Raw genomic sequence first — 72,089 nt, 5'->3', positions numbered from 1 at the left:
CTGAAGGTTGGAAATTCTATTTTCCTAATTCCTATTTCTTTGATAGTGCAATTCCTTATAAAACTAATCGGTATTCATTTATGTTAAACAGCCTTATTAAATAACAAACTGAATTCCATGTTTCAAATTTACTATTACTGTGTTTAGTATTAAAAATTAGTGAAAAATAAAGTGAAAAATTCCAATTTTTACCGGATAATTGTCAGATTTCCAGAATATTTAAATCTGCTTGATCGCTACATTTTTGATGACTACTAAATGTTCGAATAATAGATATTAAAAAAATTATAATTTAGTCCGCATAACGGAGGATAAGCATAATTGAAAATAATAGCTTTAAAGTACTTTTTATTGCTTTTTTAATAACTTCTTATGTAATTATAGGATATTCAATCCAAATTCAGATCGTGTAGAGGGCAATAACGAGAGCAATTCAGGCAATGACATCATTGCAAATGAGGATATAACTAAAAAGACAGATTTTATTCCAGCTCGTCTTTACATACGTAAACATTACACAAAATTACCAGAGAATAATGCTGCAAGATGCAACTATTGTAATACAAAATTCACTACGCAAACTAGTTCTTTAGTTAATTTACATGAACACTTGGTGAAGAGACATCCAGACATATTATCAAAAGAAGAGAAGAAAGAAGATAAATTCCATTGGACTTGGGACTATTTTATCGCAGAAAGTGATACAAAGGCAACATGTACAAAATGTGACATAACAATTACGAACTATTCAGTAATTGATCTCAAGATGCATTTGAAACGTATTCACAAGTAGGTATATTCCAAATGAATTAAAAATTAATTACCGTAATAAAGAATATAAAATTAATACAAGTAAAATGATCAAAATCAGCTAAAGATAATGTAACGCAAATAAATATACCCAAATAAAGCTAGAAAAATTTATTAAACATATTTTTGATGAATGTCGTCAAATACGTTTTGCACTTTTAACCATTATAAACGTAAAATAAAAAAAAATTCAAAATTTATTGAAGCAACATACACACAAATTAGAAATTTTAATCAAATATTCAATATATGTGTAGTGATACTGCGCGCAATCTAAAGAATAGGGAACGGAGAATAAGAATTTAATCTATCAGACACTATGTAATCCAACACGACATGATTTCCGAAAGATTAAAATTTCTACTTTCTATTTCTTAGTTCCTATTTCTTTGATTGCGCAATTCCTTATAAAACCTTGATATAACTCTATAATTCCTAATCGGTATTCATTTATGTTACACGATCTCATTGAATGCAAACTGAATTCCATGATTGAAATTTATGCATATATATATTATTTCTGTTTAGTATAAAAAAAAAGTAATATTATATAAAATATTCTTATTTTTATCAGACAATTATCAAATTTACAATATTTGAATCTGCTTCGTCGCTAAATTTTTGATCCCTCCTAAATGTTCAAATAATATGTTCTAAAAAATTTATAATTCATTCCGTACAGCGAAAAATGTACATAATTGAATATAATCTACTGTACTTTTAATTGCTTTTTTAATAACTTGTTATGTAAATGTAGGATATTAGGTCCAAATTCAAATCGTGTAGATAACGAGAGCAATCCAGATAATGATATGAGTGCAAATGAGGATATATAACTCCAAAGACAGACAACATTATCCCAGCTCTCGTCTTTGAATACGTAGACGTTACACAAAATGGACAAGTAGAAATGAGAGAGATGCAAGATTGTAAAATTTAACATACATAATAGTTCCTTAGCTATTTTACATAAACACATCCTGTGAAGGCACATCCAGACATATTGTCAGAAGAAGAGAAAAAAGAAGATAAATTTTATTGGACTTGGGCTTATTTTATCGCAAAAAGCGATACCATGAATACTATGTAATACAACAATTTGGTCTAAACTTACAAGTCGTTTAATACTACACTTAAAATAATGTCTTATGTAAGTATATTCCAAGTAAATTAAAGGCATTAATTAACGTTCTGCAAGAATGATAATAGTTAAATAATCAGATAAAAAATGTGTTACGCAAATACCCATGATATTTACTCAACAAAAAAATTGTTAGATAAATTTGTGTAATACGTGTCGATAAATATGATTTATAAATGCATCTATTCATATACATATGTATATGCACATATTTATATTATATACAAGGTTTAACTGAAATAACGCTCACTAAGCGTACAGTACTATTTCTTTTATATACGAGATACTTTTATATACGAGGGGTATCCAGAAAATAAGTTCCGTTTTTTTTTTACAAATAAAGTTTTTATTGAAAAAATCTAAAATTTACATGGATAATACTTGACAACTTCTAGTCTTTTTCTACATAATTCCCGTCAATCTCAATACATTTTGTATATCTGGAAACAAGCTTCGAAATCCCCCGCTAGAAACTTCTCCAAATAGATAATTTTTTCCAGGACATTTTGCCAATTCTGCAACTCCGGAAACTCTTCATATCCATAGAATTTGAAGCTCTGTGCGAATCTGTGTTTGAGATAAAATGTGACAAAAATTGATAAAGTGGATAAAATATTGGCATTTATTATGTTACTTATTTTATTACATCTACTCCGACAATATATACGGCACATGAAAATATTATTTATGAACTTTTTAAATAAAAAACAATTTTAAACCCTACTATTATATACTCTTCAATTATATTCTTTTAGTAATTGTCTATAGAATTTGATGTTAAAAACGTTGTAATGAATGAAAAGGAAATGATTTTAAGCGGAAGTTGTATAAATTATGTATGAATGTATCATTTATGCCTACTGTACAGGGGCATGCATGCACCACTTATGACGTATGAACGACGCCCATACGCACACTCAAGATACACAAATATGTGCGTACTCTAATACACTAAAATTTTAATAAAGATATACATACAGAGTGTTTTGAAAAAAAAAAACGCCCATTAATCACTATAGTATTATTTACTAATACAAAACTGCATGAAAAGAACTTTCTACCATTTTACAATTTTTGTAATACTTTTTTTAGTTACCTTAATTAATGAGCAAAATGTTTAAAATTAACGTATGCAACACAACTTTAAAATATTTTTTGAAGAATTCTTCAAGAAACGTCTCCAAAATATTTCACAAAGAATACTAAAAGGTATCTTAAAATTGTTTTATTCATCGATTTTATCCGTTTTAGTAATCTTTATAAATTAATATCTCGTCAACTATTGCGAAAATTGCAAAATATTAGAGGACACATTGATTCAGTGTTTATATATATAAAAGAAATAGTACTGTACGCTTAGTGAGCGTTATTTCAGTTAAACCTTGTATATAATATAAATATGTGCATGTACATATGTATATGAATAGATGCATTTATAAATCATATTTATCGACACGTATTACACAAATTTATCTAACAATTTTATTGTTGAGTAAATACCATGGGAATTTGCGTAACACATTTTTTATCTGATTATTTAATTATTATCATTCTTGCAGAACGTTAATTAATGCCTTTAATTTACTTACATAAGAATATACTTACATAAGACATTGTTTTAAGAGTAGTATTAAACGACTTGTAAGTTTAGACCAAATTGTTGCATTACATAGTATACATGGTGTCTCTGTATCGCTTTTTGAGATAAAATAATCCCAAGTCCAATAAAAGTTATCTACTTTTTTCTCTTCTTCTGACAATATGTCTGGATGTGCCTTCACAGGAAGTGTTTATGTAAAATAGCTAAGGAACTATTATGTATGTTAAATTTTACAATCTTGCATCTTGCCTCATTTCTACTTGTCAATTTTGTGTAACGTCATATTCAAAGACGAGATCTGGGATAAAATTGTCTGTCTTTGGAGTTATATATCCTCATTTGTACTCATATCATTATCTGGATTGCTCTCGTTATCTACACGATTTGAATTTGGACCTAATATCCTACATTTGCATAACAAATTGTTAAAAAAGCAATTAAAAGTACAGTAGATATATTATATTCAATTATGTACATTTTTGCTGTACGGAATGAATTATAAATTTTTTAGAACATATTATTTGAACATTTAGGAGGGATCAAAAATTTAGCGATGAAGCAGATTCAAATATTTTGTAAATTAGATAATTATCTGATAAAAATAAGAATATTTTATATAATATTACTTTTTTTTTATACTAAACAGAGATAATATATATATGCATAAATTTCAAACATGGAATTCAGTTTGCATTCAATGAAGTCGTGTAACATAAATGAATACTGATTAGGAATTATAGAGTTATATCAACGTTGTATAAGGAATTACGCAATCAAAGAAATAGGAGCTAAGAAACAGAAAATAGAAATTTTAACATTTCGGAAATCATGTCTTGTTGGATTACATAGTGTCTGATAGATTAAAATTCTTAATCCCCGTTCCCTATTACTTAGATTGCGCGCAGTATCACTACACATATATTGAATATTTGATTAAAAATCATATTTGACATGTATCAAAAATCTGTTAAATAAATTCTTCTAGCTTTATTTGAGTATATTAGTTTGCCTTACAATTTCTCTAGTTGTCAATAATCATTTTACTTGTATTAATTTTATATTCTTTATTACGGTAATTAATTTTTAATTCATTTGGAATATACCTACTTGTGAATACGTTTCAAATGCATCTTGAGATCAGTTACTGAATAGTTCGTAATTGTTATGTCACATTTTGTACATGTTGCCTTTGTATCACTTTCTGCGATAAAATAATTCCAAGTCCAATGAAGTTTGTCTTCTTTCTTCTCTTCCTCTGATAATTTCTCTAGATGTGCCTTCATCAAGTGTTCATGTAAATTAGCTAAAGCCTTATTTTGCATAGTGAATATTGCATTACAATAGTTGCATCTTGTCGAATTATTCCTTGGTAATTTTGTGTAATGTTTACGTATCCAAAGATGAACAGGGATAAAATTGTCTGTCTTTTTAGTTATATCCTCATTTGCAATCATTTCATTGTCTGAATTGCTCTCGTTGTCCTCTACACGATCTGAATTTGGATTGACTATCCTATATTTACATAAGAAGTTATTAAAGAAGCAATAAAAAGTACGTTAAAGCTATTATTTTCAATTATGCTCATCCTCCGTTATGCGGACTAAATTATAATTTTTAAAAATCTATTATTTGAACATTTAATAGTGATCAAAAATGTAACGATCAAGCAGATTTATATATTCTGTAAATTTGATAATTATCGGGCAAAAATTTTTCACATTATTACTAATTTTTTATACTAAACACAGTAATAGTTAATTTGAAACATGGAATTCAGTTTGTTATTTAATAAGGCTGTGTAACATAAATGAATACTGATGAGTTTTATAAGGAATTGCGCTATCAAAGAAATAGGAATTAAGAAAATAGAAATTCCAACCTTCAGCAATCATGTGTTGTGAAATACACAGTTCCTAATAGATTAAAATTCTTGTTCTGTGTTCCATATTCTTTTGATTGCTCGCAGTATCACTACACATATATTAAATATTTGATTAAAATTACTAATTTGTGGGTATGTTACTTCAATAAATTTTGAACTTTTTTTTATTGTATGTTTATAATGCTTAAAAGTGCAAATCATATTTGACATGTATCAAAAATTTGTTTAATAAATTTTTCTAGCTTTTTTTGAATATATTTGTTTGCGTTACATTTTTTCAGCTGACATTGATAATTTTACTATTAATTTTACATTCTTCAGTACGTAAATATATTTTTTAATTTATAATACTTCGAGTACACTTACTCGTGAATACGTTTTAAATGCCTCTTGAGATCACATGCTGTATGGTACTTAATTGTTGAGTCACATATTTTGCATGTTGCCTCTCTATTGCTTTTTGCGATAAAATAATCCCAACACCAATCGAATTTATCTTCTCTCTTCTCTTCTTCTGATAATATGTCTGGATGTTTCTTCACCAAATGATCATGTAAAATAGCTAATCTATTCATATGTATAGTGAATTTTACATTACAATAGTTGCATCTTGCATTATTCTTTGGTAATTTTGTGTAATGTTTACGTATGTAAAGACGAACTGGAATAAAATCTGTCTTTTTAGTTATATCCTCATTTGCAATCATGTCATTGTCTGAATTGCTCTCGTTGTCCTCTACACGATCTGAATTTGGATTGAATATCCTAAATTTACATAAGAAGTTATTAAAAAAGCAATAAAAAGTACGTTGAAGCTACCATATTATTTTCAATTATGCTCATCCTCCGTTATGCGGACTAAATTATAATTTTTTTAAAATATATTATTCGAACATTTAGTAGTGATCAAAAATGTTGCGGTCAAGCAGATTTAAATATTCTGGAAATCTGACAATTATCCGGTAAAAATTGGAATTTTTCACATTATTTTTCACTAATTTTTAATACTAAACAGAGTAATAGTAAATTTGAAACATGGAATTCAGTTTGTTATTTAATAAGGTTGTGTAACATAAATGAATACTGATGAGTTTTATAAGGAATTGCGCTATCAAAGAAATAGGAACTAAGAAAATAGAAATTCCAACCTTCAGCAATCATGTGTTGTGAAATACACAGTTCCTAATAGATTAAAATTCTTGTTCTGTGTTCCATATTCTTTTGATTGCTCGCAGTATCACTACACATATATTAAATATTTGATTAAAATTACTAATTTGTGGGTATGTTACTTCAATAAATTTTGAACTTTTTTTTATTGTATGTTTATAATGCTTAAAAGTGCAAATCATATTTGACATGTATCAAAAATTTGTTTAATAAATTTTTCTAGCTTTTTTTGAATATATTTGTTTGCGTTACATTTTTTCAGCTGACATTGATAATTTTACTATTAATTTTACATTCTTCAGTACGTAAATATATTTTTTAATTTATAATACTTCGAGTACACTTACTCGTGAATACGTTTTAAATGCCTCTTGAGATCACATGCTGTATGGTACTTAATTGTTGAGTCACATATTTTGCATGTTGCCTCTCTATTGCTTTTTGCGATAAAATAATCCCAACACCAATCGAATTTTTTTTCTCTCTTCTCTTCTTCCGATAATATGTCTGGATGTTTCTTCACCAAATGATCATGTAAAATAGCTAATCTATTCTTAAGTATAGCAAATTTTTCATTACAATAATTGCATCTTGCAGCATTACTCTTTGGTAATTTTGTGTAATGTTTACGTATGCAAAGAAGAACTGGAATAAAATCTGTCTTTTTAGTTATATCCTCATTTGCAATCATGTCATTGTCTGAATTGCTCTCGTTGTCCTCTACACGATCTGAATTTGGATTGAATATCCTAAATTTACATAAGAAGTTATTAAAAAAGCAATAAAAAGTACGTTGAAGCTACCATATTATTTTCAATTATGCTCATCCTCCGTTATGCGGACTAAATTATAATTTTTTAAAAATATATTATTCGAACATTTAGTAGTGATCAAAAATGTTGCGGTCAAGCAGATTTAAATATTCTGGAAATCTGACAATTATCCGGTAAAAATTGAAATTTTTCACATTATTTTTCACTAATTTTTAATACTAAACAGAGTAATAGTAAATTTGAAACATGGAATTCAGTTTGTTATTTAATAAGGTTGTGTAACATAAATGAATACTGATGAGTTTTATAAGGAATTGCGCTATCAAAGAAATAGGAATTAAGAAAACAGAAATTCCAACCTTCAGAAATCATGTGTTGTGAAATACACAGTTCCTAATAGATTAAAATTTTTGTTCTGTGTTCCATATTCCTTTGATTGCTCGCAGTATCATTACACATATATTAATTATTTGATTAAAATTTCTAATTTGTGTGTATGTTACTTCAATAAATTTTGAATTTTTTTTATTGTACGTTTATAATACTTAAAAGTGCAAGTCATATTTGACATGTATCAAAAATTTGTTTAATAAATTTTTCTAGCTTTATTTGAGTATATTTGTTTGCGTTACATTTTTTCAGCTGACATTGATAATTTTACTATTAATTTTACATTCTTCAGTACGTAAATATATTTTTTAATTTATAATACTTCGAGTACACTTACTTGTGAATACGTTTTAAATGCCTCTTGAGATCATATACTGTATGGTACTTAATTGTTGAGTCACATTTTTTGCATGTTGCCTCTGTATCGCTTTTTGCGATAAAATAATCCCAACACCAATCGAATTTATTTTCTCTCTTCTCTTCTTCTGATAATATGTCTGGATGTCTCTTCACCAAATGTTTATGTAAAATATGTATTCTTTTCTTATATGTAATTAATTTTACATTACAATAATTACATTTTGCCTCATTACTACTTGTTAATTTTGTATAATGGCCACGTATCCAACGACGAACTGGGATTGGAATATCGTCTACTTCTTGTTCTGCCATTATAACGTATTGTAAGGATTATTGGTAATTAATCACAAAAGGTACAGCAACGATGTAAAGAATCGTTTGCAAAAACTGTTTCTCAACTGTTTACAGACAGAGATATGATTCTTTGATGGAATACATATAAATATTGATGTTTGTATTTTTGAATCTGTTTGATAACGAGTTTTAATAGATCTATTTATATATCTCTTATATATTACAATATGTAGCTCTTATATTACATTTTAAATATTATATTAAGTGACAACATCCTTTCTGAAATTCTCTGTCAATCGAATTTTTATATTTTGTTATTATTCTAGACAACGCTAATTAATTCACAAACCACAACGAAATGTAAAATTTAAAATAACTGTTCATTTATTAAAGCAGAAAAAGCATAATATACTCCCTAAATCTTTTGTGATGAAAACTCAATCTTGAAAAAAAATGAATTAAAACTTTTCATTCTTGATTAAACAAAAAGTAGCAGATTTTCATTCTTTTGAAGTAAGATTTCTTTTGGAGTGATATTTATTCCAAAGGAACATAATTTTACTTCTTTTTTTGAAATTGGAGACTTTGTTCTTTAGATTTTATTCCAAAAGAGTAAAATCTTGCTTAAAAAGAATGAAATCTCACTCCTCTTAAAGAGTGAAAATGTTCCCATTTTTTTTAAGACTGGCTCACTTTTTAATCTTTTTGTAAAATTTTACTCCAAAAAATTTGAAGAGTATATTTAGCGCAATTTAATTTTTATTAAATATTGAATACTTATTTTGAGATAATTTACCGACATTTTATAGACGCTTTAGCGTTTATTATTATTATGTCTCCCTTGTGCTTAGTGCTGTGCAAGATCGTGCTACTACTATTTTCATTCGGTCAATGAAACTCAAGTTGGCAGGCGTAGCGCAAACTTTTCCGTGTATCGTCTTGCATTACTTCTTGAAACGTGATCGCGACAAGTGCTAGAAGATATACATCGTAATAATACTTCACGCTTGTTAGAGTAAGTGATTGCTAACTCGCGTAATTAAAGTCCCATAAACGAATTAAGATAACGATTGCTTTTTGCAAAAAGATATTTTATTTAGAAATTAGAAAAACAAAAAATTGCAATTATTAATTATTTTTTTACTTTATTTATGGATAATAACAATATGTTTTTAATACAATATATCGAAATTTCCCTGTATAATTACATTAATAAGTTATTTTTAAATAAAAATATAAAACGGATCGCTTGACGGTTTGATGTGTAAACATTGTTGCGTCGATATTCACATCGTTATCAATTTCGCAACGCTATGACTAGCTTTATCTGATATAGTTTTGATATCAACAACTTTAAATTAAAATTACTCAGAAACTAAAATCGCAATCAAAAATCTGAAAACACTTTTATCATATAATGTTATATATCGATATCTTTCGATTGCGACCGTTCCATATAATAAAATTGGTGAAGCGGATACTGAGATCTAGAGATCGTTTTCTAAAAGGGATCATACAGCTTTCCAAATTTTTTTAGACGTACGTGTGACACGAGTGCATATACACTATAAAGCGTTTTGTCCATTAAACTGCTGTTTACAATGCTTTCAGAATTTTAATTTTAATATAAAATTAAAGTAAAATTAGCAATGAAAGTGATTCTTAATGCGAATACGGGTGTAATTTATGTATACTAGACAAACAGGGAGAGGACGAGAGGGAACGATCGAGAGAGAGAGACAGAGAGAGAGAAAGAGAAAGATGATAAATAAGGATGACGATACAACTATGTCGTGTCGTTAGATGTCAACAATGGCAACGACGACGATGATACTGGACGTTGGCGACAACGACGACGATATAGGACGACGACGACGACGACGACGGGCGATGCCGATAAGACATGCAATTTAAATTATATTTAAAAGTAGATTTAAAATTAATTACAATCTTAATTGTAATTGTGATAGTAATTTTAATGATGATTAATGTCAATTAAGCAATAAACATCGTTCAATTCTTTTATGTAACATTTACTTGTTATATTTCGAGGTCAAACAGCGCGCGCGACAAATTTTTTTACATAAAAATTTTGTTATTTCCATAAAATTTTCTCATTTTGTAATGCTTAATATCTTTAATTTTTTTACAATAGATTAAATGTTGTATTTCATTGCAAATTGCATTTTTTTTTAAGCTACTGAGGGAATTTATAATAAAATATTAATAATATTATTACTTGAATTATATGATTTATGTAACGTTTTTTTTTTTAGTTTATATAACACTTTTTTATGGGTTTACAGGAGATACACGTAAATTTGGCGCCTTTTTTAAATCTTTTTTTTAAAAAGATATTTATTACACTGCAAATTAATGTTATTTATATTATTTTCTATAATATACTTATATTAAAAAGCTGATGAATGAAAAGTTTGCAACGAAATTTCGCATTTGTGATAATTTCTATTATGATTAACATAGTGTTTTCACATATAAATTTATACGATACTCACAGACAGGATGCATACATACGCATATGTGAATTATGACGAGGACAGCTCTGAATCAGGTTCATTTCTCTCTATTACACTGAGACAACAGTTTAATTATAGAAGTTTGTATAAGACCCGATTGCACCAATGTTCCTTTAACTTTAAGCGAGGCTTAAAATGCTTCCTGTGTCGCTTTAAAGCAAAAGAGAGACAGAGACATAGAAAATTTTAAGCCTTGTTTAAAGTTAAAGTAACATTGATGCAACTGGGCCTAAGAAACACAAATTATATTTCTATCAAGGTTGAGTGGTAATTCATTATCTGTAATGAAATACAGTTAGAGTCATTTTTCAGTAAGAGTATCTAACTTCTTTTTTTTCACTTATATCTCTCTAACTTACTTAAGTTACATTTATTTGTAATAATTAAGTTAATAAGTACTTCATATAGTGTTCTATACTAATCAATATAAACGTAGTTATTTAATGTATTTATTTCTTTTTGTAATTTCCATCTTTTTTTACAGTATACTTACATTTACGTTAAAGAATCAAACGGCTATTTTTGGCTTTAAATTGCATTTTGTTTTTATTCAGTAAAATTTTGCTTTTTCGAAATGCGTTTAATTTAAAAATAGCTATATTATATTATGTCTATTTCATATTTCATTTAGATTTATTGTGATCCGATTATATGTATATATATATAATAGATATATTACAATAAATCGGTGAATGCAAGTACAAATGAATTTACTTCCATATAATACAGAATGAAGATGAAATAAAATGACTTCTTCATGTATTATATGGGAAAAGATCTATATTTAAAATATTATATCTCAGAAATACAAAATCATACTAAAACAAAAGACAAATTTAAAAAATTACAGTTGATGCACTAGTGTGACGTTAACAAAATTTTGATTAAAAAATCGCCGAATATTAACCGTTACAATATTAGGAAAACGCTTAAAATTATACCTTATATTATGTTATATGCGTCATACAAAATTTGAGATCTGCAAAACTACTAATCTACCGTTACCTAAAAGTTTACATTTGCGTAAGGTTAATTTAGTTTCGAAACCGTCAATTCAGTTGTCAATAAATGTATATGTTTTATATATAATCGATAATTATTTTATACATAATATTAAATTATTCTTATTCCAGGAGATCGAAGATTTCATCAAATAATAAATCGTCATCCAAATTAGATAATTTTACACATTCTGCCAAGTCTGCATCGGAAACTCTTCATAATCCATAAAATTTGAAGCTCTGTGCGAATGTGTGTTGAGATAAAGTCTGACAAAATTTTGATAAAGTGATAAAATATTTGGCATTTATTATTATAATTATTTATTAAATACTCGACAATATTATACGGCACATGAAAATATTATTCATGACTTTTAAATAAGAAAACAGATTTAAACTCTACTATTTATATACTATTCAATTATATTCCTTTTAGTAATTGTCTATAGAAAAATATTGATGTTAAAAACGTTGTAACGATGAAAGGAAAATGATGTTTATAGAGGAAGTTATATAAATTATGTATGTAATTGTATCATTTATGCCTACATGTGTACAGGCGCATGCATGCACTCACGTACGCACGTACGAGCGAACGCCCATACGCACACATTCAAGAATACACAAATATGTGCGTAATATAATAAAACTAAAATTTTAATAAAGATATACATACAGAGTGTTTTTGAAAAAAAAAACGCCCATTAATCATATAGTATTATTACTAATACAAAACTGAATGGAAAAGACTTCTACCATTTTACAATTTTTGTAATACTTTTTTTAGTTACCTTAATTAATGAACAAAATGTTTAAAATTAACGTATGCAACAAAACTTTAAAATATTTTTTGAAGAATTCTTCAAGAAACGTCTCCAAAATATTTCACAAAGAATACTAAAAGGTATCTTAATATTGTTTTATTCATCGATTTTATCCGTTTTAGTAATCTTTAGAAATTACTATCTCGTCAACTATTGCGAAAATTGCAAAATATTAGAGGCATTGATTCAGCTAGGCACATTGATTCAGCTTTTTATATATATAAAAGGAAAAGTACTGTACGCTTAGTGAGCGTTATTTTAGTTAAACCTTGTATATAATATAAATATGTGCATATATATATGTATATGAATAGATGCATTTATAAATCATATTTATCGACACGTATTACACAAATTTATTTAACAATTTTTTGGTTGAGTAAATACCAAGCGTATTTGCGTAACACATTTTTTATCTGTTACTGACTATTTAACTATTATCATTCTTGCAGAACTTTAATTAATGTCTTTAATTTACTTGGAATATACTTACATAACACATTGTTTTAAGTGTAGTATTAAACGACTTGTAAGTTTAGACCAAATTGTTGCATTACATAGTATACATGTTGTCTCTGTATCGCTTTTTGCGATAAAATAATCCCAAGTCCAATAAAAGTTATCTTCTTTTTTCTCTTCTTCTGACAATATGTCTGGATGTGCCTTCACGAAGTGTTTATGTAAAATAGCTAAGGATTTATTATGTATATTAAATTTTGCATTACAATAATCTTGCATCTTGCCTCATTTCTACTTGTCAATTTTGTGTAACGTCTACGTATTCAAAGAAGAGATCTGGGATAAAATTGTCTGTCTTTGGAGTTATATATCCTCATTTGTACTCATATCATTATCTGGATTGCTCTCGTTATCTACACGATTTGAATTTGGACCTAATATCCTACATTTGCATAACAAATTGTTAAAAAAGCAATTAAAAGTACAGTAGATATATTATATTCAATTATGTACATTTTTGCTGTACGGAATGAATTATAAATTTTTTAGAACATATTATTTGAACATTTAGGAGGGATCAAAAATTTAGCGATGAAGCAGATTCAAATATTTTGTAAATTAGATAATTGTCTGATAAAAATAAGAATATTTTATATAATATTACTTTCTTTTTATACTAAACAGAGATAATATATATATGCATAAATTTCAAACATGGAATTCAGTTTGCATTCAATGAAGTCGTGTAACATAAATGAATACCGATTAGGAATTATAGAGTTATATCAACGTTGTATAAGGAATTATGCAATCAAAGAAATAGGAACTAAGAAACAGAAAATAGAAATTTTAACATTTCGGAAATCATGTCTTGTTGGATTACATAGTGTCTGATAGATTAAAATTCTTAATCCGCGTTCTCTATTACTTAGATTGCGCGCAGTATCACTACACATATATTGAATATTTGATTAAAAATCATATTTGACATGTATCAAAAATCTGTTAAATAAATTCTTCTAGCTTTATTTGAGTATATTAGTTTGCCTTACAATTTCTCTAGTTGTCAATAATCATTTTACTTGTATTAATTTTATATTCTTTATTACGGTAATTAATTTTTAATTCATTTGGAATATACCTACTTGTGAATACGTTTCAAATGCATCTTGAGATCAGTTACTGAATAGTTCGTAATTGTTATGTCACATTTTGTACATGTTGCCTTTGTATCACTTTCTGCGATAAAATAATTCCAAGTCCAATGAAGTTTGTCTTCTTTTTTCTCTTCCTCTGATAATTTGTCTAGATGTGTCTTCATCAAGTGTTCATGTAAATTGGCTAAAGCCTTATTTTGCATAGTGAATATTGCATTACAATAGTTGCATCTTGTCGAATTATTCCTTGGTAATTTTGTGTAATGTTTACGTATCCAAAGATGAACAGGGATAAAATTGTTTGTCTTTTTAGTTATATCCTCATTTGCAATCATTTCATTGTCTGAATTGCTCTCGCTATTGCTCTCTACACGATCGGAATTTGGATTGACTATCCTATATTTACATAAGAAGTTATTAAAGAAGCAATAAAAAGTACGTTAAAGCTATTATTTTCAATTATGCTCATCCTCCGTTATGCGGACTAAATTATAATTTTTTTTAAATCTATTGTTTGAACATTTAGTAGTGATCAAAAATGTAATGATCAAGCAGATTTAAATATTCTGTAAATCTGATAATTATCCGGAAAAATTCGAAATTTTCACATTATTTTTCACTAATTTTTTATACTAAACACAGTAATAGCAAATTTGAAACATGGAATTCAGTTTGTTATTTAATAATCCTGTTTAACATAAATGATTACCGATTAGTTTTATAAGGAATTGCGGTATATCAAAGAAATACGAATTAAAAAAATAGAAATTTCAACCTTCAGAAATCATGTGTTGTGAAATACACAGTTCCTAATAGATTAAATTTCTTTTTCGGTGTTCCATATTCTTTTGATTGCTCGCAGTATCACTACACATATATTAAATATTTGATTAAAATTTCTAATTTGTGTGTATTTTACTTCAATAAATTTTGAACTTATTTTTATTGTACGTTTATAATGCTTAAAACTACAAATCATATTTGACATGTATCAAAAATTTGTTTAATAAATTTTCTAGCTTTATTTGAATATATTTGTTTGCGTTACATTATCTTTAGCTGACATTGATCATTTTACTATTATTAATTTTACATTCTTCAGTACGTAAATAAATTTTTTAATTTATAATACTTCGAGTACACCTACTTGTGAATATGTTTTAAATGCCTCTTGAGTTTAGTTACTGTATGGTACTTAATTGTTAAGTTACATATTTTGCATGTTGCATGTGTATCGCTTTTTGCGATAAAATAGTCCCAACACCAATCGAATTTATCTTCTCTCTTCTCTTCTTCTGATAATATGTCTGGATGTCTCTTCACCAAGTGTTCATGTAAATTAACTAAACACCTACTTTGCGTAGTGAATTTTGCATTACAATAGTTGCACCTAGCAGCATTATTCTCTGGTAATTTTGTGTAATGTTTACGTAAGTAAAGACGAGCTGGAACAAAATCTGTCTTTTTAGTTATATCCTCATTTGCAATGATGTCATTGCCTGAATTGCTCTCGTTATTGCCCTCTACACGATCTGAATTTGGATTGAATATCCTATAATTACATAAGATGTTATTAAAAAAGCAATAAAAAGTACTTTAAAGCTATTATTTTCAATTATGCTTATCCTCCATTATGCGGACTAAATTAAAATTTTTTAAAAATCTATTATTCGAACATTTAGTAGTCATCAATAATGTAACGATCAAGCAGATTTAAATATTCTGGAAATCTGACAATTATCCGGTAAAAATTGGAACTTTCACTTTATTTTTCACTAATTTTTAATACTAAACACAGTAATAGTAAATTTGAAACATGGAATTCAGTTTGTTATTTAATAAGGCTGTTTAACATAAATGAATACTGTTTAGTTTTATAAGGAATTGCGCTATCAAAGTAATAGGATTTAAAAAAATAAAAATTTCAACCTTCAGAAATCATGTATTGTGAAATACACAGTTCCTAATAGATTAAAATTCTTCTTCTGTATTTCATATTCTTTTGATTGCGCGCTATATCACTACACATATATTAAATATTTGATTAAAATTTCTAATTTGTGTGTATGTTACTTAAATAAATTATGAATTTTTTTTTATTCTACGTTTATAATGCTTACAAGTGCAAATCATATTTGACGACATGCATCAAAAATCTGTTTAATAAGTTTTTCTAGCTTTATTTGAGTATATTTGTTTGCGTTACATTTTCTTTAGCTGACATTAATCATTTTGCTATTATTAATTTTACATTCTTTAGTACGTAAATAAATTTTTTAATTTAATTTTTGTACACCTACTTGTGAATACGTTTTAAATGATTTTTGAGATTAGTTACTGAATGGTACTTAATTGTTTTGTCACATTTTTTGCATATTGCCTCTGTATCGCTTTTTGCGATAAAATAATCCCAAGACCAATCGAATTTATCTTCTTTCTTCTCTTCTTCTGATAATATGTCTGGATGTCTCTTCACCAAATGTTCATGTAAATTAGCTAAGGATCTATTATTATATATAGTGATTTCTGCATAATGATTACATTTTGCCTCATTACTACTTGTTAATTTTGTATAATGGCCACGTATCCAACGACGAACTGGGATTGGAATATCGTCTACTTCTTGTTCTGCCATTATAACGTTTTGTAAGGATTATTGGTAACTAATCACAAAAGGTACAGCAACGATGTAAAGAATCGTTTGCAAAAACTGTTGCTAAACTGTTTAGAGACAGAGATATGTACATGATTCTTGGACGGAATACATATAAATATTGATAATACGATAGAAAACAAGACCGTTATGTTAAACAACATTACTTTAAGTCCGAAGCGCTACGGTCTAAGTATTAAGATGTTGAACTAATATATATATTATTCAAACAAATAAATTAATTTCAGAAATGATAATTACGTGTCGATATGGTTGTCGACATTAACGCAATTGCTCTGAAATGTTAATAATCCCCTCAAAATTCCCCAAATTAATCTTAAAAAACTGTACGGAATACAAGAGATCCGGGATCGACTCCCGGCCGAGGCAATATTTTTTCGCAATAAGTTTATTAGTTTTTTAAGATTAATTTGGGTAATTTTTGGGGGATTATTAACATTTTAGATCAATTGCGTTAATGTCGACAACCATATCGCGTAATTATCATCTCTGAAATTAATTTATTCGTTAGAATAATATATGTATTAGTTCAACATCTTAATACTTAGACCGTAGTGGCTCTTCGGATTTAAAGTAATGTTATAAATATTGATGTTTGTATTTTTGAATCTGTTTGATAACGAGATTTAATAGATCTATTTATATAGCTCTTATATATTACAATATCTAGCTCTTATATTACATTTTAAATATTATATTAAGTGACAACATTTCCATCCTGAAATGCTCTGTCTATTCGAATTTTTATATTTCGTTATTCTATAGAATTATTCTAGACAACGCTAATTAATCCACAAAGCACAACGAAACGTAAAATATAACTTAGCAATTCATTTATTTATGCATAAAAAGCATAATATACTCTCTAAATCTTTTGAGGTGAAAACTCAATCTTGAAAAAATATGAATTAAAACTTTTCATTCTTGATTAAACAAAAAATAGCAGATTTTCATTCTTTTCGTAGTAAGATTTCTTTTGGAGTGAGATTTATTCCAAAGAAACAAATTCTTACTTTTTTTTTAAATTGGAGACTTTATTCTTTAAATTTAATTCCAAAAGAGTAAAATCTTACTTAGAAAGAATGAATTCTCACTTCTCTTAAAGAGTGAAAATGTCCTCATTTTTTTTCAAGACTGGCTCACTTTTTAATCTTTTTGTAAAATTTTACTCCAAAAAATTTAAAGAGTATATTTAGCAATTTAATTTTTATTAAATATTGAATACTTATTTTGATATAATTTACCGACATTTTATAGACGCTTTAGCGTTTATTATTACGGTGTCTTCGTTGTGCTTAGCGCTGTGCGTAAGCAAATTCATGCTACTACTGCTTTCATTCGTTCAATGAAACTCGAGTTGACAGGCGTAGCGCATATTGTTCCGTGTATCGTCGTGCATTACCTCTTGAAACGTGGTCTCGATAAGTGCTAGAAGATATACATCGTAAAAATCTTCGTGCTTATTAGAGTAAGTGATTATTAACTCGCGTAATTAAAGTTTCATAAACGAATTAAGATAACGATTGCTTGTTGCAAAAAAATATTTTATTTAGTAGAAATTAGAAAAACAAAAAATAGCAATTATTATTTATTTTTTTAATTTATTTATGGATAATAATAATATATTTTTAATACAATATATCGAAATTTCTCTGTATAGTTACTTTAATAAGTTATTTTTAAATTAAAATATAAAACGGATCGCTTGACGGTTTGATGTGTAAACGTTGTAGCGTAGATATTCATATCCTTATCAAATTCGCAACGCTATCATTAGCTTTATCTGATATAGTTTTGATATCAACAACTTTAAATTAAAATTACTCAGAAACTAAAATCGCAATCAAAAATCTGAAAACACTTTTATTATATAATGTTATATATCGGTATCTTTCGATTGCGACCACTCCAAATATAATAATAAAATTAGTGAAGCCAATACCGAGATCTAGAGATCGTTTCCCAAAAGGGATCATACAGCTTTCCAAATTTTTTTAGACGTACGTGTGACACGAGTGCATATACACTATAAAGCGTTTTGTTCATTAAACTGCTGTTTACAATGTTTTCATAGAATTTTAATTTTAATATAAAATTAAAGTAAAATTAGCAATGAAAGTGATTCTTAATGCGAAAACGGGTGTAATTTATGTATACTTGGCAAACAGGGAGAGGACGAGAGGGAACGAGCGAGAGAGAGAGAGAGAGAGAGTGAGTGAGAAAGACGATAAATAAGGATGACGATACAACTACGTCGTTGTCGTCTGACGTCAACGATGGCAACGACGACGATGGTACTGGACGATGGCGACTACGACGACGATATAGGACGACGACGACGACGCCGGGCGATGCCGATAAGACATGCGATTTAAATTAGATTTAAAAGTACATTTAAAATTAATTATAATCTTAAATGTAATTGTGATAGTAATTTTAATGTTGATTAATGTCAATTAAGTAATAAACATCGTTCAATTCTTTTATGTAACATTTACTTATTATATTTCGAGGTCAAACAGCGCGCGCGGCAAATTTTTTTACATAAAAAATTTTGTTATTTCAATAAAATTTTCTCATTTTGTGATGCTTAATATCTTTAATTTTTTTACAATAGATTAAATGTTATATTTCATTGCAAATTGCATTTTTTTTAAGCTACTGAGAGATAATGTATAATAAAATATTAACAATATTATTACTTGAATTATATGATTTATGTACCGTTTTTTTTTTTAGTTTATATAACACTTTTTTATGGGTTTACAGGAGATACACGTAAATTTGGCGCCTTTTTTAAATCTTTTTTTTAAAAAGATATTTATTACACTGCAAATTAATCTTATTTATATTATTTTCTATAATATAATTACATTAAAAAGTTGATGAATGAAAAGTTTGCAATGAAATTTCGCATTTGTGATAATTTCTATTATGATTATCATAGTGTTTTCACATATAAATTTATACGATATTCACAGGCAGGACGCATATGTGAACTATGATGAGGACAGCCCAGAATCAGGTTCATTTCTCTCTATTACACTGAGTCAACAGTTTAATTATAGAAGTTTGTGTAGGCCCGATTGCACCAATGTTCCTTTAACTTTAAGCGATGCTTAAAACGCTTCCTGTCTCGCTTTAAAGCAAAAGAGAGACAGAGACATAGAGAATTTTAAGCCTTGTTTAAAGTTAAAGTAACATTGATGCAACTGGACCTAAGAAACACAAATTATATTTCTATCAAGGTTGAGAGGTAATTCATTATCTGTAATGAAATACAGTTAGAGTCATTTTTCAGTAAGCATATCTAATTTCTTTTTTTCCATATATATATATATTATATATAGTAGCATAAATACACACGCGTGTGCGTATGTATGCGTGTGCGCGCGCGTGTGTGTGCGTGTACATATATACAACACATGTTTAAACTTTATTTACTGAATTATTTACACATGCATATATCAAGGTTCGGAACGCGATGTGTGTTTCGGTTGAGTTTCCTTTCTGCTCGGATGTCGGAACGACAAGCGGCAATCTCGTAGTAGACGTAGCATATAAATGAAATTTTCGAATACTCTTTGCTCTTACATTAAAGCTCGTAACTCGTTTCTGCAAGCATAGTATTGTTCTTTGAGGTTTTCTGTAAATCGCCAGCTACTTATGCAAAGTCTAAATTTACTGTATACAGCACATTTTTGACTCTACTCGGATGTCGAGTCTTAGTAAGAAGCGCCATTCCTCCTATCGGTCGCGCGCAAACGAAGTAGTATCGCTATTCAACTATAGAAATGGAACCATTGTAAATAAACCAGCAATATATTATCAGCCGGAAACGCCATAATAATATATTTTTGTATATATAAAAATATATATCAGGATCGTTGTTTAAAGGAGGAATCGTGCGTCCTTGCTGCATCGACGATGATGCCAGAATCGATAGAAATCACATTCTTGAATTGCAGAACGAAACAGAAGTACGACAGAGTGAGACAGAGAAAAAACAAAAAAGGATAGAAATTCCGATTGTAATCGGTGAGACTACTCATGCCGAGCTGGGCTCGTCGAACGAGCGAACAGCGAGTCTATCCTTCAGAGTCTCTCTCTCTCTCTCTCTCTCTCTCTCTCTCTCTCTCGCTCTCTCTCCTGTCCTCTCCTCTCCTCTCCTCTCCTCTCCACCCCCCTCCCATCTCTCTACGGTCGCTTGTTTCTAGCGACCAAAAATGCTTTCCGGAAAATTTTGGCCGCTCAATGTGTATAATTAAGAGGAGAAGGAACATTATAGATAAGTTTTAATAAATTATGTTAATCCTATATCCCTCCAATTTATGTATAATAGCAAAAATAATTTCAAAACACGATAATTTACGAGATATTGATATTTCTATGATTTTCCATGAGCGTTATATACCACGTTCATAGAAATGATTTGCAAGACCTCGGCGTGGTCTCATGCGTAAGATGCGAGATCTGAATGTTAGAGATCTCATGATCGATTCCTTTTTTCTTTCATAATTTTTTTTTTTTAAATAAGCGACATTGTTAACAAACATATATTACAGGCTAAATATATTTTTATTTAATTATTGAAATTATATGTGTATTTCTAAAAATTTTAATTTACCTTTAAAAAAAATCCAAAAAAAAATCATGTTTCTATAATAATGTTACGTCGATCAGTACTTTCTGTGAAATGTTTTTTTTATAATTATCATCCGAATGAAAATTCTGATAATCAATCAAATCGCAAAAGTGCGATTAATATAATTATAAGGATGATTAATATAATTATAAGGATGATGTCAATATAATTTTATAATTAACAAAAGCCTTTATATGTGCCTTTATATGCAATATACAAATAATTTTTTATTTATCTATTAAAGTAATTCAGTATTCTTCCAATAATTATTGGAATACATGTTAAATTTTCGATCGACTTTTGAAGCATCGCCTTCTTTCCCCCTGCCGCCGCCGCGCAATGCTCGACGGCTGAGCTGCACCGGATCGCACGCGGATGTGTATCTCAGGAACGTTGCACTAAGAAATATGCTCCGTACCTTCTAGCAAATTATCAATCCTTTACTTTCTTTAGTCTTCTGTGATGTCTTCTTTATTCAACATGCCTTCTTTATTCACATGTTGAATAAAGAAGACATTACGGAGTTATTGAAGTCGAATCATTCTAGTTTAAAATTACTCATCTCGTTCTGTATCGACTCTTATTAGTCTTAAATTGATATTATCAGTATTCTATATTAAAAGATATTACATTTTGTGGCACATAAACGTGGTCAGTAGCTCTTTGAAAGAAAACCAAATGTATCAATGTAATGTATAATAATAAAGTAAATATTTTAAAAGTACATAATATTTAGTAAAATGTATATACTTATTAATATGATGTTCAATCACTATTATTAAGAAAATAACAATTATGTAGGAAGGAAAATATTTTTATGATAATTTTCATGCTAAAATGTTGTCATGATAATTTTCATGTTGGAAGGTATGATGCAGCATGTTTCTTATACTGTGATGCTCCTAAGATGCACGTCCGCGCGCGATCCAGCGGTTCAGCCGTCTATTGAGCAGTTGTAAAGGAAAAATAGACAGCACTTCAGAAATTGGCTCGAAATGTGTAACTATTGTAGTTCCGAGCACACTGAAGTACACATATAATTTCTATAATTTTATAAAAATATATTTGGAGTAATATGTTCATTAATAACGTTATTTATTTTAAAAAAAAATTAAGAAAAAAAAGAAAAAGCAGGATTGAATATAGGAACATTCTGATCTCAACATTCTGATCTCGCACCTAACGGCCGAGACCACGCTGAATTTTTGCAGACCGCCTCTATGAACGTGGTACATAAAATACACGGAAAATCGTAAACTACGAGGGTAGGTTGGAAAGTAATGCCTCTACCTCAACAAAATCCTCTAGAATGGATAAAAAATTACCAAAAAATTACAGTAGGTAGAAAAATCTTTATTTAAAAATATCCCATGATTATTTCTCGACATAGTCGCCATTGACATTAATACATTTATGTAACCGATGTATCCATTTGTCCATCCCGTCAACGAAAAATTGGGGCTCTTTATTCCGACACCAAGCATTCACAAATTCTTGAACTTTGTTGTCCGAGTCGAAATGATGTCCCTTAAGGTCATCTTTTAGTAGTGGAAAGTAGTCAAAATTTCCTTGCACATGTCAAGTCTCTTCTTCTTCATTTCGTCTGTGAGCATCCTTGGGACCCATCTCGCGCAAACCTTTCGATACTTGAGCTCATTACTGATAATATGATTCACTCTTTCTTTAGAAATACCCACGATACGAGCAATTTTATGCTGCGTAATCCTTCGGTTTTCATGAATCAAGTCGTCAATCTTTTGGACATTGCCATCTGTCACCGCAGTTTTCCGACGACCAGACCTCGATAAATCAGAAATTTTAAGCGAACCACTATTAACTTTTTTCGCATTCACAACCCATCTTCGAACATTGCTAATATCAATCGTTTCGTCACCGTAAACATTTTTTAAACGAGCATGAATCTCTTTAGGTTCGCACCCTTCTGCGACGAGGAACTCGATAACTGCGCGTTGCTTTAACCTAACCTCCATACTGCTTTTCGTTCCATGATAATAAAATATGAACGCGTGCTCGTACTACTAACACGGAACTTGACATACTGATTCTAGACAGATGTCACAACGAGACGCAACGAACTATACCGGTTTCCCCCACCTCCTTTTTTTTTTAAAGCATCGGAGGCATTACTTTTCAACCTACCCTCGTATATCTCATTAACTATCACGTTTTTGAAATCATTTTTGCTATCAATGAGAAAGGTATATGATTAACTCTCTCATTTATAATATCGTGTGAGACTCGTGGTAAAGAAATCGGGCCAAACATAAGTATCGTTGATGAGACCCGTGGTACGTCTGTCGGGCCAAACATAAACAACATGTTCCAGGCTGTTAATTATGGCATGCGCCATCGTAACTTAAATCGTAGGGCAAAGGATTAATATAATTTAATAAAAATTATGTATTGTCTAGAATGTCTCTTTTCTTATGATACACGCCAAGCGGCCGAGATCGTCGAGAAAATATTTTCGGTCGCTAGAAACAAGCGACCACAGAGAGAAGGACAGAGACAGACTCATTGTTTTGCTAGACGAGCCCAGTTCGGCGTGTCCGCGCGGAGACTCACCGATTACAATCGGAACTTCTATCCGTTTTTGTTTTTTCTCTGTCTCGCTCTATCGAAATAACAGAAATTGAAAGAATTTTAAATCACGAACACGGTTGCCAGTTCTCCGTTTTTTTTTTGACAGATTCGGTTTCTTGGACTAATATTCAATACTCCAGCAGATGTGAAAATGTCCAATTTTTGTCGTCTGCTGGAGTATTAAATATTAGTCCAAGCAACCGAAGTCTGGCAAAAAAAAAACGGAGAGCTGGCAACCGTGTTTGTGAATTAAAATCCTTTCATTTTCTTTTTATTAAATTATATTAATCATATCTTTCTCATTAACGTAGCAAAAATGCAAATGCAAAAATGATTTCAAAACATAAACATTGATGAGATATACAATAGTTTAAGACTTTCCGTGCGCTATATGTACCGTGTTCGTCGAGGTGATCCGCAAGAACTCAGCGTGGTCTCGGGCGTTAGGTGCAAGATCAGAATATTGAAGATCTTATGTTCGATCCTGCTTTTTCCTTTTTTCATAATTTTTTTTTAATGAATAACGTTATTAATAAATCTTTATTACTCCAAATATACTTTTTATAAAATTACAGAAATTATATACGTGTACTTCATTGTGCTCGAAATTAGTTGTGCATTTCGGGCCGATTTCTGAAATGCTGCCTACTTTTCCTTCACAACCTCTTGACGCTTGACGGCCGAACCTCTTACTCGCGGACGTGCCTCTCAAGAAACGTCACAGTATAAGGAACAGTATGCTGCGATCATATCTTCCAGCAAATTGTCATGAAAATAAAATAAAATAAAATATTTTCCTTTCTACATAATATTGTATTTTCTTAATAATGGTGATTGAACATCATAATAACTTAATGCATTTTACTGAATGTAATGTATTTTTAAAATATTACTTTATTATTTTTATGATACATTCAGTTTCAAAGGGCTACTGATCACATTTTTGTGCCACAGAATGTAATATAGAATTTTAATTTACCGCGTCATATATCTGGTCATCTATTTGTATTTTTTTTTTAGTGGAATAAACCTGGAGAATGCATTTAAATGATGTATCAATAATAGAACTTCAAAGATAATAGAGTTTTTATAGTAACGTAGATTTAGATACGGTGAACGCCTTTTCTTAATTAGTCGCTAAGGAAAAGATAATGTGACCATGATATCGATTATGTATCTTTTTTCTTAGAGTGAAAAATAAAAATTTTTTGTATGTATATATATATATATATATATATATATATATATGTATATATATATATATATATATGTGCATACATTTATCGTTTTGCGTGATGCTATATGTATCAGAAAACAACGGCGTTATACGAATCAATCAGCTGTAACCAGTATGACTCGCGTTCACAGTATCGTTGCCGCGCAACAGAACTGTCAATTCAGTGTAGTAGTGTTTTACACACAACCATATATACGCATGTGTGTGTATGTGTGTGTATGTATATTTATATAGTGTTTTGTGTCCACAAAATAGAAAAAAATGTAGTAGCAGAATATTGTCTGCCTTTGATAAGAGAAGGTTATGGGTGCTTTCTAACAAGCGACTCAGTACAATACAGTATCTCATTCTTGTATTGGCGAACAAAATTGTAATGATGCACCGTGTCACACTGTATCTCTGTTGGAAGACACTCTAGAAGGTCAAAATTGCTTATTGTGATGTATGTTTCTTGTTGGAAGGCACCCTATAAAGCCAGCATGGAAAAGGTTAGCATCTTTATGTCATTCGTGAAAATATCACTTTTATTTATCATACGTATATAATCATACGTATATATCATATGTAATATAGTTATAACAATAATTTGCGCTTTGTTTAATTAGATCCAATGTCAAAGGCGTTCATCGTGGGCTGACTATTTTTAATTTACTGCCAGAGGCGTTAATCCTGAGCTGGCTAGCTATAACAAAATGCCACAGCTGTAAATCGTGCTTTGGCTAGTTATAGATAAATGTCAGAGGCCTTCATCGTAGACTGACTATTTTTAATTTACTGGCAGAGGCATTCGATTATCAAATTTAGTGAAATACAATTACGGAATCAACTGTAGAATTTTGCGTCTGCAATTAAAGAAATGTGAATAGCATTGTCATGATGGATTCAAAAGCTGATTGCTTGACATGATGGAAACAAAGAAACTAATGAAGAAAAAAAAGACTGAATATCAGTAAACAGCTTCTTTGAAACCTTATAACTTTGACCTGAAACATTTTTTCTAAAAACGTTAGGTAATAGCCTTATAGCACAAGAATGGCCGTAATTCAATCATAGAAGAGAACGTGAATCATAGGTCAACATATTATATTTTGGCGTACTATGCATGCCGATACAAGTATAATATAATTCGCATTCCTTTACGATTATAGTTATAGTCATCTTTATGTTCAGCTCCTAAATCCGGAGTCTTTTTGGACACCCTATATAATAAATACATTATACATATATATAACATACATTATACAATCAATAGTCACATGCATAATTTTCGTACGTTTATGAAATGTATATAAGTATATCATATTCAAAGCAAAATGTTTTAGCAAATGTATACACTTATAGGTCAATGTATACGTGACTAACAGCAAGTTACAATAAGTATATTTTTATTAAATACATTCTGACTGTGACTTAGATATATCTTCGGATGTAATCATGTATTTGAAATACATGTATATACGTAATGTAATAGCACTTTTTCCTTTATTCTCAATACCATTTTAACTTAAGATTTAACATGTATTGTCAGTACGTAAATACATTGCACATACATATGTAGCTATTCCATCTCTTTTTATTATGTTAATGGGCCTTTTACAATTATAAGCCATAAATCAGCCATAAATAAGAAGTCAGAAAAATTAACTGTGATTGATCAATTTTTAGCTTCTGACTTCTGATTTGTAACTAATGGCTTATTGTAGAAGGCCCAAAAAAGAGAGATAGAAGTTATATCATACTTAGCTCATACTTAGCTTTTCATGCAGATATAATATAGATACATTAGTAATAGAATTATAGAATTATAGTAGTAGAATAATAGAATTATATTTTATGTGCATTATGATGTACTCACATTACAAAACATAAAATATATTTCTAATTCATATTCACGTACGTGTGTAACTACTTCATCTATTTTTGAAAATGAACGTAACAAAAAGGTACTGATCTTCTTTTTTCTACGTTGAAAAAATAAAAAGAGATATGTTTTTTTATGGTCAAATATACAGATATTAATGATATATGCTTTTATATTTTCAATATCAGAATATACATAAAACTAATATAAATTAAAGCTAACGAGAATCAAACGCAGATGATCAGACGTAACATCTTAAAAAGATAATCAAATTACGAATTCTCTGATAAATTCTCATTTTATGTGTACAGATATACTCATTATATATATATGGATATTCATGAAAAAGAATTACATTATGTATGTGCAATGTCGTATTCATTTATTGATATTATATTATTATTACCTATAATGACATTGGACGTAAGGAAAAAGTGCTACTAGGGCTTCGTATTGAAATAGCTATTAAAGTTAAAAATCTGTACTTTATGTATATTATAGATTTTTAATACTGGTGATATATATTGGAACACGGCCTACACTGCATGTATACATAATACAATTGTATTTCTAAGGTCCGATTCTACAAATATAAGATTAACTTCAATTATGTTTATTTTTTTTTCAATTCTAAAATTGGAAAATTTTCCAAAATAAATCTTACATTGTGGGACCGACCCTAATACACGTCCCTGTTAAGATGGTAATGTAGGAAACGGAATAAAAATATCGATAATTAATCGATCGAATTTCCTGCAGGATCATATTAACTTCAGAGGGCGTAAGCAGCTTATACATTAGAAATGAAAACCTGTAATATCGACCTTGATCAACTTCGGCCTTCGCTCCAGCATCCCCTTAACTGCTAGTCTGTAGAAAATCTGCAGACGTAGATTTTGGGTATTATCTATTTGAGTCATAACATCCTTCTCCCATTGAAAAAAGAAAATGGAGGGTTGACGTTTTCTTTTTTTTTTCTTATGCGGGATTTATTACATTCGCCCCGCGATTCTTCCGTTTGTTGATAGTATATACAATTATTACAATAATTATAATAATTAATATATTGATAATATTACTCGAAATTGTATATATAATAAATTCCGGCAGAAGGTAGTGAATTTTGTGCGTTTTTTAATTCTGTTGTTAAACCTTGTGATTTGACGCTTAGATCCATTAATTCCGTCGGGTCATGAATAATTTTTCTTAATTTTATTACTTATGGTTGGCTTAAGTCCTTAAGCTCTAGCTGATTTCCCAAACGGGTTTTGTACTCTGGTAAGCGGGTTGTTTGAATGGTTCCTATTGTTTTTACAGTTATATCCGCCGTTGTTAATTTACATTCTCCGTATAGCGCAATTTGTCCCGTTCTTACAATTTTCGTTCTATTATATATTCCTCACGATTTTTACAGTCTATAGTAATTATTTGTTCTATAGTAATATTTTATATAAGGAGTGGAGTATAACCATGCTCCTTGATTTTAGAAGGCTATCTATATGGAATGATTAGATTTAATATATCGCGTGTTAAAATTGCACAATATCTTACCAAAATTATACAATATCTTAGAATTCGAATTTTGCACATACATTTGAATTTCATATTTAACGAATTTGTGTTTTCGTGGTATATAGGATTGGTGTGTTCGCAAATATAAGTATAGTCAATTTGTTTATATCTTATGTTTAAATCTTCGCGTGTTAACGACATATAATGATGATTTTCGCTATCTACGGCTATTATAGTCTGATCTATTCAGTGAATACATTATTGTGGTCAGGTGTGAGTAATGGTATGACCTTGAATATATCATATTTCGGATAAGAAATTAGAAGGAATTTCAAAATAGTGTGTATATTCGTTCGTCATAATACGCACTGACAGTGATGCATTTTTTCTCAAATTGACTCAAGGATCCTGAAAGAGGAATGGAGTCCTAATGGCAAATGTACTTGAGCTTCTTTCAGGCTGGTTACTATTTCATTTATTGGTGTAATCCCAGGATATAATCTTCCTTTTTTAACCGTATATTTTATATTTCTTTCTGCCTTTTTTTTGCTTTCTTCTAGTCGTTGCTATTCAATTATACTGTAACCATGTTGTCTCATATATTGCTACAGTGTGCTGATTCAATTCATGGTAAATCAAACCGAGGTTGTTGTGGACGATGTTGAATTTATTGACCGGGAGATTCAAAATTTGTTGGACTTCATTGAATTTCTTAGCGTATCCTCGGAGGAGGAGAATACAAGAATAAGGAATAGATACATATTAGACATAACTTATATATATATTTTCATCTTCCTTCCATCTTCTTTATTCTATTAGTGTTCGATAAATGCTTTTAGGCGATTGATGTTTATGCATTTAATTTTTCATCTCATTTTTTTCTTGTAATTGACAACTGATAATTTCTCGATAATTTCGTATGATCCTGTTCATAATGAATTTTGAACGTCGGTGGTCAGACGCCTTGTGCATTCAACTTGTGACTTACTGTTACGAGTTTAAATTCGCCAGCGCCCCACATAGAGCTGACTTGTTTCGATGAGGCAGGAGGCAATCTAATTACTTGATTGTCTCAGTATTATAGACAAGCTAATATCCAATCCTAATCCTAATTCTAATCTCAATCCCTATCCTTATCCTTCCAGAGCGTGCGGCTAGAGGCAAGACGCAAATAAGTAGGCCTCCTTGTGATTTCTCGAGAGACGTCTCAAGGATTCGAGGCTTGTCGCGGCAAAATTGCTCATTCCTGCAGAAACGCCCTGCAGGCGCTGCTCGGTTTTTCCATCGCCCTTCTCGGGGCGGCTTCGTTGGATGATGGCTGGTAGTCTATTGCATATACCTTTGTGAGTGAGGTGGCATGTTCGCTCCGACTTCGGGACGGGGCCGACTAATAATAACTGTTCATAATTTAATTTTTTCGATTGACTTCGTCGCAGAGTTTCGTCGTGGAGCAATACTTTGTCTCCTAATTTGAATGAGATAGCTTTAGTGTCTTTAACAATTTTATTGTTATTTGGCGGTTAGTTTAGCTTTAATTATATATTCTCTAGAGATTCGATTGGTTGCTCGCAGTCGCTTTTTTAATTCCTTGGCATAATCGTCATAACAATATATAGGATTTGGAGATTTTGTCAGTGCAGAAGTACGTTACTTGGTATCCAAAAACTAGTTCGAATGGAGTATACTCTGTTGCTGTGTGGAGTAGTGTTGTATGTGAACGTGGCGTATGGAACCCATTCATCCCAATCTGTTTGATCCGCGTTAATGTAATGTCGCAAGTATTCTGCCAGGGGTGGCATAATGAGAGCTTTCTAATGCACCATTGCTTTCAGGATGATACGCAGTTGTCTGTACTTTACTGATTTTTAATAGTTTACAGACATTTTTAAATATTTCACTTATGAAGTTTGCCCTGATCGATACTTTATCAGGTATTCCATATTCAAAAATAATTTTGAGTGTAAATTATTTTGCTATTTCGGCGGCTTCTTAATTTGATATGGGTATAGCTTTACTGAATTTAGTGAGATTATCTTGGAAGATCAATATATATTTATTTCCATGATTGCTCAGCGATAATGGACCGACGATGTCTAAAGCACATTTGTCAAAGGGTCGTCGAGCCGTATCTGTAATTTCCAGTGACGCCTTTGATCTCCCTTTTAATTTGTTTTTCTGGCATGTTTCGCATCTCGCGATATAATTTTCTACGTATTTAGTTAATCCTGGCCAATTGTGTTTCAATCGAATTCGTTTAATAATTCTTTCCATTCCTTAATGTCCTCCTAAAAGTGAGTTGTGATATACATAAAGTATTCCTTGTTTATCTACGTCGATATATTCATTTAATATTATAAAAATAATAAGGCTCAATAAATTTAAATAAATGAAAGAATAAAGGGCTAGGAGCCTAAAAATCAAACAACAAAATAATGATCTACATTAAACTGTTAAAAAATAAAATAAACAAGTCATGAAATTTAAAAAAAACGTAAAATATAATTTAATAATCAGTGAACAAGAACAAACGTTTCGATCCCTGTTGGATCATTTTCAATGTGAAGACAAGATAAAAATGGATATAACGTAGATAAAATATATATAAATTAGATAAAATTCGCATACGGACGCAATATCAACTATAAAACTCGCTCTAAATTGAGAGAAAACCAAATAAACGATTGACACCAATGTGTTCCTCCGAACTGTGCGTGTGCAAAAAGACGAACATGTTTCTGTTAGCAAGTACAAATTGTAATAATAAATTAACAAATAAAAATAATAAGAAAAGTACAATCAAGTCGCAAATAATAAAGAAAAGGTACAAACAAGATCGCAATTAATAAAATAAAATTAATAGAAAGAGGCGAAAGTTATTTTTAATATTATGAGAGACATGTACAAAAGAATTATTAATGTTGATAGAGAAAGAGTAAAAAAACCGTCATTCGTATATGTATTGGATCATCTAAAAAGTATCAGCGGTTTTTAGATGACCCAATATAATGAGTTAAGTACAATAAAATAAGAATAAATACCTTAGTATATGTGTCAAAATGGTATATTATCAATTAGACAATGCGATGGGAATCAAAATTGATCATCTCTCTAGGAAGCTAAGAGATAAAGTGAAATATGACATATAAAGACAGGAAGGTAGAAATGAAAAAAGAAGGGGAACATAAGAAGGAGAAAATAAAGTAGAGGGGAGAGAAAGTAGGGAGAGAAAAAGATAGATAAAGGACGGAAAGCAATTAAAAAAGAAAAAAAGATTGAATGATCTGTGAGTAGGTTTCAGGTAAAGATTCGGTGTCATTTTGTCTATTCAGACCTGTTTTCTAATATGAATCATTCTTTTGTTTTTTAATATGAATCATTTCAGACACCAATCTCTTATTATAAGATGATTCGCAGTCTAGAATTTTCACATCATTCCATTTAAAATGATCCATTACAATTAATTCGATGATCAGTTATGACAGTAAGAGAACCTGTATTTTTTCTAATGTCAGAGATATGTTCGCGTAGTCTCGTACTCAATTTTCTTTTTGTTTGACCAACATAACTCACCTCACAATCGCAGGAGATCTTATAAACAACGTTCTGATTGGATAGGAAATCAAGCTTATCTTTTCCTCTCTTTATAAAGCTTTTTAATGTATTGGGAATAGAAAAGACTAATTTATAATGCTAGAAATAGGAAGGAAACTTTCAGAAATAGTTTTAAAGTTTATATTTTCTACAATAAATAATAGAATTAAAACGTTGGAAAACAGAACTAATTTAGATAAAAATCTTAAAGAAATTAATAATGAATGTGACTCTAATGTTACTTCTAAAAAATTTTTCACGTTACCATATTTGGGCAAGGTTTCGGAAAAATTTAAAAAACTTTCACATATGTACGGTTTTAATATAGCTTATAAACCAATGAATAAATTGAATACATTTATTAAGACAGGAAAGGATGCTTTGCCTAAGGATGACCAATGCGGAGTAGTTTATAAAATTAATTGCTTAAACTGTGAATCTTCTTATGTTGGCCAAACCAAAAGGAAATTAAAAACTCGGATTAAAGAACATAAGGCTGATATAAGAAAACCTTCTTCCGAAATTTCTGTGGTCTCACGTCACCGTATGAATGAGATGCATGAATTAGATTGGGATAATATAAGAATTTTAGATAGAGAACAATCTTTAGCGAAAAGAAGAATTTCGGAAATGATACATATAAAAAGACAAACAAGTGGTATCAATAAGCAAAGTGACACGGAAGGTTTGCCTGAGGTTTATTTTCCTCTTCTAAAAAAGGATGTCTCTTTCTGTTAATAAACAATTCTAGAACTTTCTAAAAATTTTGACTCAGATATATAAATAGTGGTAAAATATATGATAGGACAAATAACAACACATAATGTCACAAAATTCTAACTGTGTAAAAGAAATATTCGAGATTTATCGTTTGGTTTTTTGCTGTAAAACAGGTAATGATTCTTTTTCTTTATATTCTGACTAGAAGATTTTAATATATACAATTTTATTTAGAATCAGGAAATTCTTGTTCTACACTTTTCTTGATATGACAATTGACCGTGTAACATTACTGCATGAAGCATCTTCACATACAAAAGAACATGTTTATTTAATTACAACTCTCGACTGTTGAATTTAATGTCAACTAGATGTAACTCTGCGTTTTAAGAATATTATTGAATTACTGAAGATGGCCAGATTGTGGCCGAAACGTTTAATGTTTTAATGAATGTAATAATAATTAAATATCACAAACTATAACTTGTGCTGTGGTTTTTTATGCTCTTATTTTTTATATGTGTTTCAGAAATAGATTTGACGTAAGGAATCGTAAAATATTTGTCTTTCTCACGTGAATAATGTGTAATATCCTTATTATGTATATGAAACTTTAATCTACTTTTAATTGTAGAGAAAATAAAGGAAAGAGGATAAGAGTTGTTTAAAAAAATATGAATAGCCTCAATCAAATTTTTTTATTGGAATTGTAGATGTGATAATAGGATAATTTTATCAATGAAACTGATGATAGTGCCTTTTTTATAGCAAAGAGGATGATTTGAATGGAAATTAAGGAACCTTCCGGAAAACGTCTTTTTATGATAAATGTCAAATATAATTTTCTGATTATCTATAACAAGCATTGTATCAAGAAAACTTAATCTGCCATTTGTACCAACCTCTAACGTAAACTGTAATCTAAAAACTGTAAAGAATTAAAAATATTTAAAGTATCATTGATAGCATCAGATGGAAGCGCAAGAAGAATATCCATATATCTAAAATAAAACAAAGGTTGTACTGATAATTTTTTAAGTGCTGTTTCTTCTAGATCTTGCATTACAATGTCGGCGATTATCGGAGATAATGGTGAACCCATCGAAGTGCTGAACCCTGCCATCTGTCTGTAAGTTATATTATTGAAGGTAAAAAAGATTGAATCTAAAATAAATCTGTTCGAGATCGGTAATTCAAAAAAAAGGTAAGAATTCCTTCGGTCGACCGACAGTAATTGTTATTGAACCCACGCACAAGGCGAGCTCGTGATTTCATTTCGAGCCTGACTTTAAGCCTCGTCAAAGTCAGGGATTCATTGTTCTTTAGCCTTTTCAAAACAATTCGGTACACGCAAACAGGCACCGGCAACGGAACATCGAAAGTTCTAGAACAATTCGATTCGCGCACGCGAGCGCCGCGCTCCGACGAATACGTCACGCGCTGTCACCAATCCCGCGTACGGATTTTCTGTCGCGCATGACTGTTACGTTGAACGTCGCTAGAAAAGAATCGAAAGCGCCAATCAATTTTGTACAACCAATGCCACGTGATAATTACGATTGTGGCTAAATTTAATTGGATTTCTCCCAAGAAGAAAGCCCGGACCGGAAGTAATAAATGCTTTGATCTCGCCGATCCTCAGGGCAGATTGAGCAGATTGAGCAGATTGCGCAGATTGCTTAAATAGTCTACACCGCTTATACCGTCTACACCGCTTAGAATTCTTAGACTTCTCAGAGTTCTTATTTTTAAAAGTTTTTCGAGTTCTTAGAATCCTAGTCTCGCTACTATACCGCTTCGTTAAATCGCCGCGCTAACCGCTTAGTGAAATCGCGATAAAACGACTCTTTCCGAGAAAATCGCCGAGATTTTCCATCACCGCGATTCCAAATACAATTTTGGAATAGGTGACCGCATTTGATATTTTGTTAATCTAATTTTTAATTAATTATATTTTTTTTACTCTGTAACTGATTATATTAAAGAAAATTCTTTTGTTAAATTAAATGAAACGGAGTTCTCTTCACTGTCGTGCATCACATCACCTTGTGCCGTTCTCTCAATCGAATCTTTCCGCGCGGTGCATTCTCGCACATTTTCTGGTCCTTCGAGCCGGATTTAAACTAGCGAGAAAGACAGTAAGACAAACGCCGCATCACTTTAAAAATTTCACGATCAGCGCTCTCGCTCTGGTTCGCTCTCGCACAAAATCTAACAACAATAATAAATTCGTTTTTTAGGATGCTTGTCTTAGTCGAGATGAAACCCATATCTTATCAATGCTATTTAATGCTAGCTCAACAGGAATATTAGTAAAAGGGATACTACATCCAACGAAGCCAATACATGTTCAAGATCAAAAACAGTATCATTTAACTGCTTAACCAAATGGAGACTGTTTCTAATGTAACTGGAAGCTTTTGGTACACTATCACTAATCAATTTATGTAAAAAAAAAAATATTAGGTGTTGGAATTAATTCGTAGCGTTTTTTTAATGAAAGAATGTTATTTATTTCACATGAGCATTAAAAAATACATTAATGAAAGTACTTCCCATCACTTTCTACTACTTTTGACCATCTTTCGGGCAGTGAATGAATACCGCGTCGGAAGAACTGTTCATCTTTAGATGAAATCCAGGAATCGAACCATTTTGTACAATCTTCGTAAGATGTGAACTTCTGCTCGCACAAGCTATGAGCTAATGATCGAAACAAGTGGTAGTCGCTAGGTGCAATATCAGGAGAATACGGCGGGTGCGGTAGCACTTCCCATTTAAGTGTTTCCAGGTATGTTTTTACCGGTTTTGCAACGTGGGCGAGCATTGTCGTGCAGCAAGATGACTTTATCGTGTCTTTCGAAGTATTCCGACCGTTTTTGCTTCAATGCACGGCTCAAGCGCATCAGTTGCCGTCGGTAGAGATCTCCAGTAACGGTTTCATGCGGTTTTAGCAGTTCGTAGTATATGACACCCTTCTGATCCCACCAAATACAGAGCAGGAGCTTTGAGCCATGGATATTGGGCTTTGCCACTGATGTTGATGGTTCGCCGGGCTTAACCCATGACTTTCTGCGCTTTGGATTGTCATAATGGATCCACTTTTCGTCACCGGTAACAATCCGATGCAAAAAACCTTTTCTTTTCTGCCGTTGAAGCAGCAGTTCGCACGTGAGAAAACGTCTCTCAATATCCCTTGGTTTCAATTCATATGGGACCCAATGTCCTTCCTTCTGGATCATGCCCAAACTTTTAAGACGTTTTCCTATTGTTGAGAAGTCAACTTCCAATGACGTAGATAATTCTTTAAGTGTTTGACATGAGTTTTCATTGAGCAGTGCCTGCAAATCGTTATCTTCAAATTTTTTCGGCTGACCAGGTCGCTCCTTGTCATCCAAGTCGAAATCACCAGCTTTAAAACGTGCAAACCACTTCCTACACGTTTGCTCAGCCAGAGCATGTTCACTATACACATCCACTAAAATACGATGAGCTTCAGCTGCACTTTTGTTCATATTAAAGTAATGAAGCAAAACTCCCCGCAAAAACACTTTATCTGGCACAAATTTTGACATATTCAATGAATTATACAGTATTGTTATTTATGATTTCAAGAAAGGTTATGTACGGCAAATGATAGATGTTTACAATGTATACAGAACTATAGGTAACAACGAAATAGTGTACTGCTTGTGCCATCTCTTGTAAAACGCTACGAATTAATTCCAACACCTAATAATATAACTTTTATATTTATTAAAAGCTCATTTATTTTGTATAAAAATGCTTTTCAAATAATCGAGGTAACACAAAATACTTGAAACGAAATGAGGCACATGTCCGACCCGTTCGTATGGTCTCACGAATTAGATTAGGTGACATGCTCGCTTGTCTTAAATCCGTTTGTGTCACTGAACATTGGAGCACATGAAATGCAACTGCTCCAACCTTATCTGTGATCCAAGTGCTCTCTAGATTAATTTGGAGCATGCGACGCGAACAAACCTTATATGTCGGTGTTCTCAACTGCTAGTCACATGACCTAAATTTACCGAACGGACCTCTGCATGAACAGCTGCTCGGTACAGTGATGCGAATTCCGGGCCGCTTGCAGTGTGGCTATTGGATCGCGTGCTACGCAATATGGCGCCGGTGGTTACCAACCACGGCGAAGGACGTATGGCGGAAAAAAGTTAGGTTGAGAATGAGAGCTACGCACTGCTTCTGATTTTATGCCATGAGGCGTTTTAATACACACTTAATGCCTAATTAACTAAATACTGAATACAAATGTTGATTAGAAAGTAGAGACGTGATTGCGCGTGTAAGTCGGCTCGGATACCGGCATCGTGTCGCGGAGTTACAATACTAGAACTATGAAAATACACTCTAAGAATTTATCTGACGACGCTAATAATTATCGCGGACATGAATAATGATCGGTATCGGCCTCGCGGAATACACAAAGTAATTCGGAGCTTTAACGTCCGAGTTCTAACTTACTGACTATCGCAGAGACTTACACGAGGTCTGCACGCGGCACGCCATGACGCCGGAGAGAGAATGGGAAGAGTCATGAAAAGAATGACCGTATCAGCGTCGCGACGGACGCATGCAGCGCCGCCACTGACGCGCGCAGCGCCGCAGCTAACGTTCGCAACGCCGCAACTAACGTTCGCAACGCCACAGTACTCCCCTCCTAGTGTAAACGTTAAAGAAAGAAATACTGGCTAAGATATCGCTAAAATGAGAATAACAAACATAAGAATAGATGAAACAAACAAAAGTTGTACATATTGGTTTGCTTAGCGTAATGTTGCGCGAATTACATCTTAAATCTAACAGTCTTTCGCTTTGCTGCTGGACTAGGATATGTCTTTGGTTCACCTTGCACTGGAATGTCAGTTGAAGACGAAGATGCAGTGGACGGAAAAGTTTCCGAGTCTTGGATTAGTACGTACGCGGGCTTAAGTCTGTCGACCGTGACATTGATGGGTTTGCCGTCGATTTCAATGGCGAAGACTTGGTCCGAGATGCGCTCTAGTACTTTATGCGGTCCGGTATATGGTTGATCCAGAGGACGTCTGTTGCCTTCAACTCTGCAGAAAACGTGCGAGCAATTATATAATTCCTTGTGAAAAAATAGCTTAGGTCTAATGTGATGAGAAGTTGGTCTAGGCCGCAACTTTTGCATAATTACGCGGAAATCTTCGACGAAGATTCGTGGGTCGCTCGGCATCTCTTCAGAGGAGAAAAATTCGCCTGGTACCTTGAGCGTAGTGCCGTACACTAATTCCGCTACCGAAGCGCCTAGATCTTCTTTGAGACAAGTTCTCAATCCTTTTTTTTTTGTTTTACGAGGGAGGAGAAAATCTTCACTAGCCCTACCCCGAGGGGGACCCCAAAAGGTCGGGGAGGGAAGACACCCAGCGGCCCGCACCACTGGGTGTGCCGGATTCAACCACCCCGTGATCCCAAGGGTCACCAAGGGATACACCGGGGCGGCCGCCTACCGACTAAAAACTCCCCCCTTTTGTGTACTTCGACACAGACCAAAGAAGGGTACCCTGGAACCGCTTTCTAGCATATCATCAGGGTACCCCCCAATCTATAGAGCTACTAGGCTCTTTACCGCCATACGGGTTTGTTAATCCTATGTGCAGCATATTACTGCCGCTCCGCAATATACACACACAGAAGTGAGCAACGACTCACTCCTACGTGAACGTAAAAACATAGTTAATTGGCTAAAATTTACTCGCAACTCGCTCTTAACAACTACACACAATTATATACAGAAATATTTACAAAAATGTACATCTGCACAAACATGCAAGCGGCGCAGAGCCACTACGGCTCCTCGTCGGAGCTATGCGTGTAAGGAATGATCAGCGCGCCCCCTGGCGGATCTAAACCCCGCTCACGAACGCGCTCATCCTCCTCCTTCCGCCGCATTACCGCTTCGCAGAAATCCGCAAAAACGGACCATGCCTCGGGAGAGCGCACGATGGCCCTCATCACCGCTCGAAAGGTTCTGTCGATCCCCACTATTTCCAGCAGCCCACTCCTCTGCTCCGCCCATGCCGGACAGAACAGAAGAGTGTGCCCCGCCGTGTCCATTGCCGCTCGACAGAATCGACAGATCGGGGATTCCCGAAGTCCAATTCTGTGTAAATAAGATTCAAAAACCCCGTGTCCCGTAAGAACCTGTGTAATGCGGTAGGTGAGGGCACCGTGCGCCCTCTCCATCCAGACACCCAAGTCCTCAACGAAGGCGCCCCTCACAATCGCACCAGGGCGTCCCGGAGGCAGGTCAAGCAGTCGCTCACGCCTCCTCGAAACAGAGCGGCGACGCTCCATCTCGACCAACATCGAGCTCACCCGATGCGCAATACCGCCGTCCCTAACTATGATTTCCCGCCGCCGAAGGTAAGACCTTCTTAATCTATCCGCGACCATTTCGAACGGAATCATCCCCGAAAGGACAGCCGCAGCCTCGTGGGAGATCGTACGGTACCCACGTATGATCCTGAGGGCAAGCTGCCGCTGCAGCCTACGCACGTCCCTCAGGATCACCGGCAACGGTCTGCGCCCATATCGGGGCGCCGTATAAGACGACCGACATGACCGCCGTCGCGTATAAACGCCGTCGTCGCTCGCCAGGGCCGCCGATGTTGGCAGTAAGCCGCGCCAAAGCCATCGTCATGCCCCAGGCTTTGGGCAGGAGAAGGCGGAAATGGTCCCGAAAGGTCCACCGCGAATCCAGAGTTAGACCCAGGTATTTCACGGTGGACCCAATCGAAACCACCGCCCCTCCAACCCCAATATTAGCTCCGACCGGCGTCTCTTCAGCCGAGAAAACCACAGCCTCGGTCTTGGCAACCGAGACCTTGAGTCCAAGACGCTCTATGGAGCGGACGAGAAAAGTGACCCCCACCTCAGCCCTCACACGGGCCTTCTCGAAAGAACCGGCATGTACCACCAAAAGGGTGTCATCCGCATAACACAGCACAGAGCAACCGATTGGCAATCTAAGCCTCAAGACGGAGTCATATCCGATATTCCACAGGGTCGGTCCCAACACCGAACCCTGTGGAACCCCGCACGAAATAGACGCACGCGTCAGGCGATCCCCTCTATCGACATAAGCCAATCCACGACCAGACAGGTAGCTACCAAGGATCATCATACATCGAAAATACCCCGGCACTCCCTTCTCTTCCAAGGCCTTCCCGATGACCGACCACGGGAGGGAGTTGAAGGCATTGGCTATGTCTAGAGATACAGCCATCATCACACCCCCATCCCGCAGGCCCTCATCAACACGTACCCTCAGGCTCCAGATTGCATCAAGGAGCGATGCTGGCGGAAGCCAAACTATCCGTCCGCAATACCCTTCGACGCATCCAGAAAACCATGTAACCTATGTACTAAGACTCTTTCAAAGAGTTTCCCCGCCTCGTTTAACAGGCAAATAGGCCTGTACGAGGACGGGGAATGATCCGGCTTACCCGGCTTTTTAATGAGCACTAGTCTGGCCTCTTTCCAGTCGCGTGGGAAGTGCCCCCCCCTGAGACAACTCGTGAAACAACTAGCCCATAACGGTGTCAGATATCTCATGGTATCCCTAACTATGATTCCTGCAACACCATCCGGGCCAGGAGCCTTCCCAGACTTGACCTTAAGTCCGGCCTCCAAGACCTCCTCGACGGTGACCGCGAAATCATCCCGCCAAACGAACGGCACAGCAGTGCCCGATGAAGAGCCGTCCGACGGGAATAACGTCCCGACGATGTCCATCACGATCTCAGGGGGAAGCACCTCCACAATCGAAGCGCCGCCCGCACGCAACTTCCCAAGAACAACCCGATAGGGCATCCCCCACGGGTCCCTATCAAGGTCGTCCACCAACTCGGTCCATAGTTTCAACTTGGAGCGGACGATTGCTCCCCTAAGACTACGCCTAGCCTCCCGCAAGGCATCCCAGAACCCTCGCAGAGACTCCTGAGAGATTCCTCTCCCCCGCGCACGCGCAAGGCGCCTTTTGCACGCATTGCAGGCACGACGAAGCTCCGCGATTTCCTGGTTCCACCAGTAGGTGGTGGGTCTCCTCGGCAACCCCCTTCTGGGCATGGAGACATCCGAGATATCCCGGAGCAGTCGATCCATCCGTTTAGCCCCAAGAGCGGCGTCCTCAGGAATACCGCTCCAAGCCGAAAATATCGCCGCGGCTTCCAAAAGATCCAGATCTACCTTTCCAACAGCCCATCTCGGAAAGGCCTTAAGTGCAGTCCGTCCAATGACGGGCCCAGCCAGAGAGGCATCGACTTCAATAAATATATACTTGTGGTCCGAGAGGGACTCCACCTCAGATCCCACACGCCAAGAGGTGATCCTCCTGGCTGCAGAAGACGACGCCAGTGTGAGATCGACGCAAGATACCCCACGCGGATGCACACACGTCGGCTCTGAAGCCACGTTAATTATATATGTCTAAAAGGCCTAACCAGTCCGTCAGAAGTCGCCCCTTCCTGTTAGGTCGACCAGGATCCCAGGAGGGCGAGCGTGCGTTAAAATCACCCATCAAGATGATCGGATGTCCCGGCACTTCCCGCACTCTTTCTTCCATCTCGCGCAAGTCTCGCAGAAATGCGCCGTCACTAAGACTAGGAGGAAAGTAGCACGATACAAGGATCACATCCCCCCAGTCTACCGCTGCAAACCGCTTACCCCTCCATCGAGGAGAGCATGGCACCCTCGAGCGACTCCACTGCCAGGTGACAGCGGCCGAAGGAGGAGTGTCCGTGGAGACCAGCCAGCGTTCGTCATCCGGGACGCGATTCGGCTCCGACACCGCAACCAGACCCAGATCAAACTCCTCACAGGTCCTAGCAATTAGGTCCTGCGAGGGTCTCGATCGATTGACATTGATCTGAGCCAATCTAGCCATCGACCGTATCCATGGCCGTTCCATCCGCAAGAACCGGAGCCCCCCGATCGACCCCGGCGGATGTGCCCACTACATTACTCGCGTCTGAACCATTTGTTGGCACTTGCCCACGGCCATTGAAAGGCACGCACTCCGTCGCTCCAGCGCGATGTCCCGCCGCGAGTCCTCTGGCCTCACAAACTGGACAATGCGGGGGCAGCCGGCAACTGGCAGCCCTATGCCCATCGTTCCTACCGCACTGAAAGCACCAGGTGGAACGATCCACCCCACTCTGACAGTTGACTCTGGTGTGTCCCACCGCTAGGCACCGGAAGCATTGAAGTCTCCGCTTCGCTAGGGGCACAATGCCAGCGGACGACCAACCGAGTCTAATGCGTCCACACTTTATCAGTCTATTGGCGCACACCAGGGGACATTGCACCCACACCATATTGAGATCCCCACGCCCTGGCCTAAAGGGACCAGTCCTTATATCTGTGGTAGATACTTCCCCGATGGTAGCCACCGCCTTAACCACCTCCTCCGCAGAGACGGATTGGTCCACGTCTATCAGTCTGACCTCTGCGCGACGAACAGGACGCACCACACTAACCCTGTCTTTGAACTCGCTTTCCGCCAACACCGTCTTGAGACGATTCACGAGTGCCTCCGCCTTGGCACCCGCCTCCTCGCCTCCGGGGATCTCGATGAGAAGATCACCGGCCTGCGCTTTCCGGATCCGCGTGTTGGCGATGTTCAGATCTTCCAGGGAGATCTTCCCTCTCGCCAACCTCACCACATTCGCATATGACGGCCCAGAACTGTCCGCCGCTTCCGCACATCTTAGAAGTACAGCCGCTGTCTTTGGGGCGCGAAAACTGGACTCCCTCACGACAGGGCGGCTCGGCACTACCCTCGGACCCCGCACCGTAGGGCGGGATACATCCGCACCCTTCCGACTCTCAGATATGCCACCCGCGACTGCGGCATACGAGACTCGGGCAGTCCTGGTACGGCACTACTGGTACCATCCCGACTCGTACCAACCCCACTCAATGGAGGAGGTACGGTACCCATTTCATTTTTATTCTCAATTTTCGCACTGGGAACCTCCGCTTTCTTTCCTTTTTTCTTCCTGGTTTTCCTACGTGCGCGTTTGGAGCCCGTCACTGTCCACGCCTCACCATCCGCGGGATACGTCGGCAAAGGCGACGGAAGCTCCACACGCTGAGCGTCCAATGGTACAGCCTCCCTTCTTCCGCGCACAGTCCCCTTGTCCACTCGCGAATCCCTATAATCGTCCGAAGCGATCCGCGACGCGCCCACCAAAATGATTCGTCCCGATCTGTCAACCTTGGTGGACCTAGGAGGCATATCCTCCAATTTTTTTTTTCGAGCCCCACCTAGAGACGGCCTATACACCGGAGACCTATTTGGTGACCCGGTCTCCCGCCCCGCTCATCCGCTACAGGGTCCCGACGTCGCGAAGAACGTCCCCGAGAGCGGCGCGAAACAGGGGAGTCACATACCGGGATCTCGTCCAAGAAGGAGTAAGGTCCCTGCCGCGTTCCCTATCCCTCATCATTTGCACTGTGCACCTAAGGGACTCGACCTGATCCCTCAGAGAGACCCTCTCACGACTCAATAAGTCCATTTCCCTACGGAGTCTTATGACTTCCCTCTCCAGGGCTAGATTATTGGCCCTAATCTCATCCGAAGGCCCCGATCTCTTGTCGATGTCCGAGACAAGACGCTGCACCGCGATCTTAGCAACGTTTACACCAACCTTAATTTGTCGGCGAAGAGCCCCATTCATTGTGAGGGTCCTCCTCTCAGCCTCACCAGCAATGTCTAGGACCCGCAACGTCTCAGCCACCGACTTCGGCGACATCTGAGGAAAGAGTCCTGTAACCTCCTCAACAGCAGTCTTTTGTCCAGATGAGAGTCTGTCATCCAGGCTGCAATCTACTAGACCTTTCCTCTTCTTCAGGTCTCGTGTCCCCCTATTCGGAATCTTGAAGAAGTCCTGCCTATCCCACTCGTCGTCTTCAAGCTCCAGCCGTTTCGAAGAAATCTTCATCATGGCACGAGGGCGAGAAGCATTACCGCCCTTTGGTTTTCGTCCTCTCTTCTTACCTTTATACGGGACCTGTTCAAAGGAGGACGAGAATTCCCCATCATCCTCCACCGGAGTAGACTCAAGCGAAATACTCCCACTCCGCGAACCCGCACGATCCACTACCATCCCCTCATCTCTAGATGCAGGTAGGGTAAGGTCCGCCGCTCCCGTTTTCCCAACCGGACCGAATCCGCCGGGAACCGATGTGCCGGCCGAACCACTGTCAGCGACAGGGGAGTTTACGATCTCCCCTGCCACAACCCTTATCCGCATCTCCTTTGGGTATTTCTTAATCTCCTTAATCTTCTTAATCTTCGGCCCCTTCCTGGGACGCAGGACTCTACCCGAAGAGGCAGATCCAGAGGCCATCGAGTCCTCAGCCGAAGCGCCCGCAACGTCAGTCTCTATGCGGTCTAGGCACAACCGCAACTCCTTTTTTCTCTGCGGCAGCGGAGACGGCAAAGCAACCTCAGGCTTCGCCCGTTCCACAGATCCAGGGGATACGAGTTTCTCCGTATCCGAAACATCTTTCACAGCTTCCATCCGGACGGTAGCAGGTTCAACTGCAGGGCCCGTCGGCAACCCTGCAGTCAGCCCATCGCATGATGACGACATGCCGGGGGCAGGGACAACACCCCCGGTCAGCCGGTCCTGGGTTCCGAATCCCAGGCGGTTATTCTCGTTTTCCGTGTCCATTTCATATTGTATAAGTTGCCGGCGTAACAATACGGCCGAGGAGCACGCCGACCAACTCTTCGGTTCGTCTTCCGTCTTCTTCAGCGTCAAATTGATAACCGCCACATCGGTGTAGGGAAGAGAAGACAGCAAAACTTCCTCAGGAAGGGAAGCTCACCCATACATCGATGGAGGAGTGTCAATAATCCCGACATAGTCCACGCACAACACACCGCGTCGCGCGCGAAGAGACCACCGGACCGACGACACTTCCCATGCAAAGGGCGCAGATCGAAAGCCGCCCCTCACTTGCTGGGATAGATCCCAGTTCCCCCTCACTTGGCCGCTGTTGGGTGGTTCACCCACCACCCATTCATCCCGTGGCCGCGCACCACTACCACGGGACAGGGGGACCATTTATAGAGGGCCCACCTCGTCGTCCAAGAAATTGGGTGCAATCTTGGACGCTCGGTCTCTCCCAGTGGTGCAAGGAGAAAGATTACGAGAGCTCAGGCACCGCGGGTTCGCTAAACCCGTAGTGAAATCATATCAAGATGCGTCCGGAGATACCGGAACGCATCAGAGATGATCCCACCCCCTGCGGGAAAGTTCTCAATCCTAGTAATACTATTGGCAGTGTGTCAGTCCATTGAGTTTCGCCGTGACACATTAATGCTGTTTTTAGAGAGCGATGCCATCGCTCGATGATGCCATTAGACTCCGGGTGGTATGCAGTTGTCCGACAACGTTTAGAGCCAATGAGCTTAGTTAATGTGTCGAACAGCTGCGCTTCAAATTGCGAGCCTTGATCGGTCGTGATCAAGCGTGGAGCTCCGAATCTGGCTACCCAGTGAGTGAAAAACATCTTTGCTACCGTGTTTGCTGTACAATCCTGTAATGGAATAGCTTCCGGCCAACGAGTAAATCGGTCAATCATTGTTAATAAATACCTGAAACTTTTGGATGGAGGTAGAGGACCGACGATGTCGATATGTACATGCTCGAAACGAGAATCTGGTATTGGTATTTTGAAGGGTGTGGTGTGGTTATGACGATGAATTTTGGATTGTTGGCATGCTAGACAAGTGCGGGCCCACTCTTTAATGTCCTTAGACATGGAAGGCCACACAAATTTTTGTGCAATTTGCCGGTGAGTTGCTCTGCCGCTTGGATGCGACATTTGATGCACCATGTCGAAAACTCGCCTTCGTAGTGGTCCAGGAATGTAAGGTCTGATCTCTTGTTCTGAAGTGTCGCAGTAAATGCTGGATGCTGTTTCCGATAAGGTAAACTTTTTGAGCTTCAAAGACGTTGATGTGGACTGCTTCAATTGCTGCAATTCATCATCCGAGGCTTGAGCTTCTGCAATCTCCTGCATATCGAGACTAGTTGGCATCACGATAGTGTCGGCGCGAGATAATGCATCTGCTACGATGTTATCGGCGCCTGAAACGTGACGCACATCAGTTGTGAATTCTGAAATGAAGAGTAGATGACGAGTTTGTCTTGGCGACATTTGATCTGACTTCTTCTTGAATGCGTAAATGAGAGGTTTATGATCCGTGATAACGTGAAAATTTCGTCCCTCTAACATATATCGAAAATGTTTGATAGCCGCATAGATAGCTAATAGTTCTCTATCGTATGCACTATACTTAGTTTGTGTAGGCGTGAGTTTCCTTGAAAAGAAGCTGAGTGGTTGGAGAAATCCGTTGCTGTGCTGTTGCAATACTGCGCCGATTGCTTTATCTGAGGCGTCTGTTTGCAACGAGAGTGTTGCATTGCTGTCCGGAAATGCGAGCGAGGTGGCTTGAGCAAGATGTTCCTTGACTCGTCGAAAGGATTGCTTGAGCTCAGGAGTCCACTCGATTTTCGCATTGTTGTTGCGTTTACGCCCAGAAATTACTTTTAACAATGGCGCCTGTATACTTGCGATATCCTTTAAAAATCGGTTGTAAAAATTGAGCATTCCCAGGAATCGTCGAAGTCCTTTTTCAGTGGCTGGTTCCTGGAAATCAACAATTGCTTGAACCTTTTCGGGCAAGGGCTTGATGCCTTTGGCGCTGATCATATGTCCAAGGAAGTTGACACTCTTCTGCCTGAACACGCATTTATTCGGGTTGATCGCTATTCCATGCTGTTGCAGTCTACCGAACAGAATCCTTAGGTGCTCTTTGTGCTGAGTTTCGTTTTGCGAAGCGATTAGAATATCGTCAATATAAGTAAAGCAAAAATCGAGTCCTATGGTTACTCGATCCATGAATCGTTGAAAGGTTTGAGCTGCGTTACGAAGTCCGAAGGTCATATACGGAAATTCGAAAAGCCCGAATGGTGTGATGATGGCAGTTTTCGGAATATCCGATTCGCGAACTGGAATCTGCTGATATGTGCGTACTAGATCGATCGTGGAAAAAACTGTTTTACCATGAAGAAAGTGTGTGCTGTCTTGAAGAAACGGAATTGAGTAACGGTCCGGGACGGTTACCTCGTTGAGCTTGCGGTAATCCCCGCACGGACGCCAATCGTTATTCTTCTTCTTGACCAGGTGCAGTGGGCTGGCCCAAGGGCTCTTGAAAGGCCTGCATAAGCCCTGTTGAATCATATATTCGAACTCTTGCTTGGCTGCCTTAAATTTCTCCGAGCAGAGTCGTCTGGCTTTGCTTGACATCGGGGGCCCTTTAGTTTCGATGACGTGTTCTATCGCATGTGCGGCTGGCTTGTGCGTACCCGATGTTCGAGTGATCTCTGGAAACTCTCTTAGTAATTCTTTAAAAGGGCAGTCGTCGGCGAAGGCTGTCAGCTTTGGTACTGTCTTATAGACGAGCTGTGCGTTAATCTTGAAGAGTGTGTCGCCATCGATAAGCCTCTTATGCCGGATGTCAGGCAGCAAATTGTAGCGCGCCAGGAAGTCCGAGCCGATTATGCAGGTGTCCACTTCTGCGATGATGAAGGGCCACTAGAACACTCGGCGGAATCCGAGGTCGAGCCGGAGTAGCTTCTGCCCGTACGTCGAGATGATCGTACCATTCGCAGCGTAGAGTACCTGCTTATCTAAGTGCGCAAGGTCGCGCCTTGAGGCGGGTACGGTCGAGACGTCGGTGCCCGTGTCCACCAGGAAATTGGTGCCGGTGACACGGTCACGCAACATTAAACGGCGATTCACCGCCGCCGAACTTCCTGCTGTCGGGGATAGTTCGGCTGTTAGTTTTCCTTCTCCGTTGACGCCGTCGGCTTCCAGCTGCACGGTTGCGTACATTTGAGCGCTCTGCCGCCGAAGCGTTGGTGATACCAGCATGGCTTGCTCGTGGGCTGGGACTTGGAGCGACTTCTACAACGCGAATTATGCGAGGGCCGCGACCTGTCGCGCGATAAATGAGCTACTAATTTAGTTACTTGTTCAGTAAGCGCGGATATTTGTGCGTCTTTAGTGTTACTGTTCGTCGGCGCAACCGTTGCGACGGCCATGGCGCTGGGGCTAAGCACGTCCGTGATTCGGTCCGCTAATTGCGCTAGTTCCTCCAGCTCGTGCTTGCTGGACGCTAATATCGCCTGTACCTGTTGCGGTAAGCGCTGCAGCCACAACGATTTCAATACTTCTTCCGATGCGCCATTTTGCGCGAGATCCCGCATGCGGCGGAGCAATTGAGACGGGTGACGGTCGCCTAGGTCGACTTCGTTTAACAATTTGCGCGAAGGACGGCACGGCGAAGGACGTATGGCGGGAAAAAGTTAGGTTGAGAATGAGAGCTACGCACTGCTTCTGATTTTATGCCATGAGGCGTTTTAATACACACTTAATGCCTAATTAACTAAATACTGAATACAAATGTTGATTAGAAAGTAGAGACGTGATTGCGCGTGTAAGTCGGCTCGGATACCGGCATCGTGTCGCGGAGTTACAATACTAGAACTATGAAAATACACTCTAAGAATTTATCTGACGACGCTAATAATTATCGCGGACATGAATAATGATCGGTATCGGCCTCGCAGAATACACAAAATAATTCGGAGCTTTAACGTCCGAGTTCTAACTTACTGACTATCGCAGAGACTTACACGAGGTCTGCACGCGGCACGCCATGACGCCGGAGAGAGAATGGGAAGAGTCATGGAAAGAACGACCGTATCAGCGTCGCGACGGACGCATGCAGCGCCGCCACTGACGCGCGCAGCGCCGCAGCTAACGTTCGCAGCGCCGGAACTAACGCTCGCAACGCCACAGCAGCACGCGATCAGCGCCACCGTTCGGCGGCCTGGCGCAACCGGTAGCAACATAAGCATGAGCCCGTGTCCGTGTGACTTCGTTAGTTAGAAGCGTGCCGACTATTATCGCTCTGTCCTTTATGCACTACGTTCTTATTGCTTGCCTTGTCGGCGCACTGAGAACGAGAGAAAACATTGTTTCACTCAAGCGAGCGTCCGAAATATGCTTTCTCGGCCTCTCGGCTCTCGACGTCAGGCGTGTATCAGGAGACATGGAGGCATGGGAACATTCTAAATAACATAAGTTTTAATAAATTGTAATAAATTGTAATATACCCTTTCCAGAATATTATAAATCGTGTCAAAACGCGACAGGAGATTAATTGTTTATGATTTTCCATTCTTATTATGTACTACGGTCATAAATTCGATCCGCAAGAAATTGGCGTGGTCGAGCGCGTAAGGTGTGAGATCGGAAATAAGTACTATAATTAGTAGTAAACATATGTATTAGATCAAGTATATTTTCATATAATTTTTGAAATTATTGCTCGTATGTGTAATTTTGAAGCAATAGTTGTAGGAAAAACCCGATTCGCTTTTCAATAGGCAAATAAAAAATTATTTTAAAATTACACAACATATGAAGGCTTTCAATTACACTACAAAATTATATTGGTATCACCTTTATTTATATTATTAATAATCTCATTTTCAAAATTTTGTTCATTAACAGAATTTTAAATGCGGATGTGATAGTTAGAAAGAAACATTTTATACAAAATATTGATCGACGCAAAGCGTATTTGTCATAAACGCTAATTTCGAATAAATTTATTCACGTTATAATAATGAGATAAAATATTTTTCACGCTCAATTACAATTATATTTTCGAAGAGCTTGACGCTCAGGTTATTGTTATAAATTTTTTTAGTCCATAAAATCATGTCAAATATTCCAGATGTCAATTGTTGTTTTTTTGTCACAACAGTTAGTCGAACTTATTGAAACACATAATTTCCAGATTCTATTAAATGTGAAATTTATTGATAATATTAATAGCGCTTCAATTGAAAAAATTAATATAACTGTGATATATATATATATATATATATATATATATATATATATATATACACACACACACACACATATATATATATATATATATAAATTATAATACCTGTGTTAACAATAAGTTCAGTTGTGGAATCCAAGATTTGGAAAACTATATTGAACTGCTCGAGAGTCGAAAACAAAATATCTAACTCTAATCATGAAAGACGATTTATATACAATTTTGTTTATTTATGAAGATTATTTCTGACGTTAGTCTCTTTTGAAAGAATGATTCTATATCTAATATCTGAATATTATCCCAATTAAATTTATGACAATATTCAAATTGATGTTGTGAGACCACATTGTGAGCGCTATTTAATTTTTTAATGTTAGTTTTATGTTTATTTATTCCAGCTTTAACTTTGCTTTTAATTTGGTCCACGTAAGAGAGATGTTTTTTTTATATGAATCTTTCATCGATTAAATCGAATACCATACATGTCGAATCATTATTTTTCCTACAATTTTTGATTTTAAGGTACACGAATAATTGCACTTGTTATATATAAATATAACAAGAAAATATATTGACCTTATACAGATGATTAATTAAACTACTTGTGTCACGAAAATATATTAAGAGGAAAAAAGGAAAAAAGGGATTTTCGCGTGAGACTACCAGAGTACTGTCCGCGCATTTTATTTACTCAGCCACATCGATTAAATGAGTTTGATGTTTACTAGTGCAATATAGAATCCACACGATGAACGCTCTCGTGTTTTCGTATTCTTAAGAATCTCGAGTTTTCGATGCAACGTGCGATATTATTATCAAAATAATCACTCTCCTTCTCTACTTTCCTATATATTTTAAACATTAATCGGAATAAAGTGAGATGTATTAGATATTATTATAGTGCATACTTCTACGAATTACGCAACATTTAAATTTGTCAGTGTGAAAGTATCCACTCTCGGCCAATATGTACGTCTTTTAATTTAAGATGTTATGTTAAGTATGTTATAATGAAATTAAATTGAACAATTGAAGGGTTACACCATCTTTAATCTAAAATTATAAATGTATATCTCGAAATATTTTTCTTGAGGCTTCCTTGGGTATTCTATATAAAGATTATGCACTGATGAAGTAGACTGTAAGATTCATGTAACGTTGGCATTTCAAGAATGGATCTGGATACAGAGGAAACCCGCGAAATCTTTATATCGCATAATCTTTATATGTCGAAGTACCTCGAAGTACTCTTCGTATGTACCTCTTTAGTAAATATTATGTGAAAAAAAATGTTTCGTTTTTGCTTCCACACACACACACACACACACACACACACACACACACACACACACAGGCGCGCGCTTGATGTTAAATAATAAATAAATAAAAAATAAATTTAATTTTTTAATTTTAACAAATTTATTTTTAGTAATAATTATAATAAAAATTTTGTATTAAATTTGCACGGCCTGCTCCACGGCCTCCTGCATAACTTCTTCTGCGGCCACCTCTACGACCTCCTCCTCGGAATCCTCGGCTTCTTCCTCCTCGGTTTTCTCCGCGGCCTCCTCCCCAATAAAGTTGTGTTGTAACTTTGGCTCTATGTCCATACCACAATGCACGGGAGCGGCCGTGACCTCGTCTGTTTCGCACTAAAAATTCAATTTATAGATAATTTAAAATGAAATTATGATTCTTCTAATAATTCTAATAATTCTAATAATTCTAATAACGTAAGTTTCATGACTCAGATACAGTCATCTTTGTGTTGGGCTGTTAATTAATATAAAGAAAACATATACCTTGTTTATAGCAAAAAGTCATTTTTACAACATGCAACTATATACTTTTTAAAGGTAATATTGTCTTTTCTTTATGTCTATTGATTCATTTCATTATTTTGTGCATTAAAATATTAAGATATATGTTGAAAATTAAAATAATTTAAGCTATTTTATATTTAATGTGCAAATGTATGTATACATTAAGGTATAAAATATCTTACATTCATGTATAATATATATATAAGAAATAATACCTGTTCTTAGCTGCTCCCATCTCATCTGCTGCAATTCCCGCTGCTGCTGTGGTTGTTGCAGCTCCTGCTGCTGCAGTGGTTGCTGCAGTTCCTGCTGCTGCTGCTGCTGCGGTTGCTGCAGCTCCTGCTGCTGCTGCTGCTGCTGCTACGGTTGCTGCTGCGGTTGCTGCTGCGGTTGCTGTTGCTGCGGTTGCTGCAAGTAATGCTCCAATTGCAGTATTTGTTGAGCAATTGCAATCTCGACTCTAATTGCTGCAATTGGAGCATTACTTGCGGCAGCGATGAACGTTGCAATTTGTTTTTTCCTAATAAAATAGATAAATATTATACGCATGAAGTGCATGTATCGTTATATCCTTCATACATATATTATATATATATATATATATATATATGTAAAATATATAATATAATATTATATATATTATTATATTAGGTCATTTAAAAAGTATCCGCGGTTTTTTGTTCAATTTTTGAATGAAAAAACTGCGGATACTTTTTAAATGATCCAATATATATATTATTATATATATATTTTGGGTGTGTGTGTGTGTGTGTGTGTGTGTGTGTGTGTGTGTGTGTGTGAGACATATATATATATATATATATGTAGGATTGCTAAATCTAATACCAATATTTCTAAGACATGCCTTTTTTTTTTTTTTTTTTTTTTTTGATAACGGAGGGGAAATGCCTGACGCATACCCCGAGCCTCGGGGGAGAGCCCGGGGTTATGTGGGGCTTGCACCTACTAAAACCCCTCCGAGTGTCCTTACCTGGCCTTGCATGAGGGACTCCCAGGAACGCGTGCAGCATACTTCTGGGAGTCCCTCAGGCCAGTCGGCTTATTGCCGACTTCTATTCCCGCCCGGGGATTTTTATGGCGTTGTCTGAGAGACGACATGACCCCGGGCGGTGCTTGGCACCTTCGACTTTATTCGGGCGCTGGGGGGACACCACCCCCTGCGCCCGCCGCCCCGGTTGGTGTTGGGGGGCGGGAGTTGGGGATCACGGCCCCCGCCGCGATCCCCAGCCCCCCGAGGGGCGCCAATCAGAAGTTTGGTGCCCCTCATGCTTCGGCGCCGCGAGAGGAAGTCTCGCGGCGCACCCCCCGCGCGCGGCGGCGCAGGGCTCCCCGCCCGGTCGCGCATTCGACGTGGCCGGAGGATGATGAGCCACTGCACCCCGCGCACGCGGAGGGTCATCCTGTTTCCAGCGGCGGATCGACTCTAGGGTCGGCGATCCGCCGCCGCTTCACTGCGCCCCGCGTCCGAGACGCGGAGCCGTCACTGATGATGGTGGCGGCGGAGGTGGAGGGTTCACTGACCCCGACACTCCCGCACACCACCCCACCGTCCTCCTCTTCACTCCTCTCATCTATGGGGGAAGGAGGTCACCGTCGTTCTCGCCCCGTGGGGCGGTCCCGGCGGCGGGTACGCGCGAGGGGTGACCCGGGGCGCGAGCGATCCGGTTGGAGCCGGCGCCCGCGTTAACCCCCAACGCCACCACCCCTCGCATCTCCTTTCCCCGCGTCAGCCCCGCCACCCGGAGGCGGCGGGGGTTCTAAGACATGCCTGATGAAAAAGAGATTTTTATAAATTATTTGAGTTAAGCCTTTTGTATTAATGTGCCCACATAAATTATAATAACTGATAATTTTTTATGGCATTTTAAGTAAAATAACTTTTTTTTTTAAATATAAAAAGACTAGTCGAAAACTTATATTATTTTTAAAAAATTTTTATAATTATTTACAAAAAAAATCTTTGAAGAAAACTCGGTGATGCCACAACGCACAAAGTTGAGTATGAATAATTAGCTATAAATCTTAAATGTAAATGCCGACGGTTCCGATCATACAAAGTGAGTTGAAAATGTGAGATGAAACCTAAGATTTCGTTGAAATTATATATAATATTTCTGGTAATTTATGGGAAATCTAGCAATATATGATACTCTAGTTATAGCATATCAATTTTCATTTATATTAATATTTATAATAAATATGAACAGTACAGATTTATTATTAGAGATGCATGACATCTTAAAATTACCGGAAACTGGATATCGGATATCTGAGAAGGCAATTTCTTCAAGTCGGATATCCTACATTTTCCGGATATCTGACCGGATATCGAGAAAGTATTTTCTAAGAAAAAGGCTATAGAGAAAAAAATTATAATTTTACAACAATGTATAAGATATTATAGTATGAATATGCAATATGCATACTTGTCTCTACAACATTTGTAAGAAAAAATCAACAATTTAATGATATCTAATTTCAACCGGATACATTCTCGGATACTGATGATATCCGACTATCCGGTCGGATAGTAAAAAAGTGTCGAATAATACCAGATACTGGATATTTTTACTTATCAAAGTAATTTCGATATTCAATATTCGCTTATGTTAAAATAATAAATTGTTTGCACTAACCTTCCATCGCGTCGTTGTTTTCTTTGTTTACTTCGTGCAGCTCCTCCACGTGGTGTATGCATGCATATGTGAATCGCGTTCGCGAACTAATAAATAAACATCCAGGTTTTGCCGCAACGATGCGCTATATGTTATTGTTGATTTTTGCTCGCATGGTCGCAAGCAGTATCGCCGCATCAAATTTTTCAATATTAACTACAATATTGAAGGTAAGGTGAAATTTTACACACATATACGCACATATACATATACACACACAATATACATTGTATATTTAGTTAAATATTTAGTTATATATTTAATTTATATATTTAGTTAGCAATATAGAGACATGTGTGACGAATTAACTAAAAAACGTAAGCGAAGTTTTTCAGAAGCTTGGCTTACAGACGAAAGATACAAATTTTGGATACGCGAAGTATCAGCTGATAGCAATATGTATTATTGCAATGTGTGCAATAAAAATTATTCATGCGATTCAATACATGTTTCGCGACATGCGAATTCTGCGTGTCATAAAAATAATCTTGAAAAGAATACATTGTCTATTAATGACGATACTTCAATTCATTCATCTATTAACGATACTTCAATTAAAAAATGTAACAATACATTAACATTTAAAAAGAAATGGTTATATTTTGAACAGTTCAAATGTTGGTTACGTGAAGCGCCACATGATGAAAACTTATTTTATTGTTTAATTTGTGACAAGTATCTTACTGCTCATTTATCTCACATCTATCGTCACGCAGAATCCGAAGCACATGTAAACAAATGTAAAAGTTCTTTTAATGAAACAAGTGAATCGAATGAAAATTTCAATGTACAAAATAATGAATCGCTTTTATTATTTGAAGAACGTATAAAAGAAGCAGAAATACGATTTGCCACATTAATCACGGAAAAAAATATTGCTCATACAACTGCAAATGAGATTCTTAGTTTGTTCCAATATATTGGAAAGGATCCTAATGTATTACAAAGCATGAAAATGAGTCGTAAAAAATGTACAAATATTATTACAAACGTTTTGAGTCCAATTGAAACGGAACGTGTTGTGAACAACATTCAGAACACAAAATTTACAATATTTATCGATGAAACATCTGATATTTGCAATGACAAATGGATGACTTTTCTTGTTCGATACATTGAGCCAAAAACATTAGATAATCGAACGCAATTAGTCAAATTAATTGATATTGATGCTAGAGATTGTAGTGCAGAAAAGTTGTATGAAGCATTTAGAAATGAAATGTGGACATTACAGATACCATTTACAAATATTGTTGCCTTGTCATGCGATAATGCGTCTGTCATGACAGGGAAACATTTATCGTTTAAAAAAAAATTGGAACAAGTATGTCCACGTTTACTAACATTCTCGTGCCCTTGCCATTCCTCCGCATTAATAGCGAATGCTGCGTGCAATAAAATACCCGATTTTTGCGAGGAATTTATTAAAAAGATTGCTAGATATATTAACAGCAGTCCAAAACGATCAGCTGTATTCACTGAATTTTGTGAATGCTTTCAAGAAAAAAGTCTTAAAATATTAAAATTATGTGATACACGCTGGCTTTCTCGCTATTTTTGTGTTGAAAGACTTCTAGAATATTGGGATACAATAAGATACTTCCTTTATGAAATAGTTGTAAGCGAAAAAGCAGGTCCTGTCAAAGATTTATTGTCTATAATGGATAATATAGAGACAAAAGCTTATTTTCTTTTCTTACAGTATATTTTAGATTTATTTAACAAATTTAATGCACATTTTCAGTCATTAGAAACACGAATTCATGAATTGCAACCAAAATCTTTAACATTACTTTATAAAATATGCCAAAATTTTTTAAAAAATGAGCATATACAATGTTTTTCTGTACGTATACTGTTTTCTTTAAAAGAAAATCAAAGAAATCTTAACGAAATTAACTTAGGATCAGAATGTCAGGAATATCTTAACGAATTAATGATGCAAGGACGAAAACGTAGTTACAATAGTTCGAAGCAACTGCTTGATGTTTTATGTGACTGCTGCTGAGGAAATTCGTAAAAGATTGCCTGTAAACGATATTTTTTTATCAAAATTAAATATTTGGTCTTCAATATGTTTACAAGATACTGATAGAGAAACATCATTTAGCAATGTTTTATTCGTAGCTCAAACTATCGGTGGTTTCGATGAAGACGCTTTAAGAAAGGAATGGTTTGCATTGCCATTAGATTTTGCATTGCAGAAGAAAATCAGTCTCGCTAAATTAAGATTCGATGATATGTAGAAACAAATTTTGCAACCTCAACATCCAAAGAATATCGATAAATATCCAAACTTAACAAAACTTTTAAATGCTGTACGATCTCTTCCAAATTCAAATGCCGACGCGGAGAGAATGTTTTCCTTTTTAACTGATTTGAAAACAAAAAAACGCAACAAATTGTCGTCAGTTTCTGTTAATACTGCTTGCATTGTGAAATCAGCATTAAAAGCGAGAGGAGAAACTTCTTTAAGTATGACTATCGAAGAAAAACATTTGTCTCGTATGTCGACGAACATATTATACAGTAGTGTTGCTAAAAAAAAACGCAGTACTTTAGGATTACGTGCTACTGATACAAATGATATTGCTGGTCCCTCGAGAATAGATTAAAAATATTAAATGTAAAATTTAAATCTTTGTAAACTTCCCTAAATATCCGTAAGGACATAACATTTAAAAGCTTATTAAAAATATTGTCCGTGTGGAAGAAAAAATCAGCGTATTAAAATTCCCGGACATAAGACTGAAGAGCTCAAAAATATTGTCCGTGTGGATATGACGCTTATGAACCCAATGAGCGAAACGTCTAAAGTCGACACACACAGCAACATTAAGATTTCTTTAAAAGTTCTTTAAGAAACATCTTCAAGATATTTCATAAAGAACTTTGAGAGATATAAAGTTGATCTTGCGTCGATTTTAGACATCTTACTCATTGGGAAGGAAAAAATCAGCGTATTAAAATTCCCGGACACAAGACTGAAGAGCTCAAAAATATTGTCCGTGTGGATATGACGCTTATGAACCCAATGAGCGAAACGTCTAAAGTCGACACACACAGCAACATTAAGATTTCTGTAAAAGTTCTTTAAGAATCATCTTCAAGATATTTCACAAAGAACTTTGAGATATCTTATATAAAGTTGATCTTGCGTCGATTTTAGACATCTTACTCATTGGGAAGGAAAAAATCAGCGTATTAAAATTCCCGGACATAACGCTTAAAATCTAAAAATATTGTCAAACACACACACACACACACACACACACACACACACATACGCAACACCCAGGGAAATGTAAAAAATTAATTTTTAACGTTTCTTTTTTGACAAGAATTGCAAATGTAAATAGATTGTAACTTTATTTATGAATTTTATATTTATTTTTAATGACAATTTTTTACATTTCCCTCCTGACGGAAGAGACCACCACCTTCTCGCGGTTTCCGTTGAGCAACAATATGTACGTTATTTAAAATAAATAAGATGAAACTACAATATTTTTTAAATAATTTACTTTATAAGTTATGGTATAATTAAAAGTGTTACAATTAATTTCATTATAACATACTTAACATAACATCTTAAATTAAAAGACGTACATATTGGCCGAGAGTGGATACTTTCGCACTGAAAAACAAATTTGAATGTTGTGTAATTCGTAGAAGTATGCCCCTATAATAATATCTAATACATCTCACTTTATTCCGATTAATGTTTAAAATATATAAGAAAGTAGAGAAGGAGAGTGATTATTTTGATAATAATATCGCACGTTGCATCGAAAACTCGAGATTCTTAAGAATACGAAAACACGAGAGCGTTCATCGTGTGGATTCTATATTGCACTAGTAAACGTCAAACTCATTTAATCGATGTGGCTGAGTAAATAAAATGCGCGGACAGTACTCTGGTAGTCTCACGCGAAAATCCCTTTTTTCCTTTTTTCCTCTTAATATATTTTCGTGACACAAGTAGTTTAATTAATCATCTGTATAAGGTCAATATATTTTCTTGTTATATTTATATATAACAAGTGCAATTATTCGTGTACCTTAAAATCAAAAATTGTAGGAAAAATAATGATTCGACATGTATGGTATTCGATTTAATCGATGAAAGATTCATATAAAAAAAACATCTCTCTTACGTGGACCAAATTAAAAGCAAAGTTAAAGCTGGAATAAATAAACATAAAACTAACATTAAAAAATTAAATAGCGCTCACAATGTGGTCTCACAACATCAATTTGAATATTGTCATAAATTTAATTGGGATAATATTCAGATATTAGATATAGAATCATTCTTTCAAAAGAGACTAACGTCAGAAATAATCTTCATAAATAAACAAAATTGTATATAAATCGTCTTTCATGATTAGAGTTAGATATTTTGTTTTCGACTCTTGAGCAGTTCAATATAGTTTTCCAAATCTTGGATTCCACAACTGAACTTATTGTTAACACAGGTATTATAATTTATATATATATATATATGTGTGTGTGTGTGTGTATATATATATATATATATATATATATATATATCTGTTTGAGATCGGTAATTCGAGAAAAAAAGGTAAGAATTCTTTCGGTCGACCGACAGTAATTGTTATTGAACGCACGCACAAGGCGAGCTCGTGATTTCATCTCGAGCCTGACATTAAGCCTCGTCAAAGTCAGAGATTCATTGTTCTTTAGTCTTTTCATAACAATTCGGTTCACGCAAACAGGCACCAGCAACGGGCCATCGAAAGTTCTAGAACAATTCAATTCGCTCACGCGAGCGCCGCGCTCCGACGAATACGTCATGCGCTGTCACCAATCCCGCGTACGGATTTTCTGTCGCGCATGACTGTTACGTTGAACGTCGTTGGAAAAGAATCGAAAGCGCTAATCAATTTTGTACAACCAATGCCACGTGATAATTACGATTGTGGCAAAATTTAATTGGATTTCTTCCAAGAAGAAAGCCCAGACCGAAAGTAATAAATGATTCGATTTCGCCGTCTCTCAGGGCAGATTGCTTAGATAATTTACACCGTTTACACAGCTTAGAGTTCTTAAACTTCTTACTTCTAAAAGTTCTTCGAGTTCTTAGAATCATAGTCTCGCTACTATACCGCTTCGTAAAATCGCCGTGCTAATCGCTTAGTGAAATCGCGATAAAACGAATCTTTCGAGAAGCGCCGAGAAAATCGCCGAGTTTTTCCATCACCGCGATTCCAAATACAATTTTGGAAAAGGTGACCGCATTTGATATTTTGTTAATCCAATATTTAATTAATTATATTTTTTGACGTTGTAACTGAGCATATTAATGAAAATTCTTTTGTTAAATTACAAAGAAACGGAGTTCTCTTTACTGTCATGCATCATATCAACCTTGTGCCGTTTCCTCACTCGAACCTTTCCGCGCGGTGCGCTCTCGCACATTTTCTGGTCCTTCGAGCCGGATTCTCGCCGGCATCCGCAGTGTCGAGTGCATCGCGTCCAGTGCGCGCATTGTCAAGAAAATCAGAGAAAGAAGAATTCGCAAGTGAAATCATGAGTGACGAAATAGACGACTTGCTGAGCGCCCAGAGTGACCTCCATGGTCGCATGGCCAGGTCAATGACCAATTTGAAGAAATTGGGGGCGGTCAACATCACCCTCCACAATGTCGAAATCCGCTTGGCGCTTCTCGACCAGATGTGGACGAAATTCGAAACGCAACACGATCTTATTCGAGTACATTACAAGGGCGCCTTCGATCAGAGTGAATACAACACGTCTCAATTTGCCGATTCCGCCGAAAACACGTACGTGCAGCAGCGCGGCCTGCTGAACGATTACCGGGTGAAACTCATGGCGAAGGAACCGAGTTCACCTTCCAAAACAGAAGGTGAAGTGTCTTCCGGAAAACCGTCGCTGCCTCGTCTTAAGATTAGTTCTTTCTCTGGCGCATTCGAAGACTGGCCTACATTCCGAGACCTCTTCCAATCCATTGTCGGAAACAATTCATCAATCTCAGCAATCGAGAAATTTCATTACCTGAAAACTTGTGTGGAGGGTCCTGCTAAGGAACTGATTCAACCGTTAGCAATGACCGAAGGAAACTATCCACGCGCATGGGAGCTGCGGAGCGAGCAGTATGAAAATAAGAGAGAGTTATCACGCTCCAATTTCTCCAAGTTTACTGCCGTAGCTAAGATGACGAACGAAACTGAGGAGGAGCTCAACCGCGTCTTCAACGCCTTGACCAGGCTAGTCAACGGCCAGGAGAGCATTGATAGGCCTATCGACTCTCATGGCTTCGATCTACTAAATCATCTTGTCGTCGAGCTCTTCGATCCAAGAACTCGCCTGGAGTGGGAGTCACTTTCAAGCGCCTCGAGCGATATGCCCACTCTTAAAGAGCTAACGAACTTCATAAACCAAAGGGCACGTACTCTCAAAGTCGCCAAACCAAAATCGCTCAAGGTCTCCGACAACCCGTCGCGATCTGCCAAGTCGCATCACATCAAGAAACACACCGAGTCTTCTCAATGCGTCCTATGCAAGGGTAAGCATCACGTGATGGTGTGTGAAGAGTTCAAGAAAAAATCCGCGGTCGACCGCAAGGCCGTCGCCGAAACTCACAAGCTGTGCTTCAACTGCCTCGGCGCTCATACATTCGCGAAGTGCCAGTCGACGAGGACGTGTGCTACGTGCAAGTCTCGTCACCACTCAATGTTACACGACGCGTACGCTTCACCGAAACCTCAAGAGGTCAGCTCACTGTCGGCGGTGCGCCGCGACAACGACTACAAGGCTACCTTGCTCGCAACTGCGCGAGTTTCCGTCGCTGATCGTCACGGCAATCAGCATACCACACGCGTGCTCATCGATCAAGGTTCGGAAATTTCTTTAATTTCCGAGGCTCTGGTCCAACGCCTACGCTTGCCACGCTCTCGATCCTCAATCGAGGTCATCGGCATCAGCGGCAAAAGCTCCGGGCTCAGCAGGGGAAGAGTAACGCTCAAGGTGACCTCGTTAACAACAGGGACCGACTTCACCGTCGGAGTCTTTATTCTGCCACGCCTTTCGCTTTACCAAGGCCCTCAAGCAAGGACCAGAATGGAGTGGCCACACCTAAAGGGGCTCCAATTGGCTGATCCAGACTACGCAGCAAACGACCCTATTGAGCTACTTTTTGGAGCGGAAGTATGCTCAATCATTCTTCAGGATGTCCGCAAGGGAGGCCCCCAAGCGCCTATCGCTCAAAAGACACTGCTCGGCTGGATCTTATCGGGAGGTTGCGACCAAGTAACCAACTCAGCACAACGCCACTCGCTTCAGTGCACCATAGATCATGAGCTAGCCGACCTTGTGCACCGCTTCTGGGAGCAGGAACGAGAAGTGCCTGCTCCCGTCGCTCTCACGCCAAAAGAGCAGCAATGCGAGGACATCTTCGCGCTGCAGCACCAACGCACTGCCGAAGGACGGTACGTAGTGCGACTACCTTTTGCATCTCCGCCGACGACGCTGGCTGAGACGCGAAGACCTGCGCAACGACTCTTAGTCGCCATGGAGCGACGCTGTGAAAGAGACGCACGATTCGGCGATCTCTACCGAATCTTCCTGAAGGACTACGAGGACCAAGGTCACATGGAATTGGCGCCAGAACCTCCGAATTCCAGTGAAGATCGGTGCTACCTTCCGCATCACGGCGTCTTTCGTGAATCCAGCACCACGACGAAGCTAAGGGTCGTCTTCAACGGATCGCAGCGTATAAGGTCAGGTGAGTCACTCAATACTCATCTGCTAGTGGGGGCTAACCTGCTGCCACCCCTCGCGAACGTACTTCTGCGGTGGCGGTGGCATCGGTACGCGCTAGTGGCCGACATTGAGAAAATGTATCGGCAGATTCTTGTGCATCCCGACGATCATAGGCATCAGTGCATCTTGTGGCGACACCGCGTTGATGAGCCTGTACGCGAGTTCACACTGAAAACGGTCACTTACGGTCTCGCTTGCGCGCCATTTCTCGCCATTCGCACGCTGCGTCAACTCGCCGATGACGACGGACCGCGTTTCCCTCGAGGCGCGAATGCTTTACGACACGACTGCTACGTCGACGATGTCGTAACCGGAGCGCATGAAAAAGTCGACTCTATCGCGCTCCAAGTCGAGCTCCGCAACCTCTGCATGGCGGGCGGGTTCTCTCTCCGAAAGTGGGCCGCCAACTGCCAGGAGCTGCTTCGCGACATTCCGTCTGAGTACTGTCTCATCAGAGACTCGCGGTCGTGGGAACAAGAGAACCACTCAACGCTGGGATTGCGCTGGTATCCAACCAGGGACGAATTCGCCTTCTCTGTTCCTCCTCGCACCGTCGTCGCGTTCACCAAGAGAAGTCTGCTGTCGGAGACCGCTCGACTCTTCGACCCGCTCGGCTGGCTGGCTCCAGTGACCATTCAAGCTAAAATTCTTATACAGTCGGCCTGACTGCAGCAGCTCGAGTGGGACACACCATTGCCGTCAACCATCGCTGGAAAGTGGAAGCGGCTCTGGAAAGAACTTCCACTGCTTGAGAAGCTCAGAGTCGGCCGCTGGCTCGGCACCGGCGACACGAGCTCTCAACTCGAACTGCACGGCTTCGCAGACGTCCGAAAGAGGTTACGCCGCCGTGGTGTACCTCCGTATCACCGCAAACAACCAAACGAAGACTCTATTGTTGACCGCCAAAAGCAAGGTCGCGCCGATCAAGCTCGTTTCTCTCCCGCGACTCGAACTCTGCGCCGCCGCCTTGCTTTCAAGCGTACTCGTGCACACGCGCTCTGTGCTAAACCTAGCGACAACGCCAGTGATCCTGTGGTCAGACTCCAAGGTCACGCTCCACTGGATTCGAGGTCACGCCTCGCGCTGGAAAACTTACGTGGCCAACAGAGTGTCACGAATCCAGCAGCAGCTTCCAGAAGCTCAATGGCGTCACGTCCCGGGCAAGGACAACCCTGCCGACTGTGCCTCCCGGGGACTGACACCACGCGAGCTCCTCAGCCATTCCTTATGGTGGACGGGCCCCGCCTGGTTGTGCGGGAATCCGACGCTATGGCCCAGCGTCAACCTGGAGCCCATCAAGGATGTACCAGAGCGGCGGGCCGCAACACTTGCGACAGTCATCGGGAGCAGCCGCGAGCCGGAGGAGCTCCGCAGATTCTCGTCGCTTCACCGGCTGCTCAGAGTGACTTCCTGGTGCGTGCGTTGGCGTCACCGCGGTCACTCGGTCGGTTCTGTGGACGGTCAGCACAACGGGTCTTCGCTTCTCCCAGCCGAACTCGACGCGGCGCTTATCAGGTGGATACGCATAGTGCAGTCACGGCATTATCAAGAGGAGAGAGCAGCTCTCGAAGACAAACGCGACCTTGCCAGATCCAGCCATCTGCGAACCCTCAGCCAGTATGGACGAACACGGAGTTCTGCGAGTTGGAGAGCGCCTCAAGCACGCCGCACTGTCATTCGACGAGCGACATCCGATCATCATGCCTCCAAGGTCATGGCTCACTCGCCTGCTGGTGGAAGCCTACCATTGCCGTACTCTCCACGGAGGAGTCCAGATGACCCTGGGATTGCTTCGCCTCCGGTTCTGGATTCCACATGGTCGAGCGGTGGTCAAACGATGGCTGCACCAATGCGTGACGTGCACTCGATGGAGGGCTGCCACTCCGCAACCGAAAATGGGGAACCTTCCTCCAGGGAGAGTGACTCCTGCACGCCCATTTCTTCACGTGGGCATCGACTACGCCGGGCCTATTTTCATCAGGACGAGCAAAGGGCGTGGGCACAGCGCTCACAAAGCATTCATCGCAGTTTTTGTTTGTTTTAGCTCCAAGGCCGTTCACCTTGAGGCTGTTTCAGCTTACACCACAGACGCCTTCCTGTCTGCTCTCCGTCGATTCACATCTCGCCGAGGACTGTGCTCGGACATATACTCTGATTGCGGCACCAATTTTTTGGGCGCCGACCGGCAACTTCGAGAGATGCTTCGAGCCTCCTCGGCAGAAGGACGAAAGATCGCACACGTAGCGACATCGGACGGGATCCACTGGCATTTCAATCCCCCTTCGGCACCTCATTTTGGTGGACTCTGGGAGGCGGCCGTGAAATCGGCTAAGTATCACCTGCGCCGAACCATCGGCGAAACCAGGCTCACCTACGAGGAAATGAGCACCCTGCTCGCACAAGTGGAGGCATGCTTGAACTCCCGGCCCTTGCATGCCCTCTCAGACGACTCCGACGACCTCACGGCTCTGACACCAGGTCACCTGCTCATCGGGGCACCACTGCTGGCCATTCCTGAGCCGTCCTTGTCGGACGAGAAGGAGAATTTGCTTTCCAGGTGGCAACTTATTCAGCGAATGCGAGACCACTTCTGGCAGAGATGGTCACGCGAATACTTACACACTCTGGCTACCAGACCGAAATGGACCAAGGACACTTTGGATCGCTATGCATCCTTCGGTCGGAGCTCTCACCGCCAAATAAGTGGCCTCTAGCGAGGATCACGCAGCTACATCCTGGAGACGACGACGTAGTGCGAGTGGTCACAATCAAAACCGTCTCATCCGAATTGATTCGTCCTCTAGTCAAATTAGTTCTATTGCCGGAAGATGCTACCGCATTTATCTCGCACGCGAATGCATCAAATGTAAAGGAGAGCCTGAATTGATTGCGTGTACTTTCGTGAATCATTTCTTCGATGTGATTTATCCGATAACTCTAGTTTACGGCTCAAGTTCTTCCACGAATTCATTGTATTGTATCGCTTGTTTTATTTACGCGTTTACTGTTTTTTTTGTAATCTCTATGCGTAACCTTACATATATCGTCACGGAGATGACGAGGAGGGCGGGATGTTTGAGATCGGTAATTCGAGAAAAAAAGGTAAGAATTCTTTCGGTCGACCGACAGTAATTGTTATTGAACGCACGCACAAGGCGAGCTCGTGATTTCATCTCGAGCCTGACATTAAGCCTCGTCACAGTCAGAGATTCATTGTTCTTTAGTCTTTTCATAACAATTCGGTTCACGCAGGTACCGGCAACGGATCATCGAAAGTTCTAGAACAATTCAATTCGCTCACGCGAGCGCCGCGCTCCGACGAATACGTCACGCGCTGTCACCAATCCCGCGTACGGATTTTCTGTCGCGCATGACTGTTACGTTGAACGTCGTTGGAAAAGAATCGAAAGCGCCAATCAATTTTGTACAACCAATGCCACGTGATAATTACGATTGTTGCAAAATTTAATTGGATTTCTTCCAAGAAGAAAGCCCAGACCGAAAGTAATAAATGATTCGATCTCGGCGTCCCTCAGGGCAAATTGCTTAGATAATTTACACCGCTTACACCGTTTACACAGCTTAGAGTTCTTAGACTTCTTACTTCTAAAAGTTCTTCGAGTTCTTAGAATCATAGTCTCGCTACTATACCGCTTCGTAAAATCGCCGTGCTAATCACTTAGTGAAATCGCGATAAAACGAATCTTTCGAGAAGCGCCGAGAAAATCGCCGAGATTTTCCATCACCGCGATTCCAAATACAATTTTGGAAAAGGTGACCGCATTTGATATTTTGTTAATCCAATATTTAATTAATTATATTTTTTGACGTTGTAACTGAGCATATTAAAGAAAATTCTTTTGTTAAATTACAAAGAAACGGAGTTCTCTTTACTGTCGTGCATCATATCAACCTTGTGCCGTTTTCTCACTCGAACCTTTCCGCGCGGTGCGCTCTCGCACAATATCACAGTTATATTAATTTTTTCAATTGAAGCGCTATTAATATTATCAATAAATTTCACATTTAATAGAATCTGGAAATTATGTGTTTCAATAAGTTCGACTAACTGTTGTGACAAAAAAACAACAATTGACATCTGGAGTATTTGACATGATTTTATGGACTAAAAAAATTTATAACAATAACCTGAGCGTCAAGCTCTTCGAAAATATAATTGTAATTGAGCGTGAAAAATATTTTATCTCATTATTATAACGTGAATAAATTTATTCGAAATTAGCGTTTATGACAAATACGCTTTGCGTCGATCAATATTTTGTATAAAATGTTTCTTTCTAACTATCACATCCGCATTTAAAATTCTGTTAATGAACAAAATTTTGAAAATGAGATTATTAATAATATAAATAAAGGTGATACCAATATAATTTTGTAGTGTAATTGAAAGCCTTCATATGTTGTGTAATTTTAAAATAATTTTTTATTTGCCTATTGAAAAGCGAATCGGGTTTTTCCTACAACTATTGCTTCAAAATTACACATACGAGCAATAATTTCAAAAATTATATGAAAATATACTTGATCTAATACATATGTTTACTACTAATTATAGTACTTATTTCCGATCTCACACCTTACGCGCTCGACCACGCCAATTTCTTGCGGATCGAATTTATGACCGTAGTACATAATAAGAATGGAAAATCATAAACAATTAATCTCCTGTCGCGTTTTGACACGATTTATAATATTCTGGGAGGGGTACATTACAATTTATTACAATTTATTAAAACTTATGTTATTTAGAATGTTCCCATGCCTCTATGTCTCCTGATACACGCCTGACGTCGAGAGCCGAGAGGCCGAGAAAGCATATTTCGGACGCTCGCTTGAGTGAAACAATGTTCTCTCTCGTTCTCAGTGCGCCGACAAGGCAAGCAATAAGAACGTAGTGCATAAAGGACAGAGCGATAATAGTCGGCACGCTTCTAACTAACGAAGTCACACGGACACGGGCTCATGCTTATGTTGCTACCGGTTGCGCCAGGCCGCCGAACGGTGGCGCTGATCGCGTGCTGCAAGCGGCCCGGAATTCGCATCACTGGCTCGGTATCGTATCTTCCAACAAAAAACCAGAAGCCGAGAACTGTAAAAAATAAGCGACAACACGAGAAAATTATCAGAGCGCTCTGAGATTCGAACCGAGACTCAGGCTGACTTACTTATTTGTTTATATATAATAAATTCGCATATGATTTCTAGCGTGACTTGCATAGCTCTCTAACTTTAACATTGTATTCAACATTATTTAATTATTCATTATTTAATTTGTATTTTTATATAAATAAGAAATAATATGTCAAATAACCTTACGTAAGCTTTGCAAAATATCATCTCTGAGGAAAATTTTACTTGATATAAAATATGTTATGTGTAATGTATATCCAAGTAACACACAAATTGACGTTGAACATGACACGCTTGACGTCTTTTAATCAAAAAATTTGACTGATTAATTATGCCATTTTGACGTCATTTCGATAACATAATTACCTCTAATATTTAATTGATTAATGATGTCATGATTTTGATAATATAACGATGTTCCATAAATAAATTTTTAGAAATTTCCAAAAAGATAGGAAATCCATCAGTAACATAATGTTACGTGTAACGTGTATGAAATATCAGCAAAATAAGGTAATCGTAATATGATATCCTTGATTTGCTGACATTTCATGTTACATGTATGTTATAAGTAACATTGTGTTTACTAGGAATATTTGTTTTAAATAATAATTACACAAAATATAAAGAAAATTGTTGTTTAATGAAACATTTTATAATTAAATACATTTATATGCTATGAGAAAACAAAACATTAATAATTACAAAAAATATGAAGTGTATAAAATGTTAGATTTTATATTAAAGATATTGTTTATTTATCGTATATAAAGTTATTAGTTAATATTATCGTATATAAAGTTATTATCTCATTGTAGTTGAAAATGTAGAATTATTATAATAGTAAATGTTAAAAAAGTTTCTGATTGTAGCCTAAATTATAGATTTAAATTATAGATATAATTAACTTTTAATACACTTTTAAAACTTCATGACGATTTTTCATACAAAAATAACCAAGCATGCATGCATACATGCATGTATACTATGAGTAAATGTATAACGTTACATATATTATAAATATAAACACCTAGATCACAAAATAACTTTTAATAAAATCTACATAAGGGATATTAATAGCTAAACATACTCTTTGAAATAACTTTATCTGATCAGTCCAAAAAAAAATTAAGAAAATTAAAATTATAATTATTTCAACTAAAAACTTTAATAAACTTTTAATAGATGATCTAGTTTGATTTAAGACAAGTTAGAATAAAAAACTTAATATAAAGAAAATAAAAAACAATTTTGTAAATCAATCATACTTCTACTGAGATCTTTAAGCAGATGTTTAACCATCTCTTTAAAAATTTCATAGCTTCTGGTAACTTAGTTTCTTTAAATTTTTTTAATAAAGCGCCTGAAAGGATGTAAATTTATTTTGTAATAGAAAAATTTTTATCTTATCGCTATAACATAATTTATATGTCAATTTTTACTCACATTCTATAATTTGACATAAATGAGTAGGTTCAAAAGAAATTTTGGTTTCCTTTTCAGTTAATGCATCGAGCAAGATTATTCGAAATAATGTTGGATAAAATAGAGCGAATAGCAACATTTATGTTAGTGGTAACTGCCATGCGATCCGCAAGATAATTAGCTTATGTATAATTAAAAAATACAGATACGAGTATGTACTGTATATACATATATGTATAACAAATATATATAACCAATAAGACAGGAAACAAGACCGTTTATATTAAATAACATTACAATCCGAAGCGCCACTACGGTCTAAGTATTAAGATGTTGAACTAATATATATATTATTCAAACGAATAAATTAATTTCAAAAATAATCACGTGTCGATATGGTTGTCGACATTAACGCAATTAATCTGAAATGTAATAATCCCCCCCAAAATTCCGAGGCAATATTTTTTCGCAATAAGTTTATTACAGTTTTTTAAGATTAATTTGGGGAATTTTGGGGGGGATTATTACATTTCAGATTAATTGCATTAATGTCGACAATCATATCGACACGTGATTATTATTTCTGAAATTAATTTATTCGTTTGAATAATATATATATATTAGTTCAACATCTTAATACTTAGACCGTAGTGGCGCTTCGGATTGTAATGTTATTTAATATAAACGGTCTTGTTTCCTGTCTTCTTGTTTATAAACGCGCGCTGAAATAATGCGTTACTCTCGATATATATCGGTTATTGCGAAAAATTATTGCTAAGGTCTCGGTAGTCTAAAGGCTCAGGACGCTCGCACGGAATGCAAGAGATCCGGGTTCGACTCCCGGCCGAGGCAATATTTTTTCGCAATAAGTTTATTACAGTTTTTTTAAGATTAATTTGGGGAATTTTGGGGGGGATTATTACATTTCAGATTAATTGCGTTAATGTCGACAACCATATCGACACGTGACTATTATATCTGAAATTAATTTATTCGTTTGAATAATATATATATTAGTTCAACATCTTAATACTTAGACCGTAGTGGCGCTTCGGATTGTAATGTTATTAAATATATATAAATTTATAGATAGATATATGTGTTACCAAATCCTTAGAAATTCGATGAAGGAGACAATGAGGGCGAATGGAGAGAGTATGGAAGGACTCAATGGCTAGACTCAATCTCACAGAAGCGAATACCTGTGATTCGCACGCACCTTTTTGGTCCCAGAATATGGATCAACGTCCCGAAGGGACTCTATGACGCTGTTTCGAGGGACAGTGCGAACGTCGGTCCTACTTTTTAGGTCAAGGAACTTAATCCTTTTGATCTGGGACTGCACCTCGTACGATCTCAGGCTTAAAGGGAAACAATGCGAGAGGTGATTCCAATAATGGCAGCTAAGAAAATATAAATGACTTACATTTATTAATAAAAAAAAGAAAATTAGGGTTATATAAGATATTTATACATATTTTTTTTTACATAAAAATAAGGAAACTTATCCTTGTACGTGTAATTACAATCGATTTTTGTGTAATGTGGTTGAGTAAGAAATAAGTTATGTTGCGTGTATGTGTGTGTGTGTGTGTGTGTGTGTGTGTGTGTGTGTGTGTGTGTGTGTGTGTGTATGAGAAAAGAAAAAGGTTATTGGATATTGGAGGTAAGAAAAGTGGTGCAGGAGCACATCAGGAGATGAGGTGCTTGTACAGGTCGGTGTAAGGGATGGGTTTTCCTGGGATGTAGACCGTAATTATTCTATCCCCTTCGTTGGAGGAGGACGAATACAGTCTAAATAGCTGATCCCAATCGATCGGCTCGGGATCCAATTGAGAAGGAGGAGTTGGGAGCTGATTTAAAAGAGGAGAGAGAGGAAATCCTTCTTCGAGGGGAGGAGGGAGAGGGAATCGTCCCTCGAGAGGAGGAGGGAGAGGGAATCGTTCCTCGAGAGGAGGAGGGGAATAATTCATGATTTCTTGGCGAGATCGATGACAGGAGGAGAGGTGAAGTCTAACGATTGTCTGATCTGATACTGCCGAGTAGGAGACCTCAAGATAGCGGTTGTCGGTCGATTGTGGCTTGGCCATGCGGACGATTCCGCCTATTCTTCCTGACGTAGGAGATTTGTCCCCATTTTCTAACTGACGTACTAGTGCGCACTATAACCGAAGGGTAAAATATATATATTTTGTTAGAAACGCGTATAAGTGTGTATATATGTTTGTTTTCATGCAGGGAAATATGTGGATGAACCGGAAGGAATGGCAGGGGCGATTTACTGGTTAGCTGGCAGGTCCACGAGATCTCGGATAGCTATCGGTTGATATATGAACGAGGAAGTCCGCTGTCTATGGAGCACCAGAAGGGCAGTCGTAGTGGCGTATGCCTGGGTGATCGCAATGACGATTGCTGCCCACAATTTATCCCTTTCTCTTTTCACTTGCGTAAATAACGCGAACTGGCGTGACTATCGCGGGTTCTCGTAGGCTGATTTCCGCATTGACCGCAACTGATCCCGACAATGATTTAAAGCACTCGCGAACTTCACTGACGTGAATTGTACCAACGCGAACCGGGTGAGTTTGATTTTTGTACTGACGCTCTGCGCTTCCGCGGGACCTCTATTTATTTTATACCCCGAAAAAAGGACGTTGTGCCCTTTGTCTGGGATGCAATAGTTAGTTGCAATGTCACGCGAGATTTATTAGGTGTTGGAATTAATTCGTAGCGTTTTACAAGTGATGGGAAGTACTTTCATTAATGTATTTTTTAATGCTCATGTGAAATAAATAACATTCTTTCATTAAAAAACGCTACGAATTAATTCCAACACCTAATACAATTTTTATAGTGTCCTATCGTTGTTAAGCTAAAGTGCATCGTTAGGGGTTTTCGAAAAGAAAAGTGATTTACGTTCTTCTTTAAAGAAGCAAGA

General features: G+C 37.0%; 7 protein-coding genes and 2 long non-coding RNA genes across 14 annotated transcripts in view; 5 read left to right on the top strand and 4 right to left on the bottom strand.

Moving 5' to 3' along the window:
• Window positions 1-2,411, top strand: part of LOC147907002 (uncharacterized) — a 5,638-nt gene extending 3,227 nt beyond the window's left edge. Inside the window, exons 3-4 of one of the 2 annotated variants that reach the window (XR_015548046.1) lie at window positions 1-789; window positions 1,568-2,411. The exon at window positions 1-789 is cut by the window's left edge and continues 771 nt beyond it. The gene's annotated coding sequence lies outside the window, so the exon portion shown is untranslated. Of the gene's footprint in view, window positions 920-1,567 lie in introns of those variants that run through there. The other variant, XM_087415278.1, reaches the window with a different exon arrangement.
• Window positions 1-8,465, bottom strand: part of LOC105152590 (uncharacterized) — a 63,512-nt gene extending 55,047 nt beyond the window's left edge. For all 3 annotated transcript variants that reach the window (XR_015547914.1, XM_087415030.1, XM_087415032.1), the window contains exons 1-3: window positions 8,104-8,465; window positions 6,951-7,352; window positions 5,800-6,198 (exon numbers count right to left, since the gene is read on the bottom strand). Coding sequence is in view for 2 of the 3 variants with exons in the window: in XM_087415030.1 (XP_087271156.1) it covers window positions 5,800-6,198; window positions 6,951-7,352; window positions 8,104-8,438 (1,136 nt within the window). In the remaining variant the exon portion in view is untranslated. The remainder of the gene's footprint in view (window positions 1-5,799; window positions 6,199-6,950; window positions 7,353-8,103) is intronic.
• The window catches only part of LOC147906999 (uncharacterized), a 79,346-nt gene extending 57,519 nt beyond the window's left edge, over window positions 1-21,827 (top strand). Inside the window, exons 4-5 of one of the 3 annotated variants that reach the window (XR_015547917.1) lie at window positions 19,241-19,460; window positions 20,054-21,827. This is a non-coding gene — a long non-coding RNA (uncharacterized LOC147906999). Of the gene's footprint in view, window positions 1-17,546; window positions 18,541-19,240; window positions 19,667-20,053 lie in introns of those variants that run through there. The other 2 variants (XR_015547916.1, XR_015547915.1) reach the window with 2 other exon arrangements.
• LOC147907001 (uncharacterized) lies at window positions 3,084-5,771 on the bottom strand. Its single transcript, XM_087415034.1, has 3 exons — window positions 5,431-5,771; window positions 4,659-5,063; window positions 3,084-3,955 (listed from the first exon to the last, which is right to left on the bottom strand). The coding sequence occupies exons 2-3, from the start codon at window positions 5,003-5,005 to the stop codon at window positions 3,877-3,879; spliced, it is 426 nt and encodes a 141-aa protein (XP_087271160.1). The 5' UTR covers window positions 5,006-5,063; window positions 5,431-5,771; the 3' UTR covers window positions 3,084-3,876.
• LOC105152589 (uncharacterized) lies at window positions 9,073-10,302 on the top strand. The gene is made up of 2 exons (XR_015548010.1): window positions 9,073-9,435; window positions 10,118-10,302. It is a non-coding gene; the product is annotated as an uncharacterized LOC105152589 (long non-coding RNA).
• On the bottom strand, window positions 11,720-15,944 carry LOC147907000 (uncharacterized). The gene is made up of 2 exons (XM_087415196.1): window positions 14,387-15,944; window positions 11,720-13,683 (listed from the first exon to the last, which is right to left on the bottom strand). Exons 1-2 carry the CDS (start codon window positions 14,731-14,733, stop codon window positions 13,605-13,607), a joined length of 426 nt encoding a protein of 141 aa, XP_087271322.1. The 5' UTR covers window positions 14,734-15,944; the 3' UTR covers window positions 11,720-13,604.
• Window positions 21,828-40,619: 18,792 nt separating the features above from the next.
• Window positions 40,620-43,545, bottom strand: LOC147906998 (uncharacterized). Its single transcript, XM_087414979.1, has 4 exons — window positions 43,100-43,545; window positions 42,227-43,013; window positions 41,823-42,144; window positions 40,620-41,644 (listed from the first exon to the last, which is right to left on the bottom strand). The coding sequence occupies exons 1-4, from the start codon at window positions 43,543-43,545 to the stop codon at window positions 40,620-40,622; spliced, it is 2,580 nt and encodes an 859-aa protein (XP_087271105.1).
• Window positions 43,546-60,322: 16,777 nt separating this feature from the next.
• On the top strand, window positions 60,323-64,354 carry LOC147906997 (uncharacterized). The gene is made up of 2 exons (XM_087414978.1): window positions 60,323-63,202; window positions 63,248-64,354. The coding sequence occupies exons 1-2, from the start codon at window positions 60,323-60,325 to the stop codon at window positions 64,352-64,354; spliced, it is 3,987 nt and encodes a 1,328-aa protein (XP_087271104.1).
• Window positions 64,355-64,454: 100 nt separating this feature from the next.
• On the top strand, window positions 64,455-65,308 carry LOC147906996 (uncharacterized). The gene has a single exon (XM_087415070.1). It carries the CDS (start codon window positions 64,471-64,473, stop codon window positions 65,287-65,289), a length of 819 nt encoding a protein of 272 aa, XP_087271196.1. The 5' UTR covers window positions 64,455-64,470; the 3' UTR covers window positions 65,290-65,308.
• Window positions 65,309-72,089: the final 6,781 nt, after the last annotated feature.

The sequence above is a fragment of the Acromyrmex echinatior genome, chromosome 17 (assembly GCF_024713525.1).
Source record: "Acromyrmex echinatior isolate Ae372 chromosome 17, ASM2471352v2, whole genome shotgun sequence".
In the NCBI taxonomy this organism is placed as follows: domain Eukaryota; kingdom Metazoa; phylum Arthropoda; class Insecta; order Hymenoptera; family Formicidae; genus Acromyrmex; species Acromyrmex echinatior.
Note: the sequence above shows the minus strand (reverse complement) of the source record. Positions and strands in the feature narration are given on the sequence as shown.

What these genes read in the sequence shown, in the direction of transcription:
- LOC147907001 (XM_087415034.1), bottom strand. Translation starts at nt 5,005, where the DNA reads ATGATTGCAAATGAGGATATAACTAAAAAGACAGACAATTTTATCCCT. An exon ending in CATTTGAAACGTATTCACAA is followed by an intron (nt 3,956 to 4,658) that starts GTAGGTATATTC and finishes ATGCAAATGTAG; the next exon opens with GATATTAGGTCCAAATTCAA.
- LOC147907000 (XM_087415196.1), bottom strand. Translation starts at nt 14,733, where the DNA reads ATGATTGCAAATGAGGATATAACTAAAAAGACAAACAATTTTATCCCT. An exon ending in CATTTGAAACGTATTCACAA is followed by an intron (nt 13,684 to 14,386) that starts GTAGGTATATTC and finishes ATGCAAATGTAG; the next exon opens with GATATTAGGTCCAAATTCAA.
- LOC147906998 (XM_087414979.1), bottom strand. Translation starts at nt 43,545, where the DNA reads ATGCCTCCTAGGTCCACCAAGGTTGACAGATCGGGACGAATCATTTTG. An exon ending in CGGATGTATCCCGCCCTACG is followed by an intron (nt 43,014 to 43,099) that starts GTGCGGGGTCCG and finishes TGTACTTCTAAG; the next exon opens with ATGTGCGGAAGCGGCGGACA. An exon ending in GGGTCGATCGGGGGGCTCCG is followed by an intron (nt 42,145 to 42,226) that starts GTTCTTGCGGAT and finishes AGACCCTCGCAG; the next exon opens with GACCTAATTGCTAGGACCTG.
- LOC147906997 (XM_087414978.1), top strand. Translation starts at nt 60,323, where the DNA reads ATGAGTGACGAAATAGACGACTTGCTGAGCGCCCAGAGTGACCTCCAT. An exon ending in CGCTCGGCTGGCTGGCTCCA is followed by an intron (nt 63,203 to 63,247) that starts GTGACCATTCAA and finishes GCCTGACTGCAG; the next exon opens with CAGCTCGAGTGGGACACACC.
- LOC147906996 (XM_087415070.1), top strand. Translation starts at nt 64,471, where the DNA reads ATGGGGAACCTTCCTCCAGGGAGAGTGACTCCTGCACGCCCATTTCTT.